At 43.7% G+C, this 66,064-nt stretch overlaps 1 protein-coding gene across 1 annotated transcript; it reads left to right on the top strand.

Moving 5' to 3' along the window:
• The first annotated feature begins 27,197 nt into the window (after window positions 1–27,197).
• Window positions 27,198–43,071, top strand: SYT4 (synaptotagmin 4). Its single transcript, XM_028748784.2, has 4 exons — window positions 27,198–27,580; window positions 30,806–31,620; window positions 36,258–36,378; window positions 38,075–43,071. The coding sequence occupies exons 1-4, from the start codon at window positions 27,547–27,549 to the stop codon at window positions 38,380–38,382; spliced, it is 1,278 nt and encodes a 425-aa protein (XP_028604617.1). The 5' UTR covers window positions 27,198–27,546; the 3' UTR covers window positions 38,383–43,071.
• Window positions 43,072–66,064: the final 22,993 nt, after the last annotated feature.

Here is a 66,064-nt window from a genome sequence, read left to right on the forward strand (position 1 = left end):
GTACACTGCTACTTTCCATGGAAATCTGCCCACATCCAGACACTCAACTGCATCCCAACTACAGTTTGGAAATTTCCACAGCAAGGTGAAACCTCCACTGCCTCTGCTCTTTCTCATTATGTGAGCAGCATCCAGCGAGGAAGCGAAGCTCTGGAGTACAGAAGCATCATAGTCAATGGCAACCAGAGTGAAGGCGTCAGATGACTGGCACCTGAGTCATTGACTTCTCCTCTTTGGGAAAGGGCCACAGCTCAGTGGCAGGAAGGGATGAGGAGGGGCAAATCCAACCCACTTTGCATTTAAATGAGATCCTACCTCATTCACAATTTCTGAAACAATATGGGAACCGGAACAAAGTAATCCTTTGAAATATACACTCCTCTGAATTTTGCAGTATCATTTATCCAGCCAAGTAATGTGTACACAAGGGATGCGGGTGGCACTGTGGTCTAAAGCACAGAGCCTAGGGCTTCCTGATCTGAAGGTCAGAGGTTTGAATCCCTGCGACGGGGTGAGCTCCCATTGCTCGGTCCCTGCTTCTGCCAACCTAGCAGTTCGAAAGCACAAAGTGCAAGTAGATAAATAGGTACCACTCTGGTGGGAACGTAAACGGCATTTCCATGCACTGCTCTGGTTTCACCAGAAGCGGCTTAGTCATGCTGCCTGCATGACCTGGAAGCTGTCTGCAAACAAACGCTGGCTCCCTTGGCCAGTAAAGCAGTAAAGTGAGATGAGGGCCGCAACCCCAGAGTCATCTGTGACTGGACTTAACGGTCGGGGTCCCTTTACCTTTAATGTGTACACAAATGCATATAGAAGGATAATGTGTGCATTAAAATGTACATATAAGCTGGAAAATGTACACACACACACACACACACACACACAGAGAGAGAGAGAGAGAGAGAGAGAGAGAGAGAGAGAGAGAGAATTGTTTTGCAACAATCAATATATTGGGCAAAATAGCATATAAAATGTGCATGTTAGAATAAATTCGCAGTACAATGCTGATAACCTTTCATGAGGCTTTAAGAAAAATCACAAGTTGATGTAGAAATGAACAACAAAAACAAAAACAAAAACAAATTGAGAGAAACTGAAACTGACAGATTCCCCAATCTCTATTATTATTATTTTTATTATTATTACACTTAAGAACAATTTAAAACAACCCCACCCCACCCCAAATAAACAACACCCACCCAAGCTAAAACCCAATTTCCATAACAACAATAATTTTAGCACAAGGGCTGGCCCATGCCCTGTTTGCACCCAGAAGTGCTGTCCCTAAAGGTACAACATCCCTTTGGTATCTTCCCTTTGGGGGTAAAAGAGAGAGTGGTGGAAGAGTATGAAGAAGTGTTCAGCCATCTGAACCCCATTTGTAGTCTGAAATGGTACAACCCAGGCACAATTCCATTGACTAGAATATACTTGCTTTGGTAGGAAAATTAAAGCACCAAAACTGTGTAACTTCAGAAATATGCCAAGTTAAAATTTATGATAAACTAAGGACTTGGATAGGGACGCGGGTGGCACTGTGGGTAAAAGCCTCAGCGCCTAGGGCTTGGCGATCGAAAGGTTGGCGGTTCGAATCCCCGCGGCGGGGTGCGCTCCCGTTGCTCGGTCCCAGCGCCTGCCAACCTAGCAGTTCGAAAGCACCCCCAGGTGCAAGTAGATAAATAGGGACCGCTTACTGGCGGGAAGGTAAACGGCGTTTCCGTGTACTGCGCTGGCTCGCCAGATACAGCTTTGTCACGCTGGCCACGTGACCCGGAAGTGTCTCTGGACAGCGCTGGCCCCCGGCCTCTTGAGTGAGATGGGCGCACAACCCCAGAGTCTGTCAAGACTGGCCCGTACGGGCAGGGGTACCTTTACCTTTACCTTTAAGGACTTAGGATAATATCCTTATGGAAAATCTGCAGTAACAGCAGCATTTGTGAGGAGAGTGACCATGAGCCTATGCAGAGTGCATTACTCATCACTGAGTAATCACTCCCACTAACCTCAAAATCAGAGGGTGCATGTGGACTGTCCTTGAGCCAAATGAGTCATCAAGGATCAAGTAGAAATGATCAGGAGCACACTTAAAGATGCCCCAAGGTTAGCAGTACATTTTTTAAAAAGCAACAACCATAAGGTGAAACCTTAACACACACACACCCCAAAAAAAGTCAAAGTGAACTGATCATGCTCAGAAGTCAGGGACAGTACAGCAACAGTTGGAAAAGAAAAATAGTCCATCTGGGGTGTTGGGTGGCAGAGTGGAACCCTGGACAGGAATAATGCCAGGAGGAGGAGATAGACCGCAGTGATTTGTTTCAGGTACAACTCATAAAAGCCAATGCCTTTTCATTGGAGTAAGGACTCAAAAAGCAGAAAACCCAATGAGTGCTACTAACCTTTCCCACCCTGATCTGGCCACAGTGATCCATGTGACGGTCACCTCCAGGCTTGATTATTGTAACTCGCTCTACGCGGGGCTGCCCTTGAAGCTGACCCAGAAACTCCAGTGGATGCAGAATGCCGCGGCAAGGCTCCTTATGGGGTCCTTGCCGCGGGATCACATTCATCCAGTGCTTTACCAACTGCACTGGCTCCCAGTCAGGTTTAAGGTGCTGGTTTTGACCTTTAAAGCCCTATGCAGCCTAGGACCCACATACCCACAGGACTGCCTCTTCCGGTATTCCCCACGGAGGACCTTAATGTCCACAAATGACAATACTGTGGCGGTCCCAAAGTCACAATGTGGTTAAATTGGCCTCAATTAGGGCCAGGGCATTTTCAGTACTGGCCCCGACTTGGTGGAACACTGTGTCACAAGAGACTAGGGCCCTGCGGGACTTGACATCTTTCGCAGGGCCTGCAAGACAGAGCAGTTCCACCTGGCCTTTGGTTTGGACTCAGTCTGACCCTTATGTTTCCCTCTCCTTACGGTTTTCATCTATGGGCTACTTTTAAAATGAGGCTGCATTTTAAATTGTATTTTAACCTGTATTTTTTTTTTTTCGTATTGCTTTTTATTAGTTTGCAAAGTCAAAATGCAAGATACAAAATATATTATATCAGATCACCACATAATGCAAAAAGTAGAGGCTTCCTTCAGTCTTGCCACGAATTGTCCATACTGATATTTACGATATATCTGCATTTCATAGATTGCAATGCCATAAGTCATTCACCTTCTCCCCTTTCCTTTTTGACATTACCCTTAAATATTACAAAGCAGTTTTGAAGCCCACTAGAGTTATCTGATCGTCAGTTAAGTTTTCCAGATATTTCGTAAAACTTTCCCAATCTTTAACAAACCTCTGATCTTTTATATATCTGATTTTGCCTGACAGCCTATCCATCTCCACGTATTCCAATAGTTTGAATCTCCATTCCTCCAGTGTCGGTAGACCCTCTAATTTCCAGTTTTTAGCTATTAGAACTCTTGCTGCCGTAGTTGCATATTGGAACAACCTATAATCTTTTTTCTTTATCTCCCTTCCTACCATACCGAGCAGGAACGCTTCCGGCCTTTCAACAAAAGTATATTTTAATATTTTCTTTAATTCATTATAAACACTCTCCCAAAACTTTTTAACCTTTTGGCATTCCCACCACATATGGTAGAAGGACCCCTCCTTTTCTTTGCACTTCCAGCATTTGTTACAAGATCCGTACATTCTAGCTAGTTTAACTGGGGCCAAATACCAGCGATAGAACATTTTCATTAGGTTCTCTTTGAGTACCACGCAGGCCGAGAAATTTAGATGTTGATTCCAGAGTTTGTCCCATTCTTCAAAGTAGATGTTCCGACCTAGATCTCTAGCCCAATGAATCATTGCAACCTTGACTTCCTCGTCAGCTAAGTTCCATTCTAAAAGTTGCTTATACATTTTGGACAGGATTTTTACGTTGTTATCTAAGATCTCTGTTTGGAATCTGGAATTCTTATCCACGTATCCACTCTCCTTAACATCTTTCTTAAACATTCCGTTTATCTGATGGTAGTGCAGCCAGTCATAAACTAGAGACTTAACCTGTTCATATGGTCTCAATTTCCATTCTCCTTCCTCCTTCTTTAACAGATGTTCATAAGTTACCCATTTAGTTCTCTTATCTTTCCTAGTAACCGACATGGCTTCTAGTGGTGACAGCCATTTTGGTGTCTTTGGTTCTAGCACAGCTTTATACCTCTCCCATACTTCCAACAGAGAACCCCTGAAAATATGTTTAGCAAATTCCCTGTGCACCTTCTTCTTTTCATGCCACAAGTAAGCATGCCACCCGAATCGGTTATTGTGGCCCTCTAGATCTAGCACTTCCGTATCTTCTAGTTTTATCCAAGTTCTAACCCAGCACAGGCATGATGCCTCATAGTATAATTTCAAATCTGGCAGGGCGAAGCCTCCCCTTTCCTTAGCGTCAGTCAGAATTTTGAATTTTATTCTCGGCTTCCTCCCTTGCCAGATGAATTTAGAAATCTCTTTGTTCCAAGAATTGAATATCTTTGTGCCTTTGATCACTGGGATGTTTTGGAAATAAAATAATATTCTTGGGAGGACCGACATTTTAATTGTGGCTATTCTGCCCCAAAATGACAGTTTGAGTCTGCTCCATGTTTCTATATCTTTCTTAACCCCTTTCCATGTTGTTTCATAATTATTTTTGAATAAATCTATATTCTTTGATGTTACCCATACCCCCAGATATTTTACTTTCTTGGACACTTCTATTCCTGTTTCTCTTTGCAGTTCCTCAATTTGATCTACATGCATATTTTTGGTTATGATTTTTGTTTTCCTTTTATTTAATTTAAAGCCCGTTACTTCCCCATAGTGCTCAAATTCGGCAAGTACTTCTTTAATTGAGTATAGTGGGTCTTCGATTGTAACGACCAAGTCGTCTGCAAAAGCCTTAGTTTTGTATTCGTATTGGCCCACCTTGATTCCTTTAATTTCTTTGTTGTCTCTAATCGAGTTTAGTAAAACCTCTAGTATCATTATGAATAGTAACGGGGATAACGGGCATCCCTGTCTTGTTCCTTTCGTTACTGTTATTTCCCTCGACTCCTCGTTATTTATTATCAATTTTGCTTTTTGGTCCGTGTAAATTGCTTTTATCCCGTTGTAAAATTCCGAACCTACTTCCATACATTCCAAGTATTTCAGCATGAATTCCCAGCTTACATTGTCAAATGCTTTTTCAGCATCTACAAATAACAATACACCTTGTTTATCACATCTTTCTGTTAAGTATTCTATGATGTTTATGATATTTCTTAAATTGTCTTTCATTTGCCTGCCTGGCAAGAAGCCGGCCTGATCTTTGTGAATACTTTCTGCCAAAATACCTTTTAGTCTTCTTGCCAGGATTCCAGCGAATATTTTGTAGTCTATATTTAACAAGGAGATCGGTCTGTAATTTTTAATTTGTTCTAGATCTGAATCTTGCTTTGGGATTAGCGTAATCAGTGCCTCCTTCCACGTCTCGGGTATTTCTCTATACTTAAGAATATTGTTCATCACTTCTTGTAGTGGGTTTAGCAAAACTAATATCAACTCTTTATAATATCTACTAGAAAACCCATCTGGACCTGGGGCTTTCCCGTTTTTTAAATCCGTTATTATTGCTTTAATTTCATCTGTCTCGATTGGGGCATTTAATTTTCCTTTTGCTGCTATGGGGATTTTGTTAATGTTTTTAGATTTTATGTATCTCTCTATTTTCCTCGTCTTATTCTTGTCTGAATTTTTAAAGAGTTCTCCGTAGAAGTCAGAGAAGGCTCTCCTTATTTCTTTTGGCTTAGTTATCTCTTCTCCTTCCACCACTATCTTGTTTATTGTGTTCTGCTCTTTCCTTTTTTTCAATTGCCACGCCAAAAGCTTCCCAGTTTTATTGGCATATTCGAAATTCCTCTGTCTCAGTCTTTTGATCTTCCATTCTATCTCTCTGTTTATCAGCATTGCATATTGGGATTGTAGTACTTTAATGTTCTCTTTTAGTTTCTTATTTTTTGGGTTTTGACTTAACTTCTGTTCATTCTCCGCTATTTGTTGAACAATTTCATTTTTTCCCTTTTCCCTCTTTTTATTTTTAATTGCACTCTGTTGGATAAAGAAACCCCGCATTACCGCCTTGCCTGCATCCCACACCACATTTGACTTTGTGCCTTTACCTAAGTTGTCTTCAAAATATTCCTTTAGTCTGTTTTGCGCTTTTTCTACTATCTCTTGGTCATCTAGCAAATAGTCCCTTAACTTCCATCTGTTTAGTCTGCTTTCTTGCCCTTTCAATACCATTTTTATTGGGTTATGGTCTGAAATTGTTCTGACCTGGATCTCCGCCCTTGTTGATCTTAGAACTAGTTCTTTCGAAATCCAGATCTGGTCTATTCTTGATAATGACTCGTTAGGTTCTGAATGGAATGTATACTGTTTTTCTAGGGGATGTTTGGATCTCCAAATGTCCACTAAATTGCAACTTTGAACCAGAGAAAAAAAGGTTCTGGGTAGCTTTCCCTCTTTCCCTTTAGAGTTTCTTTGCCTGTCCGACTCTAACGACACCACCCCGTTCATATCTCCCAAAAGTATTATCTTCTGGTCAGCATATTCAAGTAATTTTTCTTCGAGCCTTTCATAAAACTCTGACTTTTTCTCATTGGGGGCATAGATTCCCACTATTATTAACTTTTCTCCCTGCCAATTGATTTGAACTACTACTATCCTTCCTTCTTCATCATTAAATATATGTTTCGCCTCAATTTGTTTTTTGATGTAAATAACCACCCCCCTCTTTTTACTCGAATCTGAGGAGATAAATTCGTTTCCCAGTCTGTGATTAATCAACATTTTTTTATGTTTTCTCGCTATGTGGGTCTCCTGTAGGCAGATGACATCTAGGCCTTCCTTCTTCAAAATATGCTCTATTTTGTTCCTCTTTCCCTTGTCATTCATTCCATTAACGTTCCAGCTATAAACCTTTAATACCATTATGGTTTACTTATAAAGTAGCAAAAAGAACAACCGTTGATTTCTTTTTAACTTACTTCCTCCGTCCCCACCACCCCTCCCCCCTCCCCCTCAGAGCTCTCCCCCTCCCCCCCGGATCCCCCCCAGCTCCCGCCACCCCGTCTTTATCCCCCCCCCCTTAGTGGTTTCAGTTCTTTATATTTCCTTAGGAACTTTTCTACTTCTTCTGGATTTGTCAATTTTTGTCTCTTGCTCCTATATGAGAAAGATATACCTTCGGGAAACTCCCATTTAAACTCAATGTTGTTCTTCTTGAGTATCTGCACCAGTTCTTTATAGGAGTCCCTGCGTTTTAGGAGTCTGACTGGAATGTCTTTAAAAATCACTATGTTATTTCCTTCGATATTTAGCCTTTTCTCTCTGTTTTTTTGGAGAATCCTATTTCTTATTTCTCTCTCCTTGAATACAACTAAACAGTCTCCTACCAATTTTTTATTTCTTAGTGTCTTAGCTTTCAATCTGAAGGCCGATTGTAGTGCTTTTTCAACCTCTTCTGTTGGTATCTCTAGCCAGGGAGCTAGTTCTATTATTAATTTTTCTTTAATATTTTCTCCCTGGACTTCTGGTATACCTCTCATCCTAAGGTTGGTCTCCCTCTGTCTTAATTCATTCAGGGCAATCCAGTCTTTCATATCCTCCTGGCTTTTATTCAAATCCAGAATCTCAGCTTTAATCTTTTCTTCCTCGCGTCTTATGTCTCTCACTTCTACTCTTGTCTTTTTCAGGCCTTCCTCCACTGTCTGTGTCCTCTTATATATCTCCTTCATTTGACTCTTTAGCTCACTTACTGTTTCATCTAGTTTTCTGTCTACTTCCCCAATTCTATGTTCCACTTGTTCTAGCTTACGTTCTACATTTTTCTCACTCTGATTTATCTCCGCAAACATTTTCAGAATCTCTGCTCTAAAATCCCCCTCTTGTTTAGATCCCTTTCTTTCTATTGGAGTTCCCCCTTCAGATCTTTTCCCAGTATTTGACATTTTTAGTTTTAAGGGAAGCCCAGTACCTAATAGTTGATATTACCGGTACAGCCACTAATATAATTACAGCGGTTAGGCAAATCCTGCTTAGCCCTAATCAGCTCCGGTCCGCAAATTTTCATCCGTCTTTGCCTTACACATATAAGTCCACTTATTGCATATCACTGTGTTGCAGTCTTAGGGCTGTCAGAAAAGAAATCACAAATTTGAAATTCCCAAATTGGGGGTTCCGTGACCAGATGTGGGTATGTTTTCCGTCAAGGCGAGAGGGTTATGAAAAGTTCAATGGGGAGTTTTCTTTTCTTTTTTCTGAAGGGATGTAGCAAGTCTCCACGTCGAGGGTCTCTGTCCTGTACTGTCTAGTATGAACCACAAAGAGAAAGAGGGGCGGGCGTGAGGGGAGAGAGGAGGGAGGGAAGGAGTGGGGCAGCCGAGAAAAGGAGGTGGGGGTGGGGTCCGGGAGTAGGGAATATTAGTTTGTTGGGGTCAGGAAAAAAATACAGAAGGGGGGTAGAGTCGAAATATTAGAATTCCAAGTGCAGTGGATGTTTTGGCCACAAGGTGGTTCTCTCTGTCGCCGTTCTAATTGGTTCTAGGGGCAGACACGCTTCACCGGCAGACCTGGAAACCAGGCACCGCAGAATCAGCAACGCGAAGGGTTCAGCCTCCACCAGGAATCCGCGGATATGCAGAGCAACGGCAGGAGCTTCCGGTTGGGCGCGTCTCGAGGCGGGAAGGGATTTGGCGAGAGCGCAAACCCAGTCCGGTAAGGAGGGGGAAAAAGGGGGTGCCGAAGGGCGAGAGCACCCCAGATACACGCCCGGAGGGTGTCCGGGGGTACAGGGAGCCAGCAGAGACCAGGCGCGGCTCGCTCCGCTGTCAGGTAGCCTTGTAAAAGGTGAGGCAAACAGCGGCGCTGAGCAGCAGGTCCCAGGCGGCCATTTCCCCCCCCTCCCATTAACAGACAGCCCAGACCTCGCCGGAGAATAGCGCCCGGCTTCCAAGCATAAGAATCCCGGGAAACGACTAAACAAAACGACATAAGATTTTGAGAAAGGAATAATACCGGGAATTTACAGAGAAGTTAAAAGGGTTCAGCCTCCACCAGGAATCCGCGGATATGCAGAGCAACGGCAAAGCAGGGGCAAAAGAAACGCGATACCACTAGAGGCTTTTATACTCCCCTGAAAGACTTACTTATTAGAATATTCGATCCTCTCCGGAAAAGAGGTATTTAATAAAGGGGACAGAAACAAAGTCATTAGAACTGATCAATCTGAAAGAACTAAAAGGAAAGGCAGGGAAACGCCATTGCTACTACGCCCCGCCTACCCGAAAGAGGAAGAGAAGCGCCGATATCGACGCCATTAAAGGAGACAGAGCGGACTAGAGTTTATTCTAAAAGCCATCTTTCCCTGGAACACAGGCTAACCTGATCTACAATCACAAGGATCGCGTGCCGGCCTGTGGGCAGCCCCCAGCAATCAGTCTGGGAATACCAGTACTTCCTTCGATCCCCGGTGATCAACCAGACTGCGGGAAAAGAACCAGCTTTTATCCGCTGCCGGATTTGTGCAGTGAGTCTCCTTTCGGAGCTAAACAACGTCAGAGAGACTTACTTGGAGGAATCGGTGGCACTGCAGCTTCGCGCGCCCTGCGTCTCCGACCGATTGGCTGGACTGGGATTCGTATTTTAACCTGTATTTTAAATTGTTTTTCCCCCGTCCCCTATTATGTTTTTATTGTGATTTTACTGGTGTTAGCCGGTCTGAGCCCGGCCCTGGCCAGGGAGGGTGGGGTATAAATAAAAAAAATATTATTATTATTATTATTATTAACCCTGGGTAGCTGTTGTATCTCTGTTATTAGAGCCACTAATGATTCTGAATAACAGTTGTTGGAAACCACAGGAGAGGAGAGAGCTCTTGTGCTCGAATCCTGCTTTCAGGCTTCCCATGGACACCTGGTTGGTCACTGTGAGAACAGGATGCTAGACTAGATGAAGCACTGGTCTGACCTAACAGGCTTTTTTTATCTTGTGGGTAGGTCCCCCTTCCCCATTTTCTTCCTCTGTTTGCACCCAGCCTTATTTCCCACATAACTAGGATAATTTATAAAATTAAATCTGGGAGTGGTGAGTATGCACTTTGTCACAGCTTTCCCCCTGCCCCTTCCAGATCTCTCCCTCCCTTTCTCAACAGAATTCAGGATCTATGTTCCTCCTGTGCAGAACTGCATAGGTTCTGTAGAAAAGATTAACAGCCCTACTTACTGAACCTTGATATATTGCCCTGGCACCTGCACTCCTGTCACTTGGCAATCTAGCCGAGAGACAAATTTGTGTCCCAGAGTCATTTGTGTGTGCATTATGGATGCTTCCCCTGCCTATCAGCTACACAAAGGCGGGCAGCATCCTGTGCCAATGATGCCAAGTCTCAGAACCATGGCAGAAGCTTCAACCAACAGCCTAGAACAGGGGGTGGGAACCTGTTTTCACCCTAGGCACACATTCATTTCTTGGAAACCTTTCTGAGGGCCGCATGCCAGCGGTAGGTGGGGCCGGAGGCAAAACTGAGCAAAACCACAAATGGAAATGTTTGCCTTTGTGCAATAAGCTGATTTCAGGATACCCTTGTCTATCCTCCATGTGAGCAAGGAAGAGACACTATTAGAGTTCAATGGTGCATTCCAGCCCAGCAAAATACTGTTAGAGATATGGGAGGGGGACCCCCCCAAAAACTCTGGAAATTAATAAATGGTAGGATTTTGATTATTTGGGTTGTGAAGGGAGAAATACAAGCTGCAGAGGAATTCCTGAGCTCAGGGGCATCTTACCCATAGAGGCTAGTGGCGCGGGGCGCCAGGGAAGAGGTGGAGGCTGGACGCGGCACCTACTGTCATCAGCTCGCCACCCTCACCCGCCTCCACCATGCCATGTCCAGAGCCTCCGTCTGCCATGGCCACTGTGGCATGAAGTGGCCAGCTGAGCTGGGAGGCACCGCGTCCAGCCTCCGCCTCTTCCCTGCCAGAGGAGCTGCCCTCCAGCCACTGCCCGCCTCCTCCAGCTCCGCAGACAGCTCCGTCCTCCCTAAAGAACTGTGGGAAATGGGGGGCGGGCAGAGGTAGGTTGCACCACAGCATCGGATATGCTTAAGACAGCCCTGCCTGAGCTAGCCTATACAGAATGACCTGGCCAAGCTAGGGCCATTCAGAAACAATAGAGGGCCACTGAAAGTCATTGACAATACAAGGGAACTGTCCTCCCCCCCCACCCCACCCTGAGGTGTGAACAGAGACAGGGGTTTGGAAGGTTACCAGACTAACTGGGTGTGAGGTAAAGAGAGTGTTTTAGCAGAGTGTTCTGGAAAAAAGAAGGAAGAAGGAGGACTGGGATCCATCTTGGGCAGGATGGCTGAAGGCTGGCTGGGAGAGATGCCTCAGATGCCAGGGCTGCACTGCTGTGGGTTAGAAGCCCCTCTTGAAATGACCGTGCTGTAAGCTCTGGACTCCCTCCATGCAGACTGATGGTGTAAATAGGTGAATAAACCATATTTCTTAAAGCTACAATAGTCTCCACCGTCGTCTCAATTCTCCAGAGGACCACAGACCCCATGGGTTCTTGACACCGCTTGGCAGAGAGAGGGGGAGGCATCCGACTTTTGTAACAATACAGGGCTAACAGGCAGGGCCAAGAAACGGTGTGGCTTAATGGAGGTTCTGAGGGCCAGGATTCTGATTGATATTATAGACCATCAAGCCTTGGAAGGTACCAGATCAGAGAAGGTTGGTCCACTTTGAATGCAGACAACTTTCCACAGTCTCAGGTAGAAGTCTTCCCTTTAAGTGCTAATCTTTCAGTTGAGATGTCAGAGTCTGTGCCTGAGACCTCCTGGAGCACAAGATGCACCCAAGCCCCAAGCTATAGTCCTTTGAGGTATACCATCAGAAGAGAACAGGGGTTAAGCTCAGCCATGACCCCCAAACCTGCTGCAGACTCATGTGCGTATGTGTGTGCATATACGCATACACACACAATCTCACCGGGAGCGGTGGCGTGTTAAGCATGGCAAAATAAAGCTGTCAGGAAAGAGAGAGAGGCATTGTACAGAAAAGCTAACCTTTACCGAGCAGAAAGTCGGTCTGGAAAGGAGGGAGGGAGGGAGTCGAGGGGAGTTATTGGCAATAGCTTGCTAGCGAGCGCAATTCTCTGATATTGCATTATATAAATGTGTCCAGAGCACTAGAGGGCCAGGAATACATCATCTCTGCCAGCGCGCACTGACGGCAGCCACTTCAGAATCCATTGTGGGAAATACCTTACTCACTGCAGAGCTGGGTTGTCTTTTCCTCCTCCCTGCCTCTCAGCCAAGATTTAAATATCTTAAGATTATCCCGGAAGGAGAAGCCAAAGGAGAACGCACTTCAGCACAGGGCTGGGTCTGGCATCGCTGTCAACCCTTTCACTGTGGGGGCTGTCAGGGAAGGACTTTGGGGGGCAGATGCAGCCCAGCTGGTGTACCACAAGTAAGTGAAGTAATATCCATGACTGCCTATGGGGGGGGGGGCTGCATAAGACCGTGCAGTCGGGAATGTAAAAGGACCTCACTGCACCACTCCCAATTCAGTCCCATGGCTGCAAGGGCATTCTGGCATGTGTTGTCTAAAACAGGATGGACTTTTTAGAGCTTTGGCCAAAGGGAGTTGTGTTGCCTCCTACAGCAGGGGCCTAGGCAGAGGGCCTTCTCAGCAGTGGCACCCTCCCTGGGGAATGCCTTCCCAGGAGATGTCAAGGAGATAAATAATGATACAGCTTTCAGAAGTCATCTGAAGGCAGCCCTGTAGTTGTATTATTATTAATAATGATGATGATGATTGATGTTTTATTATGCTTTTATATGTGTTGGAAGCTGCCCAGAGTGGCTGGGGCAACCCCGCCAGATGGTTGGGGTATAAATAAAATTATCATCATCATCATCATCATCATCATCATCATCATCTACCACCCCTGATTCTATCCTCCTATGCACTGGGCTGCTTTCTTTTGCAAACGAGAGGAATTCAATCACCTTCAGTGACAACTGAATTTAGAAAGCAATGTGGACATGGTCCTAATAATAATAATTATTTATTTATTTATTTATTTATTTATTTATACCCTACCCATCTGTCTGGGTTTCTCCAGCCACTCTGGGCAGCTTCCAGCAGAATATTAAAATACAATAACCTATTAAACATTAAAAGCTTGCCTAAACAGGGCTGCCTTCAGATGTCTTCTAAAAGTCTGGTAGTTGTTTTTCTCTTTGACATCTGGTGGGAGGGCGTTCCACAGGGCGGGTGCCACTACCAAGAAGGCCCTCTGCCTGGTTCCCCATAACTTGGCTTCTTCACAGCGAGGGTACCGCCGGAAGGCCCTCGACACTGGACCTCAGTGTCTGGGCTGAACGATGGGGGTGGAGACACTCCTTTTCTGCTTCAAGCACACATTTCCTGGATACATGCCTATCCTCCCACCTCATTTCTTATCTGAGAAGATAAAGAGGAAGGTAAAGAGAAAGGATTGTATCTTGGACATTGCTTGGACAGCTGCTGCCAGTCAGAGTAAATAATGTGATGCAGTGGTTGGAGTATTTGACTGGGACCTGGGAGACTAGGGTTCAAATCCCCGCTCAGCTGTGAAACTCACTGGTGACCAGTCACCATCACTCAGCTTAACCAACCACACAGGGTTGTGAGGAGAAAGTGAACAGGGGTAGAACCTTGTATGAGTTCCATGGAGGAAAGGTGGAGTAGAAATGCAATAATCAGCCAATACACGTTGATAGATGATAGATAGATGTTAGATATAGACAGACAGACAGATGATAGTCTAATACCCCTAATTTAGCATTTGGGGAACATGGGTTTCCTCCAAACCACAACATGCTAGCTATAGGTTGGCATAGATGCCAACTCCTAGAGGCAGAGGAAGTTTCAGCTCCCCTGTGCATTTTTGAGGTGGCTGGGCCACACTGGGGGCTCTGCCACATGGCAGCTCGTGACATTGCATACATGTTATGTCAGGACATCATGTGACGTCACGCCCCTCAATCCTCTGGAGAAGCTGGTGCCTCTGTAACAGCACATGACAGGATAGAACTGCTCATGTCCAAGAGTCATTTTTGGTACTGGTGAAAATACTCCATTCAGGGTGGCCCTGTCCCTGGAGCAAACATGGGAAATGCATGCATGGCTCATGAACTTTCTGGGATTTTGCTACTATGGAACAACAGCACCCAAGGGGATCACCTTAATTAAAGGCCCTGTGACATAAGATTACTCAGCTGCCAAGTTTGGGAACAGTTTGGCCAGATTCGCTGGCAGTCTCAGGCTTAGTGAGACTGCCTAGTTTGAACCAAGCTTCCCATCTATCTGATTGAACTGGCTCAGTGAGGGAAAGGCTAACTGCAGTCTGATGAGGCATGCTGAGTCATGTTACAAATCATATTTGGGTGAACACGCGCTCTCTCTTTCTCTCTCCCTCCCTCCAGCACTCTCCTGTCTCCTGTTGCTCTCAGAAAAACCGAGGCAAGATGCATTTGCTATAGGCAAGCAAACAGACGGAAGTCATGGAAGCCATTGGCTTATTACTCCTAGTTCTTAGGGGGCCTGAGTCATTTAGGGCTTCAAACACATCTTGCTGCTGTGTGGTGTAGTGTGTGGTGTAGCCAGTGTGGTGAAGTGGTTAAGAGCAGTGGACTCGTAATCTGGTGAACCGGGTTCGCTTCCCCGCTCCTCCATATGCAGCTGCTGGTTGACCTTGGGCTAGTCACACTTCTCTGAAGTCTCTCAGCCCCACTCACCTCACAGAGTGTTGGTTTTGGGACGAGGGAGGGAAAGGAAAATGTTAGTCGCTTTGAGACTCCTTCGGGTAGTGATAAAGCGGGATATCAAATCCGAATTCTTCTTCTTCTTCTTCTTCTTCTTCTTCTTCTTCTTCTTCTTCTTCTTCTTCTTCTTCTCCTCCTCCTCCTCCTCCTCCTCCTCCTCCTCCTCCTCCTCCTCCTCCTCTCCACACACATGCCCCCAAGCACCAGCCACCTGAGGTAGCTGCCTCACTCTGATTAAGGATAGGGCTGGTCCTGACAGTGAGAGAACCTCCATTGGTCTGGTTGGACCCACTGCCACCTGGCTGCTCCTTTCCTGGGGCCATCTCCACTTGCAGGCATTGACAGTGTTGCATAGTGATTAGTGTGTTGGACTAGGACCCGGGAGACCAGGGTTCAGTTCCCCAATTGGCCATGAACCTTGAGCCAGTCACTACCTCTCAGCCTAACCTACCTCACAGGTAGGTTGTTGTGTGGAAGGGGAGAGAACAATGTACACCACCTTGAGTTCCTTGGATATATAAATGCAATACTTAAAGAAATGCATCCACAGCATGCCTTTAAAGCATATTTACAGTGTGTGGTTTCTTTGAAAGAATTGTGGCTACTGTAGTTTGCAAAGGCTGCTGGGATTTGTAGCTGTGTGAGGGGTAAAGAACAGAGTCTTGGTGTGTGTGAGAGGGAGCAGTGTGCTTTAAATGTGAAGTGTGAATGTGACCCTAGTCATTATATAAATTTATTATGCAACAGCATGACTGAACTGCTACCTGCTGTGTGACGTTAACATATGAGAGTGCTGGAGGTGAATTAGTTAAACAAGTTACCCAATCAGAACCCAGGGGGGTGGAGTCAGAGGGACTATAAAGGGCCAAAAGGGGAGGGGCTCTGGGAGGGGTGAAAGGGGAGTTCTTTGGGAGTTGTGTGGTTGGTTGGAGTGGGAGTGAATTGGGATAGAGTCTGAGGGTAGGTTGAGTTAGTGTAGCGAAATAAGTTGAGTCAGGAACAGTTAGGAGCTAGGAAGACAAGTAAATATCTGAGAGGTGGTTTAGTGCGTGAGAGCAGGTGCGGAAGTTATAGGTCTGGATAGGCACCCCATGGTTGTAATTGACCAATACCGTTTATGAAACTACACGCTTGTTAAACTGCAATAAATAAACAGAAGTTTATGTTGCAATTTAAACCTGACTGGACTCAGTATTGTACCAGGTAGGGCCTGGGTGGTGGCAGCGAGAAATCAAGTGGTGGCACAGGGATCAATAGATGGTGAAACGTCAGGGGACTCTGTGTGATCGCCACAGTGAAGTACAGAGTCTTGGTTTGTGTGAGAGGGAGCAGCGTGCTTTACATGTGAGGTGTGAATGCAACCCTAGTCATTGTATAAATTTATTATGCAACAGCATGACTGAACCTGCTCCCCCAGCCCCCCCAACTCAGCTTCCTCCTGTCCCTGTTCTTTCCCCCCTTCTGTATCTTCTGTATTCTCTTACAATGTAAGCCTTGATTTTACCCTGTAAGCCGCATTAATTGGCTTGGCAGAACATGTATAAAAGATGCAGCAAACAAGCAAGCAATTCAATGAGAAGGGAATCAAGGAGAGGACCTTTGGCCTGTTGAAATTTTGCATGGCGTGGAAAAAATGTGAAGTTTCAGTACCATAGCAAGGAAGGCGGGAGGAGCCTCCTTTTACTGAAGGGTTTTAAAGGTGACAAAGAATCTCTGAGCTGTTATTTACAGTTGGGTAGGAGAAGTGGGCAGGGGGAGAGAAGTGTTTTCCAAGCCCAGAGGCTCATTTGAGTCTTAGCTGCTTCTGGAAGTGTATGGGCCATCTCCTAGCAACCACGCTTCCTGCTTTCTTCCAGCTGCAGGAAGGTGGTGAGTGCAGGCCCTGGTGCTGCGATAATCTGCTTCTCAGACCCCCAGGAGCACTTTGAGTGAAGCTGATCGGCTTATGCAAATTCTAAATCTCATTGCGAGATCAACCTTTTCTTTCCATTTCTTCCGATAAGCTTTCTTAGATGGCCCGAGACCCCCCTCCCAGGCCCTCCAAATAAGGCCTTCCATTGAAAGACAGAGAGTTAATTATGATAGCTCTCTGCACATGCCCCAGAGACACGCCTTTCTCCAGTCAACGCATTCACTGCAATAGGAAGAGAAGAAATAGTCTCCACTGAAATAGGATAACCAATATTAAGTTGAGTGTCAGAGGCCAATGACTTCTGAAAGAGACTCTTATTTGCAAGGATAGTGAAGCAAACAAAGTATCAAAAGTTATCTGTAGCAGTGATCAGACTGTATAGGCACAGACAGGGCATTTGTTATACCCCCCCCCAAGTGGAACATGTTGTTGTTGTTTAGTCGTTTAGTCATGTCCGACTCTTCGTGACCCCATGGACCAGAGCACGCCAGGCACTCCTGTCTTCCACTGCCTCCCGTAGTTTGGTCAGACTCATGTTTGTAGCTTCGAGAACACTGTCCAACCATCTCGTCCCCTGTCGTCCCCTTCTCCTTGCGCCCTCCATCTTTCCCAACATCAGGGTCTTTCTGAGGGAGTCTTCTCTTCTCATGAGGTGGCCAAAGTATTGGAGCCTCAGCTTCACGATCTGTCCTGGATCATATAGGTAATAGTTTTGTTTACATGAGAATTAAGGAACTGTACTTTCATAGAATTGTAGAGTTGGAAGGGACCCTGAGGATCATCTAGTCCAACCCCCCTGCAATGCAGGAATATGCAGTTGTCCCTTAGAGGGATCAAACCTACAAACCTTGGAGTTAGCAGCGCCATGTTCTAACCAACTGTTGTTGCATAAGTGGGTAAGAAAAAGTAAGTTTGAGAAAGGCTACCTGGTTCAAAATTCATTGTGGCCATGAACTCAAAAGTCTCCTCTCAGTCACCAGCTTCGCAGTGTCTTGGGACCATTATACTGTCTTAAAATTACAGGCATGTTGTCTGGGTTACTGAGACTGTGTATGCAAAGTGATAGGAGCAGGACTGCATACAATGCTAGGATCATTTCTGGATTGTTTGTTGGAACTGTAGAGCTGGAAGGGACCTCACATGTCATCTAGACCAGTGTTTCCCAACCTTGGGCCTCCAGCTGTTTTTGAACTACAATTCCCATCATCCCTGACCACTGGTCTTGCTAGCTAGGGATGATGGGAGTTGTAGTCCAAAAACAGCTGGAGGCCCAAGGTTGGGAAACACTGATCTAGACCAACCTGCTGCTTTAGACAAGATCCACAGTGCAGGATGGGAGCACATCAATACCAACAGGTCGACCTCTGGCGCTTGATATCTACAGTAGAGGAGAGCCTACCCCCCCTCTCTGCAGTCTCTGCCACTGTTGAACAGCTTCTACCACCAGAGAGTTTCTTTTCCTAATAAGGACAGCTACAGAATTTGGGGCTTTTGGGTTAAGGGGAGGGCATAAGAGATAGCTTAGAAGGATATACACTTCTGTAGGGTGTAGAGAAGGGAAGCAGGTGGCACTGTGGTCTAAACCACAGAGCCTAGGGCTTGCCGATCAGAAGGTCGGTGGTTTGAATCCCAGCGATGGGGTGAGCTCCCGTTGTTTGGTCCCAGCTCCTGCGAACCTAGCAGTTCGAAAGCACGTCAAAGTGCAAGTAGATAAATAGGTACCACTCCTGCGGAAGGTAAATGGCATTTCTGTGCGCTGCTCTGGTTCGCCAGAAGCGGCTTAGTCATGCTGGGCACATGACCTGGAAGCTGTACACCGGCTCCCTTGGCCAATAAAGTGAGATGAGCACCGTGACCCCAGAGTCATCTGCGACTGGACCCAACAGTCAAGGGTCCCTTTACCTTTACCTTTAGGGTGTAGAGAAAGAGGTGAGTGCAAAGTTCCCTCCCCCACCCTGCTTCAGAACAATAGAACTTGTGGACATCCAATGAAGATGTTGGAAGATTCAAGACAGACCAATAATGAATACTTCTTCACACAACATAGATTTAAGTTATGGGATTTGTTCCCACTAGCAGTGGAGCATGTCTTTGTGGTGCCTGGGGCAGATGAGCCTGGGTACTCTGGGGGAGGGCAGGGTGCGGAGGGCGATGTGAAGAGAATGCAACAGGGCAGGCGCTCACCCTTCCAATCAGTCCAATCGGGTGCATGCCTGTTGCGTCTTCCTGACGCCCTCTCAGCCCCATGCTACAAAATGCATCCCTGAAAAAACTGCCCCCAGGGCAACAGCCCCTCTTGCCCTGCCCATGCGAGGCCTCTGGTTTCCGTAGGAGGTAGTGATGGCCATAAACTTGAATGGCTTTAAAAGAGGATTGGACAAATTCATGGAGTAGAGTGCTACCAATGGCTATTCAACTGGATGGCTTATGTTCTACCTCCACTGTCAGAGGCTGTATTCCTCTGAATACCAGTTTCTGGGAACCACAGGAGGGGAAGAAGAAGAAGAAGAAGAAGAAGAAGAAGAAGAAGAAGAAGAAGAAGAAGAAGAAGAAGAAGAAGAAGAAGAAGAAGAAGAGGAGTAGTTTGGATTTGATATCCCGCTTTATCCTGAGGAGTCTCAAAGCTCCTTTCCCTTCCTCCCCCACAACAAACACTCTGTGAGGTGAGTGAGGCTGAGAGACTTCAAAGAAGTGTGACTAGTCCAAGGTCACCCAGCAGCTGCATGTGGAGTAGCGGGGAATCAAACTCGGTTCACCAGATTACGGGTCCACTACTCTTAACCACTACACCACACTGGCTCTCTGTTGCGCCTAGGTCCTGTCTGCAGGCTTCCCACAGGCAGCTGATTGGCCCCTATGAGAAAAGGATGCTGAACTATGATGGGCTAATGGCCCGAACCAAAAGGGCTTTTCTTATTTTCTTAACATTTAGCCAGTTTCCTTGTGATTTCCACCTTTTGGTAAAACAGTTGCAGAGAACAATAAAACAAGGCAAAAGAGGTGGGAGAGAGTTAAACTCACAAATTAACATTCCATTCCACATTTTGTGACTAAGCATTTAGAAAATGCTTCTGGACTATGTCTTACTAGCCCTGTTTTCTCCACTTAGGCCCCAGGATTCATGCCTTCAAAGTTCACGAATCTGTGTATCATTTGTTCATGAACCATTGGTGGGTCTAATATGTACACTAGATGGAGCTTGCACAACATATCTGTCTAGGGCTTTTCACTGCATCAAGCCCATGCTGTTACTTAGTTGTACCGCATGACACACTTACTTTACAGTTTAACAAGAAAGCAGGGTTCTAAATACAGCATGGAATAGATTGAGCAAATGTCTGGTATCTAATTATACTAGGACAGCAAGATTCAGCAGTGTAGATGATTTGAATAAAAACACATTTATTCTATTAAAAGGGCAGCTTTTTGAAGTTAATTATTTTAAATATTAATGCTTACACATATCAGAAAAGGCAGTACTCTTGGTTTAAGAATGAAACACCTTCCAGGGTGGTGTCTTGTGCAATAAAGGAGTGCATGTCCCCAAAAGAGATTCAGAATGCCTCTTTCCTTCAAAAGACTTGTTTTATTCATCTTCAAATGGATGCACATTTAGGATGCCACCCTATAGGCACTTACCTAGAAGAAAGTCCCATTGAGTACATTGGAACTTCTGCTAGATTAAACAAATACCAGACTGCGCTGTTAATAATCAGGTAATTATGAATGAATTGATTGAAACCAAAATGATTAACTGACCAATTTCTATTTAACCACTAGCCCTATAGCTCTTTGGTATGTAGAAGGTGCCAGATCCAATCCATGTTACTGAATGTTAAAAGCCTAAGTCATATGAAAGCAGGGGAGTGTGGTAAAGTAAAGGTAAAGGAACCCCTGATCATTAGGTCCAGTCACAGACAACTCTGGAGTTGCAGCGCTCATCTCGCTTTACTGGCCGAGGGAGCCAGCTTACAGATTCCGGGTCATGTGGCCAGCATGACTAAGCCGCTTCTGGCGAACCAGAGCAGTGCACGGGAATGGCGTTTACCTTCCCGCCAGAGCAGTACCTATTTATCTACTTGCACTTTGACGTGCTTTCGAACTGCTAGGTGGGCAGGAGCAGGGACCGAGCAACGGGAGCTCACCCCGTCATGGGGATTCGAACCACTGACCTTCTGATCGGCAAGTCCTAGGCTCTGTGGTTTAGACCACAGCACCTGCCCCAATAATGGTCAGTGGCAAGAAGGCTGGGTCCCTGCAAGGAGGAAGGTTGATAATCAACTGTGATATTCCCATGCAAACCACCATGGGAAATGACTCTCATTCTGCCTGACATCCTGCCTGACATCACTTTCCAGAGCACAATTAGCACTGTCAAAAGACTGTGAGCAGAGTTCATTATAGAACTGCATAGATGGGGATCTACTAAGCCGTAGGTGGGGAACCATAGAACTGGGAGCAGAATGCAGCACACACAGACACACACCAGTCCTCTCTATATGGCCATCAGGACTCTCCCCAGATCAGAGAGGGGAGAGGGTGTATGTGCCAAAACTAGCTCATAATACAAAGTCTTCTCTAGCCCAGTCCATCATAGCCCAGTCCATTTTTCTACCATGTGCGAAGCCAGACACAGCTCAACGGGCCTGATTTTGCCACTTGTAAAAAACTAAGGCAGTGAGGAGGTTCTCGAAAATTTGTTGGGCAAGGCTGGCAAGGCTGCATTCATTAGGATGGGAAATAAGTTGCATCAAGAATCTGTAGGCCTTTGAAAGAGAATTTTCATGAAGACAATTTATAAGGCAGGGATTGGGAACCTGTGGCCCTCAAGATGGAGTTGAATTCCAGTTCCCATCACCCTTGACCATTGGCTGTGCTGACTGGGGCTGATGGGAGGTGGAGTCTGACTACCCCTGGAGAGCCATAGGTCCCCCAATCTTCAGAAAAGGCATGGAGGCCATGACCCCCATCTTGGAACTGCTGATAACCCACATTTTCATCCTCTGTGCAAATTAGACAACAGTGTGAGGAGGAGAAGACTCTGAGGGGAGAAAAAGGTGATGCATTGGATAGAATATTGAGCTTTGAGAGAGGAAAGATGCCGACTCCAATCTCACAGAGCCTGCATAGAGGAGACAGGGATGAACACACATCTCTTTTTATTTGAAAAACAAACAGACTGAAATCCTGCTGATAAGATCTTTGACAGCTGAAGAGGGACCTGGAGGGCACTGGCTAAATCCAACCCCATACTCTCCTCTTCTCAAGCAGGTCTGATATTATCTTTTCCTTCTTCTTCTTCTAATGGACTATGCATTTGCAGACTTGGTCATTGAATTAGCTACATCATAATCTCTCCATTTCCTATATACTGGGAGAGAAAGAAAAATGCTTCAAAATAGGATAGGTTTGCCGAGCACTGTGCATAATAAGAGTGTTGTAGCAATGTATCATTTATTTATTAGAACACACACACACACACACACACACACACACACACTAAAAGGATGCCAAGATAGTTTACAATAAAGAAGCAATTCAGTGCAAAAGAACTAGTTCTGTATGCAATGAATGGAATCCAACTATGACCTCCTATGATTGCAATAGGTCTACTGCTGGCGCAACAGAATTCCCCCTCTATACATCCACTGAATCTGTTCAAGGGGTTTCCACACACACACAAACACATTTGGGGCATAGGTAAAGGTAAAGGTACCCCTGCCCGTACGGGCCAGTCTTGACAGACTCTAGGGTTGTGCGCTCATCTCACTCTATAGGCCGGGAGCCAGCGCTGTCCGCAGACACTTCTGGGTCACGTGGCCAGCGTGACAAGCTGCATCTGGCGAGCCAGCGCAGCACACGGAAACGCCGTTTACCTTCCCGCTGGTAAGTGGTCCCTATTTATCTACTTGCACCCGGAGGTGCTTTCGAACTGCTAGGTTGGCAGGCGATGGGACCGAACGAGGGGAGTGCACTCCGCCGCAGGGATTCGAACCGCCGACCATGCGATCGGCAAGTCCTAGGCACTGAGGTTTTACCCACAGTGCCAACATTTGGGGCATAGGTGGGGGTAAATGTAGGGGAAGGGGGAATCCCATTGCACTCGCAGTAATCCTTGTGGAGCTGAGTTGAGTGAGTAGATTACCACCCAACATATCACAATTACAATAGATCTAGGAATTGTTCAACCAGTTTCAGAGGCCAGGGAAAGTGCAAATAAATAGATATGTTCTTAACAGCTGGCTGAATCAACATCTCAGTGGGGAGTTCACTCCAAAGGCTGGGGTCCACCGTGGAGAATATATGCTGATTGTGATTAATATGGTGATTACTGCCTGGGGAGAATGAATAAAAAGAATGTATCTGTAGTTTTTGAAACAAAAATACAACTTTGGGACATCCTGTGAATGACGGGTCCAGGATGTGCAAAAGGAAGTTATCACACAATGTACAGTCAATTAACAACTGATTGATTACAAGAAAGGAGATTCTGACTGAACAGTAGGAAGATCTTTCTGACCGTAAGAGCTGTCTGACAGTGTAACAGACTGCCTCAGAAGGAGTGGGACTCTCCACTGGATATTTTAAAGCAAAGGTTGGATGGCCATCTGTCATGGATGCTTTAGTTGTGATTCCTGCATTGCAGGGGGTTGGACTAGATGATCCTTGAGGTTCCTTCCAACTCTGCAATTCTATGATTCTACAATGAAGGATGAGAGTTTTTGAAACAACAACAACATAGGCTTGTCAATAGCTGTGAGCTATGATACCAGCACTTCCAAATTTAGAAGCAGAATATATTTCAGTGTCAGAGGCTGCATATAAAGAAAACTTGACTTCCTATATTTTCCAGTTGCTTGTGGCCTTCCTGAGTGTTATCTGGCAGGCTACTGCAGAAGACAAGACACGGTTGACTAAGTAGACATTTGCTGTGATCCAAAATTTGCAGACTCCTCAGTCTCGGTGTATTTTGCCTTCCTATAGTTTGCATCAAAAGCAACATTGCCCTCATCTTATAATCGATCCCTCCTGATTCCTATTAAAGGGGCACCCAATTGCTGTGACATCAAGGCATTTCTGCAAGCTGTGCAACAGCATGTTTTGCTGTAAAGTCCCTGCAATTGTCTCCCATTTCCCAGGAAACCCAATGGGGAGAACACCTTTGGCAGCTGCTAATTGACAGCTCCCTCCTGCTCCATAGCTCTAATGGGCACCAGCAGATAGATATGGTCCCTGATCTCTTCCACTGCAAACTACTGTGAATGCATTGATGGGTCACGGAGAGCATCTATATTATTCCTCTCTCTGTATGCCTGTAACATAAAGCTGATGTTCTTTAGACGGGCAGATCAATAAGGCTCAATGCAATTGCAGAACATATTGCATATTGATGTGCTGGTTTTGTTGTGTTACTATTTGGCCACAGTTGTAGCTAAATAATGATTCGCTATCATGCTTTTGTTTAACCTGACTTTTTTGTTATTTTGCTTTGTTTTTTAACTATCATTTTGATCATGGGTAGCTAACTGTGTCTTGTCTGGCTGTGAGCCTGAAATTAAATGAAATTATGTCCCACGACTTACCATTGGGAGAAGTATGACTTTGAGATGTCAGTAGGGGAGGGTGGACCAGACAGATGGAAGTGTGTGTGTGTGTGTGTGTGTGTGTGTGTGTGTGTGTGTGTGCATTAGCAAAACAACACAGAGAGGGAGGGGGAGTAAAGTGGGATCAATCCAGATAATGCCTTTTCTTTCCTTTCGTTATTTATTTCCAGGCACTCACACAGAGCCTTTGAGGCCTGCTCCTTTCACAGGGACGCGGGTGGCGCTGTGGTCTAAACCACTGAGCCTAGGGCTTGCCAATCGGAATGTCGGTGGTTCGAATCCCCACGACAGGGTGAGCTCCCGTTGTTCAGTCCCAGCTCCTGCCAACCTAGCAGTTCGAAAGCACATCAAAGTGCAAGTAGATAAATAGGTACCACTCTGGCGGGAAGGTAAATGACATTTCCGTGCGCTGCTCTTGTTTTTGCCAGAAGTGACTTAGTCATGCTGGCCACATGACCCAGAAAAAACTGTCTGCGGACAAACGTTGGCTCCCTCGGCCAGTAAAGCGAGATGAGTGCTGCAACCCCAGAACCGTTCGCAACTGGCCTTAACTGTCAGGGGTCCTTACCTTTTACCTTTCACATTGGTGGACACTTTAAACATAACACACGGGACAAATCTATCTGGGAAGCTGACTGACTAGGCCTCCCCCCATCGAGTTTAAAGTTCAACCATGGCTGAGCTGAAACCACACAATCCATAGAAACTGTGGAACTTGTTCTCATAGGAGGCAGTGATGGCTACCAATGTTGATGGTTTTAAAAAAAGGATTAGACAAGCTCATGGATCAGAGGGCATGTTTCCATGAGGAGCTTTTCTTCCTGGTTTGGCTGATCAACACACAGTTCACTACCTTGGCTTCAGCTGGGTGGACATGCAACTGACCCTCAGTTCTCACCAAGTGCCTAGCCAAGGGTGTTCATATAATGACCCAATCATATATCCAAAACATTCCCTGGTACTGCAATGAATGACAAAGTCCCTGTTCACATGGAACACTGTGCATCCCCATGTACTCTCCTGGGTTGAATCTGCTGTTTCAAGAACGAACACAACAAGAAAATTGGTAATGAACAGCAAGGAGACAGTCAAGAGCTGAGCTCTGTTGCCTTCCCTTGACAATGTTATTGTTGAGGAAGAATGGTTAAAATTTAACTATGTTTTACTTTACTTTCTATTATTGTGTGTAGTTGTCCTAGTTGGGCAAGCATGAATATGGAGGAAAGACACTAAACATTATGCACTCGTGCACACCAGAATTATAAAGTATTTGGAAGAGTGGGGTAGTTTCGCTTTTATTTTGATGTGGGGCACCATAGCTCAGCTCATTAATACAGTGTTACCTTAGGTTAAGTACTTAATTCGTTCCGGAGGTCTGTACTTAACCTGAAACTGTTCTTAACCTGAAGCACCACTTTAGCTAATGGGGCCTCCTGCTGCTGCTGCGCCGCTGGAGCATGATTTCTGTTCTCATCCTGAAGCAAAGTTCTTAACCTGAAGCACTATTTCTGGGTTAGCGGAGTCTGTAACCTGAAGCGTATGTAACCCGAGGTACCACTGTAGTGATTTTGAGCATGTACAGAGCTCCATTCTCCCATTATACACCTAGCCCCAAACTATACAGGACAACTTCCATTTCAGAGGATATTATTCACAGCAGCTCAGTGGCTGCATTGGATGAAGAAGGTCCCAGGTTCAAACTGTGGCATCCCCAAGAGCTGCTGCCAGTCAGTGTAGCCAACACTGAGCTAGATGGACCAATAATCTTACTGTAGTAATCTGCACATGATTATACATTGGTGCATTCAACACACATGCTATTGTACACCCAGTCTGTACCCATTTTTAAGGAGCTCAGCCCACATGTTGACTTTCAAATTCACTACCGTATGTGGATAGTCATTCACACAAACATATGTACATGTGTATCACATAATGTGCGAAAAACACCAGTCCTCATGACAGCATCTTTCACAGTCCAATGCTAATCGTGTAAATCCCATTGAGCTCAATGGGGCTTGCATTGCTGTCTTGTATTAGAAATGATTCAGTGAGCTATGAAAATGAATGTATAGGGGAGACTTTTTGCCCATGGAAACTTCATGGTACCAACACGAATAAGAGTTTCTGCCCTCCCCTCAAATAGTCTGGCTACTCCCATGGAGGATAAAGGCCATTTGGCAACTCTGGGTAATTTAGAGTTTCAATTTTATATGTGTCTGGGAAGTAGAATATTGTGTATCAACTATGTTGTGAATCAAAGCTGATTTTTTTTCTTTAAAAAAAGATTTTGTTATGAAAAGGTTTTGTGTGAGAGAGAAAAGTGGGGGGTGGGGCTAGATACAACAGAATAAAAATGTAGTCTGTTAGAAGGGGATGATACAGATATTGCAGTAACTCCCAGAAACACAAACGTTCCACTTCCTGCAATCTTCAGTGAGAACCAAAACCGTTTGGCAATCCAGTCAAACCAAGCGTTTCATCCTAGAGAGTGGGAGAGAGAAAAGAACAGAAAAGGCACAGATCTGGGTCATTCGCCTCCAGGGCTTTCTTCTTCTCCATTTAGAGCACCGTCACTGAAAACATGGATAAAACATTAATAATATATACTTTTTTTTAAAAAAAAAAGTCTGACTGTGTCTTATAAGACATTGGGAGATTTGACCCTAGAAATTAGCATTGCTGTCTGTGTCCGACTGAGAACGTGAGCTAATCTCCTGCAGCAGAGCCGTTAAAATAATTGATGAATGTGTGCCGGATTCCCAGGAGTGGGGAAGAAGGGGGGGAGGTACTGATTTCAGTTCTGTAGCGTCAGGATTGCGTCAATTTGGGTTTCAACCACGTCTTCAGTCTCAGAGCTCAGTTAGTCAGAAGATCTGAACCACAGGACAAGGGCTCACGAATCAGTGTTCAGGAAAGGAGGACTGTACTAGACCCTCCCTCCCCTTTCCCCCCACCCATTCCTCTCTACCTCCTCCTCCTCCTTCTAAAACCTTCCCGATCTTTCAGGCTTGTGTTTTCATCACGTTGGAAAACAAGACTCCCTTGGTTGTGTGTGCGTATATGCGTTTTCTCCCTCCCTCCTCTTCAGTGAGCGGCTGAGCACAGGGGCAAAAAAAGGAAAGAGCGGTTTCAGCACCTTGGACAGAGCGCGCAGCAAGCAACATGGCTCCGATTGCAGCCAGCCGGGAAGAATTTGGTAAGCGTCTTCTTTTAAAAAACCCGATCTTGAAGGCTTGATTAATTTCATTTCATTCAGGTGCTTTGGAAAAGGCAATTATATGACTACTATTTCGGGCTCCTGGGGGAAAGCCAGCGCTGGAAAGCTAAGGCTGTGCCTGTGCTCTGATATGAGCGACGTCAGTCGCCTCTCCTTAAAAGCATCCTTTATATGATGCTTGGGTTTTACAGAAGTTTGACACCCTTTTTTTATTAGTTCTACAGTTTATAGATTTCCGCTGTGCTCTTTCTATAGCTCCCAAAAATTCACAAGTAAAATATATGCACCGTGAGGTGTGTCTTTTGGGGTGGGGGTGGGGAGTGTCTGTTTGTTGTGATCTAGCTTTAGAGAAGAATCAGTTATATGCATTTAATTCCGAATCCATATTCTACATGTTCTCAGGATAATTGCCATAACTGCTTCTTTCAAGAGAGGAACAGATAGATATTTACTCAAATAGATTAGTCATCCACCCACCCACTCATCTGTCCATAGGCTCTCTCTCTCTCTTCCTCTGCAACTGTCTGTCTCCTGTCATTAGTGATGTTGCTAAGGGAGTGTATGGAAAGTACCCCTCCCTTAAAAAATGCTTTGAACTAAGTATTGTGTGTGTGTGTGTGTGTGTGTGTGTGTGTGTGTACAGAAACTAAAGTTAAACCCTGGTTGTCTTCTCATATTCAAAGTAGGCAATTAAAAAACAACACTTTCTGCACCAATATATCTGCTTAAACTTTAAATAAGTAGGCTCATTATCTTTTAGACCTAGAGAGAACTGTATACATTCATATAAATAAAGTTGTTTCTCTCCCTTGTCCCTAGAGGGTGGTTCAGCTCCTGACCACTTTACCTTTTTACCTTACTTTTATTCATGTTGTCCTGATAGCTATCATTGCCATATGCCAGGGTAGCAGCACAGCTTCTCTACAGTCAAAGTACACCCGAGACTGTGAGAGTAAACTGTAAGTCATAGATGTCAGTTCCACTAGCCTCTAGATGAAGTTAATAGGAGTTTAAAATTATGTTGGCATAGTTGAATTCTTTGGGTCCCAACTCAAACTGGATCAGTTCATATTTGTGCCGTGTGTCTAGATTCTGCCCCTTCCAGTTAACACTTCTGTAATCTGTCCTACTCACTTTCAGAAATAGCACATTTTCAAACCAGTCTACCATTTCCATATAGCTGCTATAATACCCAAGCAATTGCTTTGCCATATGAAAACAGCAAGGAAGGCAGATTGTGGCAGCTATTGTACAGCACATTTAGTTTTGATTTCGTCTTGTATCACCCCCCCTGGGTGTTTCTAATTTCATTTGTGACAGCTTGCTCACCTGATAACTGACTTTATGAGGATAATTAATATAAAACTGTGGCATTCTTCCTCTCAGAGGCTGAAGTTGTAACTTGCACCATCATTCCTGCTGCTGGAGACAATACTTCGGCATGCAAGCTTCAAAAGAGTATTTGCAAATATGTCAATTGGCCATTAAAATCTGTTCAGCCGAGTTAATGATCCAGCCTGGCCTCTTTCCCAAAGCATCTTATGCAACTGTCATTACCTCACTGTTGATGGGTTGTGTCTTGTCTCCTACCCCATATTTTGTATGAAGAAAAAGTGACCCAGTCCACATAAATGTAAGGGGTGGAACTGACCCAGTGACCAGTGCTCTACCCCAAAGCATGGTTGTCTGCACACTAACCCATTTCCATGCCCTGCATGTAGTAAGCTCATTACAAATCTACTCTAATCAAAAGCAGTCAGCCAGAGTGAGAAGAGATCTCCCATGCTAACAGTCCTATAAAAGTGGCGAGGTAGGTAGTGAGAGCTGATGCTAACTCTTCAATAGCTTATTTATATGTGGGACCCTTCATTTCTCCATGGATTCGATTAAAAACAATTCAAGTCATTATTTGAATGCTGAGGTTGGGTGTGCAAGTCTAGTGTGTGTGTGTGTGTCCCTGTCGTTTAAATTGGAGATCAGGGATCTGCTTACACAAATTCGGGAGGCTCATTCTGCATCTCAAGCAGAGATTTACTTATCCTTTCAAGGGAACTGTTCGTTCACTCTCTCTTAAACAGAGAGGATGCTGATCATTTGTTAGAACACCAGCACTCTTGCTACCTTCCTGCATAAGCAATGCCATTGCATTAATATTTCATGAGTCCCCCATTTCGCTTGGAGAATGTGGACTTAGCCTTGATTGGTGCTACCAGCGTGTGGTACTTAGACTCACTTAGGAATGTTACTTATGGACAGAATTGGATTTCCAATTAGTGGCGTTCATTTGGCCCTGCACTGCTTACTCATGAAATGCTAATGCTCCTCTTTTATCCATGCGCCAGATGTCATTGCAGCTTTCATGCTATTTTCCCTATTGCCATTTGGAATGTGGGCTGATTCATACGAGTGATGGAAAGAAGTTCTCGGGAAATTGATTTACTTGCTGTGGCTGGAAAATGTGCTTCCTTGAAATGTTGTTTTAGATGCCCTCATCTCTGGGTAGCTTTGAACGTCATTTTGCCTCTGCAACTAGATAGATCCAATGCTTACAAAATATCAGGTGCACAAATGGATTTAAACATGCACTTGTATAATGGACAAGTAGCACAAGATGAAATGGCTGGCTGCATATGTTCAGTGTTGCATAGAAAACTGACACCAGGCTGATGGCAAGAATATCCTAAGACACTAAGTTTTGCATTTCCATGCCAAACACCAGTCCCTTCCTGCAATGAGGCCATGCAAATATGTAGCTTCTTGAACACAAAGGGAAATCCGTAATATAAAAGTGGATGTCATGCCTATGACTAACACATATTTCAAATTCTCTTTTATCTACTTAGACTAATGTGAAGGGTGTAGGAGGGAGCTAGAGATGTTTATATGTGTACTGAATTCATAAATTTTATATGGGGCAGCAGCAAAACTGAACAGAAGCATATCAGTTGTTATAATCACAATTGTTGAACTGTATTTGTTCCAGGTTTGCATGCAACAGCAAACATGCCCAGCCAGAGTTTTCGATACACGTTCATACCTGCAGGGGGCACAACATGAATAGGCTTTATTGTTATAAAGTATACCTAGCAGTTCATTCTCCCTGCTTCACCAGCTGGCTCACCTTTGCATAGTTAGTTTAACTACTGCTTTCAACCTCTGAAGTCCGCAGTTCATGCATTTGTTGCCATGTGCTTTGACTTGCAGATGAAATTCCAACTGTGGTTGGAATCTTCAGCGCCTTTGGGCTGGTCTTCACTGTCTCCCTCTTTGCTTGGATCTGCTGCCAACGCAAATCTTCCAAATCAAATAAGACCCCGCCTTACAAATTTGTTCATGTGCTGAAGGGCGTCGACATCTATCCTGAGAACCTCAACAGCAAAAAGAAGTTTGGGGCAGAGGACAAGGAAGAAGGCAAGAGCAAGCCAGTTATGCCAAAGACCTCTCTCCACCTTGACCTGGAGAAACGAGATCTGAACGGCAATTTCCCCAAAACAACCCCCAAAATACCAAACTCCTCAGATCTCGAGAACTTCACTCCAAAGCTCTTTCCTGAGAGGGAAAAAGATTCTGTCTCCCCTGATAGCCTGAAGTCTGTTACTTCCATATCTTCTGAAGAGAAGCAAGATAAATTAGGGACTCTCTTCTTCTCCATTGAGTATAACTTTGAGAAGAAGGCTTTCATGGTGAACATCAAGGAAGCACGTGGCTTGCCTGCCATGGATGAACAGTCAATGACTTCTGATCCATACATCAAAATGACGATACTCCCGGAGAAGAAACACAAGGTGAAAACTCGAGTACTGAGAAAAACATTAGACCCAGCTTTTGATGAAACCTTCACCTTCTATGGAATCCCTTATACTCAAGTCCAAGATCTGAGCCTTCACTTTATGATCCTAAGTTTTGACCGATTTTCCCGAGATGACATCATTGGAGAAGTTCTCTTTCCTCTGTCCGGGATTGAGTTGTCTGAAGGAAGGATGCTGATGAACAAGGAGATCATCAAAAAGAATGTTAGGGTAATTGATCTTGAGTCATATTTTGTATTATCAGCTTATTTCGCCTGCCCTATCTCAGCACATAACAGTTTTTCTAAAGGCAGAATCTAAGTATAGCACGCTGACAACAGCCTACATGCATCTTGAATATATAAAATAAACTAGAGAGTCTCAACAATGTGAAAGGATGTCTGCCTATATCCCCATTTAATTTATCTCAACAAGGGTTCTTAAAATATCTAGCTATGATGGCCCAGTTTGTCTATTGATAAACCCTCAGAGGGAAGGGACTTCATCAGTCAAGTGCAGAACAGCTATTATGCAGAGCTCCTAACAGTGCCAGTTCTACAGATTGAAGCAGTAGAGTGGGCATATATGGGATAAGGCGGAAAAAAACATGTCTGTTAGTCATGTATTTCATTATTTATTATATTTATTTGTCACTTTTTTACACTAAAGTATCTAAAAGTGACTTACCTTTATACCATGGCTGAGAAATGTTGTCGCGTTCCAACCCCCATCAGCCCCTGCAGCCATAATGGCCTGTGGTTAGGGATGGTGAGAGTTTAGTCCAGCAATATCTGGAGAGCCACAGGTTCCCCATATCTGTGATATACCATCACACTGGAGGCATCATCTGTGGGCTACGATGTAATCTAGTGTATTGCTACATTCAACAGTTTTAAAAATGAAATAAATAAAAAATCACGGGGGGGGCTGATTAGGAACAGACAGATAGAAGCTGGGAGATTTTAACCCATTGGATTGTTCCATTTCCCCCCACTCAAAATGATCCCTCCTGCTTTTACTTGTCCCTCTGTAGGGTTCCAAACAGATGTAAATTAAACTCTTAAGCCCTTCTCCTTCCATCTTAGGTCCTCAGTCCATGACCTACATTTGTAAATCCGCTAGGTTAAAATAATGTTATGGGCTCATTGAGTTTCCATGTGGTGAGAGGTTTCAGGGGGATAGACAACACTGTGTCAACCTTTCAGCTTTGTGAGCAAGAGTACCTGTGACTTGGAAACCCATTGTGATGAACTAGAAGATTCCCACTGTTTTCTGTGGGTTTTAAGCAGCAACTCAGTGTGTGATCCTGCAGCACATAATTGTTACCAGTGGGATTTCTGCATCCGAAATATACCGGTAGTGGATTTAATTATCTGAGTGCAGATCCATATGCAGTACAGCATTTTGTTGGCAGGTCCTACCTGTGCATAACTGAAAGTGGTATTATAGGAACACTAACTGCTATTTCCAACAGTCACAAGAAGTTCTGCTGAAGTTCTTGGATGAGGTGGGAATGAAGTGCTCTATATTATAGAGTAGATGTGGTCACCATGTGGCCCTCTGGATGTTAGAGACTCCAGCTTCCACCACCTGTTATTATTGGCCATGCTAGCAGGAACTGATTAGAGTCCAGCAATGTCAGAATACCCAGTCCTAGCCAAGATTAGCCAGTCATAGTCAAGTGGTCTGGGCCACTTCATGCTTCAGCTGGAAAATCCATTGTAATCTCCCTTTCCCTCCCTCCCTCCCGGAACATTCTTAAAGATTGTGGCATTTGAAAATGGCAATCTCACCTGCATTCTGCAATGGAACTTATCCCCTTGAGATTCTTCCTTCTCCTACCAGTGTAGACTTAGCTTGGATTACTTTGAATCCAGGAGACAGTGCAAATCTTAGCAGGATATCTTACCTTAAGTGTCTCACAACAAAAGTGGAACTCAGGTCTGGTTCAGGCAATGTTACTTTTAACACTTACTCAACACTTGTCTCTCAGGAAAATAAATAAACAAATAAATCCCCTCAGTGGAAAAGGAGTGGTTTGAGCTCCTATTGGGTGATATAAAAGTGCTATTGACAATGATTAACTCATTGTGGCCCATTAACACATGCTGGCTACAGTGGCAACATGGATATGCAAATCTGACCCAAAACAACATATAACCTAAAGTTTGTTGGATCAATAGGTTCATGAGTTGCAGCCAAATGCAAACTCTATATCTAGGCAGAAGTTGTTCTGTTTGAATCTGAAGTCCTTGAACAAAGACCAATATAGTTACATTGACTTCATCAGTGCAGGAAAATCAGTTTAATCTAAGGTCTTAACCAAGTGGTGGGCTGTAACAGTGCAATCAACATTGCAATAAAGTCAATGGCAAAATAAAAATAAAAATTCTCCATTGATTTCTATGGCTATGAGTATTAGCCTGCATCTCCATGGCTATGATCCATATGCAGTTAACCCTGTTCTCCCTCTTTGTGTCACTTCCTCCCCCCCCCTCCCACTCCACCTAGTAGGTTATTATGGGAGTGACAGATCACTCTTGCCAGGGGGTTGAGCTGATAGCTTACAAGTGGATTTCTTTCCCCAGGGGTATGTACCAACCACAAGATTCAGTTTGGTCCCTAATCCTGCACTTCAGAAAATAGGCCACTTGAAGTATTTTGTAGGCTGCCCAATTCAGCACAGCATCAAAGTTTGAGTCTGCTTTAGGAAAATTGGGTTTAATCACCATCGCCTCCTGGAAATTACTATTGGGAATATTGGGAAGACAAGCTATATGTATTTTCCCTGTTGACAGAAGCGAATGAAATTTTCAGGCATAATAGCCTCTCCAGAGTGGATAAAACCTTCCAAATAACAGGCAGATAGGTCTAGGCTTTTATTTCATTTTCTGCTGCTGTGCAACTTTAAAGTTTGTTTCTGTTTTGTTTTTTAAGAAAAGGTATAAAGTTTTCCATTTTCCATTTGGCAGAAAATGATGGATTTTGCAGGCATAGGATATGCAAAAGCATATCTGCAGAGATTTATGTTCCAGCCTTTACAATTTTTTTTTTTGGGGGGGGATAACAATATCACTTAATCTCCTGTGACACTTTCTGGGCAATTGGTCTGAAAATAGCAGATATGAGAGATGTTCCATTGGTAAGAAATCTGCCAAATTTCAGACAAGTAGGTCAAAGGGAATTTGTGCTAGGCTTCTTTAAAATTAATTGGGATTCACTTTTGAGGTAAAATATTTATCTCTGATTATCTGTCAATGACAGTAAAGCTCTCCCTCCCTTCTCCCTTCACATTTGCCTTTGTGATTCCTCACTCTCACTCCCAACATGTCACTTTCCTTATATGGTAAACTTAGAGACATTAGTTTTGCTTTCAGCAGACATGTTTTCTGCAGTTCTTTTTTTGTGTGTGATTCTGAGTCATAAAGACACCACGAGAAGCTTTGTATTGTCGTCTCTTGGTTCGGGATAGATATCAGACAAGTTCAGAGTTCCTCAAAAGCAACTCACTTTGGCTCAGGATTTATCCATATCCACTGCACATCTAAATTCCCTCCTTCTCCTTCCACTTCTCTACTGATTTTGCCTTTTTTCCTGGTTCCACCCACCATTGCTTCTTTCCACCTTCTGGTCACACCTACCCTATATGTAATTAGTCCATTGGGCATCTCCAGCTCTCTGGACAAAAGTTGCCATCTACTGAATTAACTCATAGTACTTGCACAACCAAAATCTGAGTCATCGAACAATTTAGTTGAAGTTACCAGTAGTTCATTATGTCTCAGCTGGCCTATCAGGGTAAGCATGTTTTAGGATAAAGGCATTGGTGTTTTGAATATTAGTTGTTCCGGCACCAATCCTGAGCATTTTACTTTGATGTAAGGCACATAAAAATCAAGGGGGCTTGCTTCCAAGTCAGTGTCTTTACTGTGTGTTTGTAAATTGATTTGGAAGTCACTTCAACATAAGTGGAAGCCCATTTATTTATTTTTTTAAATTCCAAACCTAATAGATGTCTCAAAGCCTGGGCAACCCATAGCCCTTCCCGAGAACCTGCCTGTGTATTGACTTTTTAGTAATTGCTTTCAAAAGATCAAGCGTCAAATCAAATTGCTTCTGTGTGTACCAAGCAATATTCCCATCTGCAGCTTTTATGGTTTTTAATGCAAGAAGCCCCAGTGTGTGACCTGGAGTGTTGAAGCTTCCATGTTTTCTATTTTCATACTTAAATATTTTCCTCTAGCAAGGGGACTATATTGGTTTTGTAGCGGGAGGAGGGGCGAGATCTGATTTGCACCTTACGTTTTCATAAGTCCATCAAAACACTAATTTGCCAGATGCTATTTGTGACCACATTTCAATAGACTGGCTGGCCAAGGATTCAATATGCTTTAAAACCACAAATATATATAGTCATAGTTCTGAGTTGCCCATCTAGTAGCAGATCTGCACATTTTTTGGGTGGGGTGGGGTGAGGGTAGGGTAATCCCAGACGGATAGCTATCTTCAAATATTTGAAGGGCTGTCACAATGAAGATGGAGAAAGCTTGTTTTCTGCTGCTGCAGAGGGTAAAACTCACACCAATGGATTCAAATTACAAGAAACGTGATTCCAGCTAAGCATTGGGAAGAACTTTCTTGTGGTAAGAGCTGTTTGACAGTGGAACAGACTACACCAGAAAGTGGTAGACTCTCCTTTATTGGAGGTTTTTAAGAACAGGCCAGATAGATATCTGTCAGGGATTCTTTAGCTGTGATTCCTGAATTTCAGGGGGTTGGTCTACCTGACCCTTAGGGTCCCTCCCAACTCAGCAATTCTATGATTCTTTGATGTCTGCTACATATGAGCTATCTTTCTAATCCTCCAGAAGTCCTCCGGACGTGGCGAGCTGCTGATTTCTCTCTGTTACCAGTCTACAACAAATACTCTCACGGTGGTTGTTTTAAAAGCCAGACACCTACCCAAAGCTGATGTTTCCGGATTATCAGGTAATTTCAAAATGCTGCATTATTACATGCATATATTTGGATTTATAATTAACACTGTCATAGACTTAAGAGCTTGGACCAAGAAATAGCAAAGGAGTAGGAGCTGTGCCCTCCCTCCTTTGCTCTGTTCAGTGTGGGCCCTGGCTAGTCACCTGTTCAAGGAGCTGAGTAGGAATATTTTGGGTGGCAGTTCTTTAAGTAACCTTTGGGGACCTCGTTTTAGGTTTGCTCCACACCAGGCTTCCTCAACCTCGGCCTTCCAGATGTTTTGAGACTACAATTCCCATCACCCCTGACCACTGGTTCTGCTAGCTAGGGATCATGGGAGTTGTAGACCAAAAACATCTGGAGGGCCGAGGTTGAGGAAGCCTGCTCCACACTGTTGGGTAACTTGATTGACAATTTGGGGAGCAGCTGGGATTTGTTTCTCATTGAGCATGGAGTCCAGGCAGGTGAGGAAGTTGGGAAGAATAATTGTAGACATATGATGGGATTATTGGGTCAATGGCACCCTTTAGGGATCTGCCAGTGCTTTATGCCTGGGGGGATTTAATGGGGTAGCCTTTAGATCTGTCTTTCACATTTTGGGTGAACTCTGGGCAGTAGAGCCTGGGTGTGCTTCTACCCATGACTCATCTAGCAATGATGGAGTCCTTTCCCACCCCTCCTTTATGAGCAGCCACAGACTGCAGCTGTGTCATCTATCCAGTGGTCTACAGCAGTGTTTCTCAACCTGTGGGTCCCCAGATGTTGTTGGACTATAACTCCCATCATCCCTGAGCTCTGGCCTTGATAGCTAGGGGTGATGGGAGTTGTAGTCCAACAACAACTGGGGACCCACAGGTTGAGAAAGGCTGGTCTAGAGGGAGGTTTCCCTACCAGTTAGATGAAATTCTCACCTGCTCATATTTTCTGAATTTTTGGTTACTTGGATGTTCCTCGAATTAGTTATATTTTAATAAATATAAGCTATCTCCCAAATTTTTTGTCGTAAGTCTGCTTTACAGGTGTGGGGGCAAAGGACACTGGAGTGGAGCAGGGTGGTTCTGCCCCTCCCTCAAATAACCGAGAATCATAGAATTGATTCTATGATTTGGAAGGTACCCTGAGGGTCACCTGAGTCCAACCTCCTGCAATGAAAGTGAAAGAGAGTGAAAGATCATGAAGAAAATGTGACATGCCGAATATTCCATACAAGATGGGGCAACTAGAGGAGAGACCAGGCATCTGGAGGGAGGGCATCTGGTCTCTGGAACAGAGACCAGCACATTGTTGTGTCTACTGGGGGACAGAAGAGCAAGGGAAATGTGGCTTAATGGTGATTGCAAGTGGGGTGCATTAGTGAGAGCACCAGATTATGCTATTGTACCTCCAGTTGTGCCAAGCTTCTCACCACCTTCTCCCTTACTGGTAAATGCAGCAACCGGTGGTCAGGTAGCATGCAAGCATGAGCTGGATTATTATTATTATTATTATTATTATTATTATTATTATTATTATTATTATTCATTGGAGCTTTTTCTCAGTGGACAAAGCTAATCTTACCAATCAGTTCTAGCTGGATTCTCCTGCACAGGAATAACTGGTAGAGATGAAAGCATGGTGAGAACCTTAGTGCAAGGGAAGATAAGTCTGGACTATTGGACTTGGTTCTTCAGCAGTGTGATATTGGTTGGATTTTGCTTGTCTTTTGCAGACCCCTATGTGAAAGTGAACCTATATCACGCCAAGAAAAGGATCTCCAAAAAGAAAACCCACGTCAAGAAGTGCACCCCCAATGCAGTGTTCAATGAACTTTTTGTCTTTGATATTCCTTGCGAGGGTCTCGAAGAGATCAGCATCGAATTCTTGGTTTTGGATTCAGATAGGGGATCCCGGAACGAAATCATTGGCCGGTTAACCTTGGGGGCTTCGGCAGAAGGAACCGCAGGAGAACACTGGAAGGAAATCTGTGAATATCCTAGGAGACAAATTGCCAAATGGCACATGTTGTGTGATGGCTAACAGCGGAAACAAGAGGTTGGAACTTTTAAGCAAAAATTCCATAGGCAAGGATCAGTTTTCTTTCTTTGCAATGTATAATCACAGGCTTGTGACATTTTTAAAAGGACATTTTTTGTTATTGTTATTAGGACTGAAATGAATTATCAAAACAGAAGGTAACTAACTTTTCTCAATCAGTTCAGGCTCTCTCTTTTTTCTTTTGCAAGCTATACAGAAAGTGACGTAATATCATCAGAGGTTCATATTCTACTGGAGTTTACACAGCTATAAAGACACAAAATGCTGTAAACACAATTAAGAAGTCTTGTTTTTTATTATTAAAGTACCAGGAATCCTAGATTACTGCTGTCACCCAGATGAAGATAATCTCATTAATATGTGTTGCTAAGTCTAGAAGCACCTGCATTTTGTAAAAGTTTAAAATAAAAATCTGGAGAAATGGAGTGTATGGGGAGGACAATCCCTTCAGCATCATAATGTGTCACAAACATTATTTTATGGAAACTCAACCACTTTTCATAAGGTTGAGTATTTATACTTTGAGCAATCCAAAAACTCAAGAGATTTTTGTCAAGCCACACTGCATAGCTATGGTCCACTTTGTTAATTAACCTGTGAGATATAGTTTAGATTTCAAAGAGAGAAAGAGAGAGGTTGGTTCCATTAGCTTACATTCAAATACTCTGTAAGTATCCCCCCAAAAACTCACTTTGTTTAATAAAGGGCTTAGACACTGATGTAGGAGAGTGTAAATTTTACAGTATGGTTAGGATTTGTGCTTCAAGTATAGCCTGTGGTGGGATTACTTTAAATTTTTGGCCAAAAAAGAAAACGAAACAAAATATTGAAAATTTATAACCAATTGAAAATACTGTAGTGTTATATCTTTCACCCGGTGTATTTTGAAACAATTACTGTTTGAACTGAAACTTATCCCTTATATGTTTCTGTTTGATTATTCTAAAAACAAAATTAAAAATCCTACAAAAAATTTAAAAAGAGAGGAGATACGTACAAAGCACTGATCCTGCAAAAATAATAATAATAATAATAATAATCCATTCTAAGTGGGTAAAGATTTAAAAGTGGGTTTTAGAAGAATCAGGCTCTGGAGCAAGCTTTATACCTCATGCTGACTAATGTGTAAATGAGCTGTTTGACCATAGAACTCACTTAATTAGCTGTCATTCATGCCACTGGGCAACTGGGTAGAACTCTGGAGGGTGGGTGGGTAATATTAGGATCATAACATGATGGTATGCATGTGATAATAGGATCAGGATTTTTTCCCCAGATTAGGATGAAGTGTAATTTAAGACCAGGCCAGCCCAACTTGTGACCTGCCAAGCCAAACCCAGGTATGTGAAGTGTCCTGTTAACTACTTGCTTGAGGACCCGCCAGGAAAAAAAATGCACCCTCAGGCCAATATTAAAAGCTGTTCTGCTGAGCCCCTAGTGGGCTCGTTTACATAGTTTGGGGGTTACATTCTACTTGGTCGATTGCAAATTGTGCTGGCTCCTCACAAAGGAAACAAAGGCGTGCGCACACAAACACCTATTGAAATCCTGTGAAATTTATTCATGTGTTTACACTAGAAACCATTTTTTTTTAATCTGTCAGATTAGCACAATTGTAGTAGTAGAGTTTCTTATCCTGTCCTCTTTGGGTAGATACTTGAGATACAGGAGTATCCTTTCTGTAGATATTATGGTTCTGCAGTGGGGTGGGGTGGGGTGGGTTTGGATGCTACTGAAGGAGATTCTCCAGAATCAGATTTGCCTTTGTGTGAGTTTTTTTTATAAAGTCCCATTGAGAAATGTATGTGAAGAACACAGTGATACATACTCATTGCTTTGGATGTTCCTAGGTTGATCCTGCAAGCAGGAGTCATCAAGGATCTAATATCCTTATTATGGGATCCTTCCTGCAAGCACAATGCAGATAATCCAGCCTGATATAGCATTTTCCAGGCATGTGTCTCTACGGAAATCATTCTCAATGGGCTGCAGTGGAGGCAAAGGTTATGTGGAAAGTCAAGGATGAGAGTCTTGCTTTGTTGAAAGGGTCACAGGTTCATTCCCTTGCTGTAATTGTGCCCCAATGCTTTGTTTGGAGAACAGGATTGTGACAATTGTTAAAGTGTTGGAAAGGAGAACATGTTGCAAAGCTACTTTCTCATAGCTCTGTAGTGTACTGAAGCAGCATGTTTCTAAACTAGATCTAGTGATCTGTTTCAGATGTGTGTGTTTTTATCCACTGTTCATAAATACTGAGGTCTTTGGGAGTTTCAAGCCAATCCTAGTCCTAACCCTATGTCTGAGTTATACCCAGGAGTAGAACATTTGGAATTAATGGACCAAAGATAATCATGCCTATCACTGGATAGGCCTAATGATGGATTGTTTACCTAACTAACTATGACTAGCACTCAGTACAACCCTCAGTAATAACCAAAGGGTCCAATATTATGGGTTAGGAAAAGTCAAGGCAAAAAGACATGTCAAGATATCTGAAGCAACTGCTGGATAATAGACAGTAGGGCTTTCCAGACTGCAAGGGTGGTGACAGAAAATGCCTCTTTTGAGGTCACTGTCCTGTGATATTCTGTAAGGTGCCAATGATCTAAGTGATCTTATAGGTCTCTACAAGGACAGGCAGCCTTTCATGTGACTTGATGCAAATGTTTGATATAAGGGTAGCACTCTCATTGACCTTAGTGGGACTTAACTGACTGAAATCCAAGTACTTTAGTATTACTGAATTGTGGATCAGAACCATCATTCCTAAAAGCAAAGGAAAGGGGAGAAGGATGAGACCCATGGTGGATTAACAGTGGAATTGGGTTTCTTCTGGAGGTTTGTGTGGTTGCTTTTCTTCTTCTTCTTTTTTAACCAGAGCCATAATTTGGCCAGAACAGGATGAGACTGGAATGTGAAATATGCAACAAATATTACTGAAAGAATTCCATTTGGGGTCTTTCGGGTTTTTGTGTTGGTAATTTATCCAGGTTTTTGAATGATGTGTTTGATATAATGGTGTTTATATAAGGTCTAAGGCATTTTCACAACATGCTTTTTATGAAAATGCTCTATGTACAAAGAATAATAGTAATGCAACTTGTGTGTATAAAAATTTCAAATCTATTTTGTTTTGTTCAGGCTATTTGTAGGCCAAAATCAGTCCAGGCTTGAAATCCTCAGAATGTTTACTTCAAGGTAGTCCCAGTGAAATTATGAATCACTTCTAAAGCTCTATGAAGTCAACAGAGATACCCCAGAAGGCCTTGTTGAGCTTTAGAGGAAAGATGTTTGTTAATCCATGATCAGTCCAGTGATCTAAATCATCAAAATAGGCAAGTCATGTTCACTTGGACAGTAGATGTACTAAGAATTTAGGAGGGAAAGAGCATGTGATCAAATCTTAATCAAAAGCTAGGTATTCTACATTCATGTTGGACAGAATGTTGCCATCAAGGCCACATGTTGAAAGGTCTATGAGCTTGACATTTCATTGGGACTGATTTAAGATAATATTTGAATAATAATACTTGGCTAGCCTAGTGGTTTTCAGAAGGAATACTGGGCTCCTTGTAGGTTCATCTAAGTTTCCCAGTGATAAGTCTTGCACTGGAGGAGAAACCTTCCTTAAAGTTCTCTACCATCAATTGTCTTCTCTTACAATGGGTTATATCCAACACTAGTCATGCTCAGAGTAGACCCATTGGAATGGATATACATTACTAACAGGGGTCCATTAATTTCAGTGGGTCTGCTCTGGATACGGCTAATGTTGTCTTGAAAACACTGCACAGGGAAACATTCAAATTCATAGTGTAGCTATGGTTAGATCTAGAGGTCTGGGCAGCAACTCATGCAAACTGGGTATGAGACTTAGAGGGTTTCCCAGAAATAGTTGCAGCATGCAATAGGTCATGCAGAAAAAACTTATTGGAGCTAGAAAGTTTGAAAATATGTGTTCTAAGCCCTAGCTAATACAATAGACCTAGGCATCTTGTTTGATGATAGGCTTTAGCCACCAGCCCTAGCGGCCAAATAACTCTTAATATGCCTTGTTTTCTTTGTTTCTGAATAAAACCTAGGGTTGTGACAATCTGTCATTTTGCCACCCAGTGGTTAATATCTGCTTTAAGTGGCCTGAGGGGTAGTTTTCCTACTGGTGGGATAAGAGCTATCCCAGTAGGGAGATCAGTTCTTTTTACATTGGGCAAATTGTATATAGGGTCACTTTTTTTAGCTCTTAAGAAACGTTTGTCTTGCAAAGTCCAGTTGTTAACCCAGATGGGACTGAAATACATGTGACCATGCCTTTAAGAAATGGGGGAAAAAAATCTGTTTTATAAAGTATTTGGTTCTTAATGTGAATATCTTGAAATCTGTTAAGGATAATGTCCTGTATTAAACATGTAAAATAATGTTTGTCTAAGTAGCTAACAACAACAACAACTTCTACTACTAATACAATGAAGCAAAATATTACCCTGAATGGGAGGTTATTCATGTTTGGAGATCTGTTGTAACTCAATAACCAATTTGTTAATGATGTTGTACATTCAATAGAAGTTCTTTGGGAGGAAGCATGGATGTTGGAGGATTTGTATGTCTTTTTTGTGCCAGATCTGTATGTTGTGCCATGTATGTAAGACAAGAATAAACTGCTACTTTCATTCATCCCATCCCAATATAAATATTTTTTTGCAGATGCATGCCAATCTGCTTTTAATTTTATTTTAAAGAGTGAAACTCAGTGTGAGTTTTTAAGAGACCCTGTCTACTGTCATGCACCACAACAATGCTCAAAAACTTGTCTGAAGCACCCTACATGCATTAGTCACTATAAGAACTCTATAAGGTAAAAAGCATTCATTATATTTTAGCCCTCCGTATTGCAGATGGAGGAAACTGAGGCCAAGAGGGGATGGTTTGTCTATGCCCACTCAGTGTGTTGATATAAAGAGGTGAGATTCAGACCAGGAGCTCCCTGCTCCGCAGATTAGCCTCTTGGCCATAAGTCTACATCTATGACATCTTACTTACTTCATGGCATCATCAAGGAATACATAAACAGAGACCTAACATGGTAAGCCCTGGAAAGGACTGGTTGAGAGCCAGGAAGGTGATGCTAACATTAGTTGATTCATAACTTCAAACAGGCCACTCTGAACATGTGATCTGAATAATTAAAAGCTATTTTATAAGTTCATCTGGAAAACCAGAGCTAGGACTAGAGTTGTTGCCCTCATTTTTCTTGAACCTTTGAAGGTGATTTGGAAATTGCAACTAATCCAGAATGTGGCAGGCTGAGTAGCCTCTGGGGCCATATAACGCCGGTCCTAAAGGATCTACATTGGCTCCCAGTACAATTCTAAGCACAATTCAAAGAGTTGGTCCTGACCCAAATGGCTTCGGCCCTGAATACCTGATGGAGCGTCTCCACCCCCATCATTCAGCCTGGACATTGCAGAATGCCCTCCTATCAGATGTCAAGGAGATAAATAACTATCTGACTTTTAGAAGACATCTGAAGGCAGTCCTGTATAGTGAAGCTTTTTAATGTTTTATTATGTTCTTATATCTGTTAGAAACTGCCCAGAGTGGCTGAGCAACCTAGTCAGATGGGCGGGGTACAAATAATAAAATTATTTATTATTTAGAGCACACCTTGAGTCAAAAAAGCTGTTTCTCCTGGAACATCTGATAAATTTTGAGAGGCGTGTACATTAGGAGAAACATGCACTAAAATGCCAATGAATTTTCTCAAGATCTTTTAAAAATAAATAAATACATAGAAAGGTAAAGGTAAAGGTACCCCTGCCCGTACGGGCCAGTCTTGACAGACTCTAGGGTTGTGCGCCCATCTCACTCAAGAGGCCGGGAGCCAGCGCTGTCCGGAGACACTTCCGGGTCACGTGGCCAGCGTGACATCACTGCTCTGGTGAGCCAGAGCCGCACACGGAAATGCCGTTTACCTTCCCGCTAGTAAGCGGTCCCTATTTATCTACTTGCACCCGGGAGTGCTTTCGAACTGCTAGGTTGGCAGGCGCTGGGACCGAACAATGGGAGCGCACCCCGCCGTGGGGATTCAAACTGCCGACCTTTCGATCGGCAAGCCCTAGGCATTGAGGCTTTTGCCCACAGCGCCACCCGCGTCCCATAATACATAGAAAACTTATGTGGAAATGTGGAGGACTGAATTTAAGATCAGAAAAGTGAGTAACTGAGAAAAACCAGAATTGACAGATTCGCACATTCCTATGTTCAGCTGTAGAGTTCTTTCAGACTAATTTTCTCCATGTGGTCACCGAATGGATGTGGCTGGCATGTGGGGCTGTTGGTGGGGAACTCTATTCATTCCATGTATTATCTGAACATGTGTGGGGGTTACTTGAGAATGGCCCCCGTCTCAGACAAATCAATGAAATGGTTCATTGGCGCATTCTATTCATGAACAAACAGTTACATACACAAATCACCAGCTTATGTTGCAGTCCCCAAGTAATAAGCAATACGTCCGAGGCAGCCTTATAGGAGTAGCCATTGGGATTTCTCTACCCAACACTCGCCATGAAGAGCCTTAAGAATTAAGTATCTCCACAGAAAACAATCTGATTATACGATGTATATTTATGCAGACCAGAGCCGTAAATATTTTAGGCAGAATTTTGCAAACACAATTGACTCCAAAGAAGCATTAAAAAAGGATTTCACAAATATCAATAGCATTATTGATTACTTTTCAGTACTTCCCTGAGAAATTGATTGCCCTTATAACAGTGTAAAAGAATACATTTTCAGGACAGGCATTAACTTATCTTTTTAAAGCAGAGGTAGGGCATCTAAGGCCCAGGGTATCTATCTGGCCCTTGAGAATTGTCTCATGAAATGCCCCTTCCCCAGGTAACATCTCCTTCTCCTCTACTCTGTGCCCTAACGAAGTGTGTTTGCTTAACTTGACTGTGTCCTTAAACTGTTACCTTGTCCCCCAAGATAGATATGTGCATGTTGAAACCACTGACTTTTATGTGGCTGGAATGTGCAAAGCTAAAGGTAGGATCTCTTGCTCCATCCACCATGTGCCCCATGAATGGTTGCCCACTAGGCAGTGAGGCCCCCAGGCTTAAGCAGACATCCTACCCCTGTTTCAAAGTAACAGCCAGAGAGTGTTGATTCAAGGTATGCAATCAGGAACACCTGGGGCTATGATTGTCCAGACAAAGTCTCAGTTTGAATGGAAACACTTTTAGTCCTTCTGAGTCAATAGGAAACTTAAGGTAGTCTGGCAGGGGTGCCATCTTGCCCTCAGGATTGTGGGTGCCCACCGCTGCAACATGGACATGAGACATCACATGCACATGCCTGCACATAGTGTGTGTGATGTCATCTGAGGCCCCACCCCCAGAAAAGGGTGCCTTGCTGCCTGGCTGGAGAGGGTGGAGCTGAACGGCTACTCTCTCGGAGGCAGCACCACTGCCACCTACTGGCTTTTCTCACTGACGGTAGTCACGTAATCTGGGGAATCGGGTTCGCGTCTCCGCTCCTCCACATGCAGCTGCTGGGTGACCTTGGGCAGTCACACTTCTTTGAAGTCTCTCAGCCCCACTCACCTCACAGGGTGTTTGTTGTGGGGGAGGAAGGGAAAGGAAAATGTTAGCCGCTTTGAGACTCCTTAAAGGGAGTGAAAGGCGGGATATCAAATCCAAACTCTTCTTCTTCTTCTTCTTTATTTAAAATTCATGTTCATATCTTTTCAACATCTAGGTTTCAAAAAATATTCAAAATGCAAAATTTAAAACATAAATGAAACTTCAAAAATATAAATGTAAACAAAGAACATCAGAAAATTAATGTGCAAAATTAAATTGGAGGCCACACAAAATATTAAGATGCCTGCGTAACAGAATGTCAGCAGGTCACATTTGCCTCATAATTGTCTTTTAATACTAGAAAATGCTGACCCTGTTCAATTTGTGCCACTCACACAGCTGTTAAAGAGCCAAGGCACAATTTACTTTGTTTCTGCACTTTCTTGCTGCAAGCTGTATGAAGAGACGGAAATATATTCAGCAGGGAAGATACACAGATACATTCCTTCCTTCTGACTGCTTAGCAACAGTGCCTAAGCAACCCTAGAAACAGTAGTACCTCCACCCCTGCCTAATAAGCCTTAGAACGTTGCTTCCACATTTTACTTTATAGGTGTTCAATTGACTTACATACATATACATTGATTGTGTGTGTGTGTGTGTGTGTGTGTGTGAGAGAGAGAGAGAGAGAGAGAGAGAGAGAGAGAGAGAGAGAGATCAGGCCAATTACTGTTGCAGGAGGCAAAACAGGGAAATGAATGTGAAGATGAACTAGCAAACAAAGTTATACCCCAAGTTTAACTTAGTGTACCTTAAGTTCCCCTGCTTATTTAACTTATATGCAGAATTCATCATGCAAAAGGCTGGGCTGGATGAATCCCAAGCCGGAATTAAGATCGTCGGAAGAAATATCAACAACCTCAGATATGCAGATGACACAACCTTGATGGCAGAAAGTGAGGAGGAATTAAAGAACCTTTTAATGAGGGTGAAAGAGGAGAGTGCAAAATATGGTCTGAAGCTCAACATCAAAAAAATGAAGATCATGGCCACTGGTCCCATCACCTCCTGGCAAATAGAAGGGGAAGAAATGGAGGCAATGAGAGATTTTACTTTCTTGGGCTCCATGATCACTGCAGATGGTGACAGCAGTCACAAAATTAAAAGACGCCTGCTCCTTGGGAGAAAGGCGATGGCAAACCTAGACAGCATCTTAAAAAGCAGAGACATCACCTTACCAACAAAGGTCCGTATAGTTAAAGCCATGGTTTTCCCAGTAGTGATGTATGGAAGTGAGAGCTGGACCATAAAGAAGGCTGATCGCTGAAGAATTGATGCTTTTGAATTCTGGTGCTGGAGGAGACTCCTGAGAGTCCCATGGACTGCAAGAAGATCAAATGTATCCATTCTTAAGGAAATCAGCCCTGAGTGCTCACTGGAAGGACAGATCGTGAAGCTGAGGCTCCAGTACTTTGGCCACCTCATGAGAAGAGAAGAAGCCCCGGGAAAGACCCTGATGCTGGGAAAGATGGAGGGCACTAGGAGAAGGGGACGACAGAGGACAAGATGGTTGGACAGTGTTCTCGAAGCTACAAACATGAGTCTGACCAAACTGCGGGAGGCAGTGGAAGACAGGAGTGTCTGGCGTGCTCTGGTCCATGGGGTCACGAAGAGTCGTACACGACTAAACGACTAAACAACAACAACTTAAGTTCACTGTTTCCCAAACTTGGGTCTCCCACTGTTTTCAGACTATAATTTCCATACTCCCTGACCACAGGCCTTGCTAGTGAGGTGTGATGGGAGTTGTAGTCCAAAAATAGCTGCAGATCCAAATTTGGGAAACACTGATTTAGTTGATGTCCTTATAGTTCATTCCAAGGACTGGTATCAGTTCATACTCTTCCTCTGTCTAGCACAGTAATGTGACTGCAGTTGCTCCCAGGGTTTCAGGTAGAGATCTGTCCCATGACCTGCTACCTAATCCTTTTAACTGAGCCTACCAGGGATCAAGCTTGAGACATGTGATCTGCCCCTAAGCAGTGATCCCTCCACTGTTGCATAATATGACTTTTTCATTTGAAGTTCATTACACTGAGAAGCTAACTGAATGTGTCCCTTGCGGCAAAAACCAACTTAAAGCGTATGACTCCACTGTGTATCCAAAATTTTCCCCACCCCACCTCCCTATTCAAATCTGAAATATTAGGACTGAAAGGATATCCTGGGAACGGGAGGCTAAATTATTTACTGAGAGTCATTTAAAAAACCATTGCGTCAATTTGTTTTAATTTTGTGTCCTTCCCCACTGTGCTCTTAGGTAAGTGAAATGCCCAAACTGCTTTAAAGCATGAAGAATCCCATTATCTAGCACAGCGCCCATGCTCTCTTTTTATTCCTCACAATAAATTTAAATGAAATACACATTATCTGAATTGGTAGTTGCTATCAGAGCTGAAAACAAACACATTCACCTTTAATCTTCATGCTATATTACCCTTTTGCAGTTCATACCCATCATTTGTGGGCTTCCTCGGCAATTGAGACATCTGAAAAATGATGCCTTTCACAGAGTGCTCTCTCTCTTTCTCTCTTTCTCTCTCTCTGCATGAATTCAAACACCAGGAAAATGTACGAGTTTATAGAACAAAAGGAAATGCATCCACCAAATGGTGGAAGCTGGTAATGGGTGAACTCCCCTGCCCTGGGCAAATGGTGCTCTCATCCAGTAGGGCAACCTAATAAAAAGCCTTAGAAGCTAGGAAGCTGTATTTTATCCATTGGTCCATTTGGCTCAGCCTTATCTCCATGGACTGGCAACAGTTCTCCAGGTTTATGGTATCCCTGTGTAGAGGTGTTGGGGGTTGAAATCTTATTCATGCAAGGCAGATGCTCTCCCACTGAGATTTGCCCCTTCTTCATTCATGCTTCACTATGGTGACACAAATTCCTCCATTCATCTATGTATTCAAACACTCTTAGTCATGATGATGCCTGAAACACATCTGAGCACAGAAGACTTAGCAAACAGCCTTACTCTGAGTAAAGGCCCTGAGTCCATTTAGCACAGTACTTTCTACATTGATTGTTGGTGGCTGTCCAGAGTTTTGGATAGGGGAACTATATATTCCTAAAATCACTGCATAGTTGATTGGCTAGAGTTGCGCAGTTGGCTAGAGCATGGTGCTGATAACACCAAGGTTGCAGGATCGATCCCCGAATGGGACAGCTACATATTGCAGGGGGTTTGGACTAGATCAGGGTCAGCAAACTTTTTCAGCAAGGGGCCAGTCCACCATCCCTCAGACCTTGTGGGGGGCCAGACTATATTTTGGGAGGGGAAATGAACAAATTCCAATGCCCCACAAATAACCCAGAGATGCATTTTAAATAAAAGGACACATTCTACTCATGTAAAAATACCAGGCAGGCCCCACAAATAACCCAGAGATGCATTTTAAATAAAAGGACACTCATGTAAAAACACGCTAATTCACGGACCGTCCGCAGGCTGGATTGAGAAGGCGATTGGGCCAGATCCGGCCCCTGGGTTTAATTTGCCTACTCATGGACTAGAAGATCCTCAGGTTCCCTTCAGTTCTAGGATTCTAAAAGTTTATTTGTAATACTTGTTCAAAGTGACGTAGTATTCAATATTCTAGCCAACAAGATTTCTTTCCCCCCCCTGGTCTGTGTTGTTAATGAATATTTTTCTATTTTTAATTCAGCAGTCATTTTAATGATTGTCTTTGCTATGTTTTTAGCTTGTTGTATTTTATTTGCATAAGCCGCCTTACATCCCAGACTGGGGGGAAAGGTGAACATGACTAAATATAATAATAAGAAGACTCCCACCTGGAGATTCCAGGGGATGGACCCAGAACCTTTTGGATGCAAGGCAGATACACTGAGCAATATCCTTTCACTCTGCTCCCCCAGGATGGAGTTGGGGTGATTTGGATTATGCTGAGATAAATTTGGACAAACACAAACTCCTGTGTTGCAAAATGTAACAATCTACAAAAATGCCAACGCAACAGGCTGGCTAATAACTGTTAGTGAACATATAATTGGTTATGATGTCATTCAAAATATATGAATAAGCCACTTCAAAACAGTATATATATATCATACAACACATCTCACAAAATATACAAGTAACTACGAGTTGTTATATGTATCAGAGTCAAACAAAGAATCAAACAAATCAATGAATAGACGTCTCTCCAAAGACTCAAAGGAAGACGTCTCTCCAAAGACTCAAAAGGACTGTATATCTGGAGTAGTTTAACTGTTTCGAAATATACCAAATAATTATCAATGAAATATTCATTGATAGTAGGGCTCATGCTAGTGGATCAGTGCTCACTGGATAGTGTAGCTGCTGATGCTTACAACACAAATGCATAGTTCATATTAAGTTGACCATAAAGTTGAGACTTTAAAGAGGAGACTCTTGAGAGTCCCATGGACTGCAAGAAGAGCAAACCTATCCATTCTTAAGGAAATCAGCCCTGAGTGCTCACTGGAAGGACAGATCCTGAAGCTGAGACTCCAATACTTTGGCCACCTCATGAGAAGAGAAGACTCCCTGGAAAAGACCCTGATGCTGTGAAAGATGGAGGGCACAAGGAGAAGGGGACGACAGAGGACGAGATGGTTGGATAGTGTTCTTGAAGCTACCAGCATGAGTTTGACCAAACTGCGGGAGGCAGTGGAAGACAGAAGTGCCTGGCGTGCTCTGGTCCAGGGGGTCACGAAGAGTCAGACATGACTAAACGACTAAGCAACAACAACAAAGTTGAGATAAATTTGGAAACAGAAGAGAGGACACAAGAAACAGAGGATGAGGCTACTACCCATGGTGGCTATCTTCTACCTCCACTGTGAGTTAGTAAACCTCTGAATACCAGTTGCTGGGAACCACAAGTGTGTGTGTGCTGTTGTGTTCATATCCTACTTGTAGGCTGCCCCCAGGCATCTGGTTGGCCACTGTGAGAACAAGGTACTGGTCTATGATGGGTCTTTGTCCTGACCCAGCAAGAGTCTCCTCTCCTCTCCTCTCCTCTTGCATCATGGATAGTTTTCACACATTCAGCTTTGCCAGGTGCTGCTCTTGTTATTATGTTCCTGGTCCATATGTCAGCTTTTGTCCGAAAGACCTTTTATTTGCTGGCTCTGTTCATGATAGCTCTGTCATATTATAGGCCCTGAGTGCACCCCCAGGAGAAGGAATGGCTTGTTTTATTGTTACTTTTGATAAGGCCGTAAAGTCCAGAACTACTACATTGGCATTTCCTCAACTGATGAGGCAATATACAAAGGTGCGTCATCAGCTCCCTCTGATAAAAGAAAGTGAAATTTAGACATACTTGATTGCCGTGTTCAGGAATTTGATGAAAGGACCTGAACGCCGCACAGAAATGTGTTGCAGGCAGAAATAAGGGACATAAACAATAGAGGTTTGTATTGGCCTCTCTGCCTGCCATAACTTATAACTTTAATAGCATCCATTTATCTAAAACCGGCAGTTTCCTTAAAGTTTACCACAGATATACAGCCACTGCTTGGCCTTAAAAATCACAATGACAGATCCTTTAAAAAGAACAATAGATGTTGCAGACAGCCCAGTGTCTTGGAAAGAAAGCAGGGAGGAAGGAATGGCTTCTCTTTCACCGCTAAAATATGCAGTGAAATATATGTCACTTGTTTATTTGGAGTTACAGTCCACCCAGCCCCAAATGCTTAAGCAGAGGAACAGAAAGAAATGAGCCAGAAATCCCTGTCCCACTGCACAGGAGAGCATTTGGATGAAGCAGAGGTGTCGCAAGAACAGAGGCAGGGCCCTGCTGGACCAGGCAACCCTGATCAAGTCCAGAATCCTGTTCTCACTGGGGCAAACCAGGTACCCATTATGGTTATCTGTCAGGGAATTGCCATCGGCTCAGAGGCGAGAAATAGAAGGGCAGTTGTGTTACAGGAAGCCTCCAAAAATCTTGCGAAGCAGTTCCTCTTCCAGGGAGGAAGAGGAGAAAGCCCCACCTCCAATGGGGAAGAGGTGCAAGGACCAGAGGATGCTGGTGGGAGCCTTAACACCACTCCTGGGCAAGCCGGACAGGAGGGAAATATGCCCTTGCCATCGCCCATCCTGCGCAGTAGCCTAAGGCACAAAGAGGGAAGGAGAAGGTTGGTGGTAACGAAACTCTTATGTTGGGGGAGGTCCAAAGAGAGACCACTCTCGGATTCTGCTAGCGATTGAGCCAGGCATGAGCTTTGGGGCTCTTCACTGTAAATAGGTAAAGGGACCCCTGATCATTAGGTCCAGTCGTGACTGACTCTGGGGTTGAGACACTCATCTTGCTTTATTGGCTGAGGGAGCCAGCGTAAAGCTTCCGGGTCATGTGGCCAGCATGGCTAAGCTGCTTCTGGCAAACCAGAGCAGCACACGGAAACGCTGTTTACCTTCCCGCTGGAACGGTACCTATTTATCTACTTGCACTTTGACATGCTTTCGAACTGCTAGGTGGGCAGGAGCTTGGACCGAACAACGGGAGTTCACCCAGTCGCAGGGATTCGAACCGCCGACCTTCTGATCAGCAAGTCCTAGGCTCTGTGGTTTAACCCACAGTGCCACCTGCGTCCCTCACTGTAAATAGTTTGTACCAAAATAAAGGTTGGAGTCCTGTCTGATTGCTCTCCAGCAACCGCAATAGCCATTTGACATTATCCTACAAGCAAAACCTGCCTGCAACATCTCTCTCCCCACCTGGGATTGCAAGCAATTGGGGTGGGGGTGGAACACACACCCTCCAAGTGTATCAATTTTCCTGGGATAGACCTGGAATTACGAAAGCCATACCAGCTTCTGATTTAATCCCAGAATGTTCCTATTTCCCCCGCCAGTTCCGTTGCCACTGAGCTTGGGAAGGACAGTGACCCACTGCCACTTGGGACAAATGGCTGTATTGGCTTTAGCTGTGAGAGAGTATCCAGTCACCTCTCTACAGTGCTTTTTTTCTTTTAAAAAATGTTTAGGGGTACTCTCATTTTCCTACTCCTATTGAAACACTGTCCCTCAATGAGGCCAAACTTAGATTCACAAAATGTTTAGGGGTATGCGTACCCCTGCGTACCCCCAGGAAAAAAACATTGCCTCTCTATGGGCTCTCCAAGGCTGCTGGTCTCCATAATAATAATAATAATAATAATAATTTATTATTTATACTCTGCTCATCTGGTTGGGTTTCCCCAGCCACTCTGGGCGGCTTCCAACAGAATATTAAAATACAATAACCTATTAAACATCAAAAGCTTCCCTAAACAGGGCTGCCTTAAGATGTCTTCTAAAAGTCTGGTAGTTGTTGTTCTCTTTGACATCTGGTGGGAGGGCGCTCCACAGGGTCAGTGCCACTACCAAGAAGGCCCTCTGCCTGGTTCCCTGTAACTTGGCTTCTTGCAGCGAGGGAACCGCCAGAAGGCCCTAGGCGCTGGACCTCAGTGTCCGGGCAGAACGATGGGGGTGGAGACGCTCCTTCTGATTTACTGGACCGAGGCCATTTAGGGCTTTAAAGGTCAGCACCAGCACTTTGAATTGTGCTCAGAAACATACTGGGAGCCAGTGTAGGTCTTTCAAGGCCGGTGTTATATGGTCTCGACGGCCACTCCTGGTCACCAGTCTAGCTGCCACATTCTCGATTAGTTGTAGTTTCTGGGTCACCTTCAAAGGTAGCCCCGCATAGAGCGCATTGCAGTAGTCCAAGCGGGAGATAACTAGAGCATGCACCACTTTGGTGAGACAGTCTGCGGGCAGATAGGGTCTCAGCCTGTGTACCAGATGGAGCTGGTAAACAGCTGCCCTGGACACAGACTTGACCTGTGCCTCCATGGACAGCTGTGAGTCCAAAATGACTCCCAGGCTGCACACCCTTGGGCAGCTCATAGCAGCTTCCAGAGAGCAGGCTAGGAGGAGGAGAGGCTGCCACCACAGAGGACCAGCCCTGTGTGATGTGCCAGCTCTGAGGGCTGAGGGGCAGGCAGAGGGCAGGGCTGCCCTGGGTGGGAAGAAAGAGAAAACAGAGCAGAGATCAAGTCACCTTGATTTTTAGAAAAAAAATGCTTTGTGCATCTGCACCTTATCTTGCCCCTTTCTAAAATTTATTTATTGATGTGTGGGCAGTGTCACCACTTCTAAATCTGCCAAAGAATAAAATAAAACTGGGATTAATGGGTTTTCTTGGGATGGTGGAAGGCGTGTGCGCTGTGTCCCATTGGTGCAGTGGTGGTTGCACTGATAATTTTCAAAAGCATCCCCATTCTCCATTAACTGATGGAGTCTGGTCGGGGGAAAGGAGAGATATATTTGGCATGGCCCTAGCAGATCCTAGCGAGTCTGTCAGCAGACTCTGTCAGCCTGGCAGCAACATCCCGGTTTGCATCTCTATTAAATTAGCTCAGCATGGATCACAGGCTCCAAAATGTCAGCTTCTAAAACTCAGGCAGGCATTTAAAATGGTGCCATATCGACAAAGCTGGGAACACGGGGGCTGCCTATTGACCGTGGCAGTTGGAATATAATCATACTTCAATCAAGGAGACGGACTTTACTGTAGATTCTTATTATCCAGTCAAAACTGTTTTGAATAAGAATGTATTATCAGAGGTGGGGGGTGAATTAAGAAGTGATAAATAGTGTGCCACAAGCACTCTGCTGTGCTTGGTGGTTATGAAGATAGTCATTTTAGATAGAGAATTAGTTTGGTATTTTTTTGCGGCGGCAAGGGGGGTGCAATTCATGTAAGGCCTCCCGCAGCTGATTGATTCCCTCTGTTTTCCTATGCTAAGTAATATAGGATGAATTATGTATGAGAAATACATATGCTGAATGCTGAGCTGCAGCTTCTTCAAGAGCATACGGCCCAACACTCCTCAGATGAAGGATCGTGTATTGCAATGACCGCATAGGTCTGGATGCAGTTTGCTCAGTGGGGTCTGCAACCCTAATGGTCAGTACTGGAGCAAGTGTGTCCTTCGACTACTATTTGTAGTCATTGCTCTATCCACCTTTGCCGCTGGTCCTAGCTATCATGAGCTGGTGGCTCCTGGAAGAAAATGGGACCTTCAGGCTTAACAAAACAAAAAGAATTCCCCATCTCTTAGGGTTGCCATACGTCCAAAATTTCCCAGACATAGCTGGAATACGGCAGTCGGATATCACTTAAATGTCCAGACGTATCCTCCTGGCTCAAAGGTGGAAGCAGTAAGAACTCCCTACATTGGAAGACTGGAGAATAAAAATGGTCGAATTTGTGGAGTTGGCGAAGCTGATGGGGAGAATCAGGAATCGGCCCGAAGAAAAATATCAAAAGGACTGGAGCAAATTTATTATTTACTTAACAGAAAATTGTACTCATTTGAAAATGTTTGTAGCATTAACGTGAAATGTTTTGTAATGTGAAATTAAGATGTTGATTTGTAAACAAGAATGTGATCTTTTAAGGTGACTATAGGATAAAGAAATAACTATGGGAATGCAAAAAATATATATTATAGACTATAGGGATGTCAGAAAGAGAGAAAGTCTAAGAGAGGGATGTCAGAAAGAGAGAAGGAAGTCTAAGCTCATTTTGAGCAAATAATATAAGTTGTGAATATGTGTATTAAATTAAATGAAATATGGAAAAATTCAATAAAATTTATGGGGGGAAAATAAATGTCCAGACATATAAAAACCCATGTTGGAAGTCTCGTTTTTGGCAAATTTCCTTAGAAATATCTCAAAACAACTTTGGCTCCACAACTTTCGGCCAAAACAGCTCAACAACTTTCACGTCTGGATTTTCACTTTTCGAAATACGTCGTATAAGAAGCCACTTTGCACCGTCTCCATTCACATCCCACTCACAATGGAGGAAGGAAAGGGTTAAACACAATAGCTGTCTCCTTCTTGATCCTTCCAACATCCCTTTTGGCACACAGGATGACATGATGTTTCACATCTGGTTGCGTTAGTCCCATCATCATTTCTCAGGCGGCCTGTTCAGTTTGACACAACATAATATGACACGTCTGAAATAATATGTCAGAATAGGAAAATAAGAAGAGTGGAACTTCTTGACCTTGGCACAATGGCTGTTCCCGACAGATTTTCAAAAGCAGCCATTTCCCCTTCACCAGACCCATCTAAGCTTTTGTTGTTGTTGTTGTTGTTGCTTTGGATCATATACAAGTTAATTTCTGCTTCACATTCCAAGATTAAATTAAGAAAGGCAGGCTTATTAGAAAACGTTGCCTGCAACAAAGGAAGGAACCCACATCCATATCAATTCTTTTGCAATGCAAAAACTATAAGAAAAAAATGCTGCCCAAAGATTATTTTTATCCCAGTAGTTTGAGCAGATTTTCTAAATGCTGCAGCCAACTAAAATCAGTGGCTATGATCCAACACATACATGCAGAGAGTTAAGCACAAAAAGGGGACTTTTCAACAAATATGTAGAGACCAGCAATTTGGTAGGTGAGAGGGAACATCTCCCACCTGCATAATCTCTCATAATTCCAGAATTAATGGAATTATGGAAACTGATTGACAGGTGATTCAGGACAGATGAAAAGAAGCTCCTTTTCACACAGTGCAGGGACAGGAAATAATTTCCATCCTTAGGGTCCCATTGCCTTCTGAGGGTGAATGGGGTCAGAGCCAAAGATGGGTAGAGCATCAAATGTGAATTTTACCTGCGTACAGGTAAAGTTGCCACCACCTCTCTCTCTGCTTCATACAGGGAAGCAAGAGACATTATCAGAATGCAGTAACACATCCCAGCCAGGCAAAAACCCTCAAGAATGATGCCAAGCAGAATCAGTTAGAGGGGTGGTTTGAGAAGAATCTGGCAAATGGGATCATCTTAATAGATGGTCCTGGTTGTGGGCAGGCTCTCAACCTGGTTCCCCCCACCCTGGCATGGGTGGAGCTATCGCCTTCACGCCAGGGTGACACCTCAATCATCCAGGGCTATTGCCCAATCAATTCAAAGGGTGATGGTGGGGGAAAGTATAAAAGCGGCAGCGTGACATGAGCTTAGCTCCTGCTTCGCGCTGCCAAACACCCGCCCACCCTGCCTTTAATTTAGATGCTTGCTTTGGACTTTGGTTGGTTGCCCACCTTGAGTCGGGGGCCGGGTAGGAATTTTTTCCATTTGGCAAATTGGCACGGACCACTTGGTTTTTCCCTACCTCTTAGCAATCGTCACAAGTTTGTAAGGTTTAGTGCTAAGGCATTGGCTTATGGTGAATGGGGAAGGGGAGGTCGGCCATTGCCTGCCCCTCCAGTGTCAAGGGTATTCTGTTAAAGGAAGCCAGTGCCTGGTTCCTGTCCGAAGGCCGCCTGAGGGGCTAGGGCCATGCCAGGCCTCTGGGAACACCAGGGGAGATGCAGGCGGGTTCCCCCGAAGCAATTTCCCTCTCCGGTTTACCCTTACAGACTTCCTGCAAAGCAGACAGGAGTCAGATATAGTCTTGCCAATACCGCTCTTATTCCTGTAACCAATAAAGTTGTGGCCAAATTTTTGCCCAAAACCTGAAACGAAATATCCGTGTCTCTGCGAATTTATTTACCCTAATGGGGGGTCGGCTCGAGGGTCTTGCCACGCAAATTCTGGTTCCTAGTATAACTCACCTGAGCAGCTCTGAGTGCACCATGACCCAGATTGCATCATGAGTCTACTTCAGAATCTGCAGTCTGTCCTTGTTCCTCCTAGTGATGAAGCAATGAAACTGCTAGCACATTTGCAAAGCTAAACTGGGTCCAATATGGTTTAAAATTGGATTGGGGTTTGTGTGTTGAGATTCCTGCATTGCAGGGGGTTGGACTAGAGGATCCTTGGGAACCTTACAACTTTACAATTCTACAATTTCCTGGTCTTTAAAACCTTTGAAAATAGGTATTTTAACTGGACACAACCTAGAGCAGTTAGCAGGCAAGGCTAAGCAAGTAAGTTTCCCTGGGATTGATGGGGCTTGAGGATGTTCTGTTAATCTCAGGGGGAACTGTAGAAAGAAAAGCATGCCTATCACCAATGTTTACTTTCACTACCTTGTAAGCAGTGTCCCTGTCAGGCTATTTTGTGACCTAGGCAAGGCTAACTATTTTCACCCTCCTTTTATTTATTTTATTTATTGTTTGCTAACTTTAATTTTCAAAAGCAGATGTCTTGTGGGGAAAAAAGGAAAAGCATAGAACTTGGAACTTCAAACTGCTAAATGTATTTTAAATCACAAGAATAAGTAAAGCGATAATATTTGAGCTCCAGATGGTGGGTGTTTTTTGTTTTTTTGTTTTTCCTTTCTAATCAGCCGTAGCTCACTAGAAAGAGTAATGTATTTTCTAAATAAGATTACATTTAAAATTAAGTGCATTTTCACTATGTGTATAACACATAGTCTATGGTTCCTCTATTTCACAAATACATAAAAGCAATTGTAATGTATGAATAATTTTTAAAATGATAAAATTATTCACAATATATAATGAAAGTAAAGTCTCGTCAGAAATCTGTAAGGTAGAACAAAGACTAACTTGTAAAAATCTGTGTCCCTCAAAGGTCAATACTGCACCTATTTGGCCTAATGATAGCACTGGTCTTCCTTCTAAGTGCTTTATCTTGCAATGTCTTTGCAACAGATTGTTGTTGTTGCAGTTCTTACCTGCCTTTCACTATGAGGTCCCTGGACAGGTTGCAGCCATTTAAGTTCTAGTGTTATGTGAGGGAAGCTGGTCATCTTTCCGCTGTCACATAGCAGCAGCCATTTCATCAGGGATACCTTAACTCTTCCCCTCACAACTGGCCATTCTTATAACCGTAACTTTAAGAACTGGTGGCTGAGCTTGTGTTCCTCATCTCTTGGTCATTGTCTGCCATGCATTTTAAACTGGAAAAAAATACATGATGGCATAGAATTATAGAACTGGAAGGGCCACAAGGGTCACCTTGTCCAACCCTGTGCAATGCAGAAATTGTAGCCAAAGCATCCACAATAGATGACCATCCAACCTTTGCTTAAAAACTTCCAAGGAAGGGAGGGAGGGAGAGCCTCCACTGTTGAACAACTCTTACTGCATACTTTAATAGTGCCTTTTAATTACAGTGGTACCTCGGGGTACATACGCTTCAGGTTACAGACTCCACTAACCCAGAAATAGTACCTCGGGTTAAGAACTTTGCTTCAGGATGAGAACAGAAACTGTGTGGTGTTGGCGTGGCGGAAGCGGGAGGCCCCATTAACTAAAGTGGTACCTCAGGTTAAGAACAGTTTCAGGTTAAGAACGGACCTCCAGAACGAATTAAGTACTTAACCCGAGATACCACTGTATCTTACAGTTTGTTTTTGTAAATCACTTTCTGAGCCTATTGCAGCTAAAAATGCTTTAAATGAACATGAAGAAGACACCCCCCGGTTGCTATGGAAGTGAATAGTGGGAACACATAAGATTTAGTAATGGGAGCTAGCTAGCCCACTGTATGAAATTACACTGACATCCACTTCTTCAATCAAGAAAAACAATGTCCTTCCCTATCTACGTAATCATATTGATTCTCTTCCCCCACCCCCCATATCTCTTTTATGAGGAGCTGTCTCTTCTGTCCAATCACAGCTTGGAGTATTACTCATCTCGAGTAGCTACAGAGCTTAATCTTTTGGAATGGACCCAAATCATATAAAACAAATCCACTTTATTCACCTACACCTTCAGATTGCTTCGTAGCCTCTTGAACCACAAATATATACAGCCAGAAGGGAGGGGCGAGGGGGCTTGTGAAATGCAAGCCAGAGCCTTACACCGGTGGTCTCAGAACAAAGCCAGACAATTACTTAGGTCTTAACCCAGGACGTCCACTCCTTGAATGCCTTCTAAAACTAGTGATGCTTCTGAAATTCCCCTCCTCTAAATTCCTGCTCAGATTTTGGAGGGTAGAATTACCTGGGCTTCTTACAAAGCAGAATTGAAATGTTAGGAAGGACTTTCTGGTGGTAAGAGCTAGGTGCTGCGATGATAGATAGATAGATCATAGATGATAGATAGATAAATAGATAGATAGATAGATAGATAGATAGATGATAGAGATAGATATCAATAGATGATAGATAGATAGATAGATAGATAGATAGATAGATAGATAGAGTGGTACCTGGGGTTACATATGCTTCAGGTTACATACACTTCAGGTTACGGACTCCGCTAACCCAGAAATAGTGCTTCATGTTAAGAACTTTGCTTCAGGATAAGAACAGAAATTGTGCTCCGGCAGCGCGCCGGCAGCAGGAGGCCCCATTAGCTAAAGTGGTGCTTCAGGTTAAGAAAAATTTCAGGTTAAGAACGGACCTCTGGAACGAATGAAGTACTTAACCCGAGGTACCACTGTAGATATATAGATATAGATATAGATATAGATATAGATATAGATATAGATATAGATATAGATATAGATATAGATATAGATATAGATATAGATATAGATAGATAAATGATAGCTAGATATAGATAGCTAGATAGATAAGAGAGTCCCCTGACATACTTGTTCACAATATTTAAAAAAGGGGAAATGAATGGTGACATGAATGGCAGAAGAGAGCAAGCACTCCATCTCATGGATGGAGCCAGTCTGTCCCTTGCCATATGCCAGAGACCATGCTGAGGAGTACAACTCTGATGAGGAATTGTGGGAGCCTACCCCTCCCCCTACTCATGGCCAGGATCCTGAAACTCCACAGGAGCAGTGGAGTACTGTTGATTTGGAACAATGGTTTGCTGAGGGGCACAGTCCGGAGGACAATAGTTGGGCAGAACTGGGAGGTGAACAGCAAGAAGAAGAACGGGAAGAGAGTGAGCTAGCAGACTCTCTCTCTCACTGGAAGATGTGCAGCCTCTCAATCCCAAGGCTAGGAGATTAGTTAAGGTGACTTCGCAAAAGGCTCAGTGGTTGAGAGATCAGGTGGCTAGGAGACGAGAGGACGGAAGTGACTAGAGGGAAGTGGGAGGAGCCTTGATTGGGAGCACCTGCACTCTGAGAATGGTTGCTTGTTCTTTTGCTGCGTTCATTAAACATTTCTGTTACTGGTAAGAGATTGCCTTCTCTTGGTACTGCTTATCTACGGCCAAGAGGGGAGGAAGCAGAGCCATGATGCTGTTGCTGGGATGCTGTGAAGCCAGCCTTCCCATGGGCTTGGTTCCTTGTCCAAAGAAGACAAACATTGGAACAGTGTGAGCTTCAGCCCAACTCCACTCTGAGATCCCAACCCATATAAAGCTTGGTACTATATAAAGAGTTTTCTTTAATACTCTTCTACCTTTTGTTCTGATGGCAATAACATCTCTATAAATATTTGAGCAGTTCTTTTTGTTGCTGTTCAGGGTCTTTGAAGAAGAATTACTTGATGAAGCGCTCTACGGAGTTTAGCTCTAAGAAGCTAAGTGGAATGTATTTCCTAAAGCATAAAAAAACCTTTAGCATTCCTGAAGTTGGAACAGCAGACAATATGTGTAATAAACGTGGGCAACATCACTCGTTAAAAAGACTAGTTCATCCTGAATGACCTATCTTGGGTGAACCATCTCTGCTCCTTTTCATTTGCTATGGTCTTCCCTATCCTTGACTCTCCTTTCCTTGTATGTCAGATTACCATCAAACAGGAATTATTTCCTGCAAAGATTACCTGTAGCAGGAATCCGGTGAAACACCAACTCCTGCCTTGCTTGGCACCAGTGACTGGAAAGAGGTGTGATAAAATAAAGATGGAAGACTGTTATTAGTGTGGATATAAGATTGAGAGTCTGAGTTTTACCACCAAAAGAGGGCACAAATTAATCTACATTTGAAAGAAGATTCTGACACATAAAAGGGAACAGCCTCCTTTCCTCCCCCCCCCTTTTTTAAGTGAAGAAAAGGTAGACATTGCATGATTTGCTATGAACCAGTGCACAGAAGATTAATCTTCGTCCATCTATTAGGAAGACTGATGGCCCACTGTTGCTTGTTCATAGTGGCTCCTTTTTTCATCCAAAGCATTGTCTTTTGTGATGTGAATTTTATAGCTTTACAACCTTCCAAGGTTAGCTCATTTATGGAAGATAACAATTTACCATTTCCACCACAGTGGCTTGGAGTTTGAGCCACCCTTCTCATCAAATTCCCCAAGCTGGTCAGAATGACCTAGATGAGCTAAGGTATAGACAGTGATCCTTTTAAGACATGGATCATCAACATAGTTCAGTGTTCTTGGACTCCAACTTTCATTAGCCACAGGTAGCATGGCCAACCATCATGGATGATGGAAGTTGGAGTCCACCAACATTTCAGGTGCCAAAATGTCCTGGCTTTCAGTAATGATTTGGGGGAAGGTTTTATGACAAGACACTGAAGGTAGCAATTGGTAGACTTTGGGACATGGCTAGGAGGACAGCTTGAAAGTAGCAATGGGACGAAAGAGAGCAGGTGTCTCCAAGAAAGAGGGGTGTGGTTGGGTTTGAAATCAGAAGATTGAGGAAGCAGGGAGGAAAAGATTGAGGGTTTGGCCTGCTGATGGATTTGTTAGAGTGGAAGCTGAGCTCATACATTTCCTTGTTTTTGTGACACTAGGGTTGAGTGTGGTCGGAAATGAGGATGCCTCCTCAGCAACAGAATTTTTTAGAGAATGGAAGTGGTAGGAGTGGAGGTACGCAGGAAATAAAATATTCTTAAGGTGAAAAACATAACATTTTAGACTCAAATTGTGCTTTAAAATGAAAATAAAAACCGACTACAGACCACGTCTTCCTGACAGTGATTGAATGTGAAAGGTTTTTAAATGGTGCCAGCCAGGAAGAGTTTGTTGAAATCTCTGAGAAATACCTTCTAGAAATTCAACTTTATCCCACTCTGTGGGGTGGGGGGAGGGGAGGAAAGATTTACATTTATTTTAAGTTTTTTCTGGTGGAAGCCTCAGGGCATCAAAACTTCTTCCTTCTCTCCCCCCCCCCTGCAGTTACTAATCAAGGAGTGACATTTTAGATGATCATCTCTTAGCTTAATGCTTCCAGAAGGAGTCTGATGCTCTTTAAATTCACTTTAAATTTACAAGTGCACTTTAAATTTACAAGAGGGGGGTGGTAAAGATTTACACCAATGGAGATCACAATCAATGGATTAAGGCAACAGGTGTTTCAATTCAGCTTTCTTGAACATGTCCTGGCTGAGTTGCTTTGATGGAGGTTGAAAGGGGGGGTCTTGTTCTCTGGGTAGGGCAGGACCTCCATACACAGTGCCCAGGCTTCTGTCCTGGAGAGAAGGTGTACCCCACTGTCTTTCGAGACAGATGGATGCAAGCAATTCATTTTTGTGCATGTTGCTTGGGTGGGAAACTGCATTGCACAATTCAGAGAAGTGCAAATTTCAACGGACGCCTGTTTTTCAGTTCATGCATTGTTTTGGAAAGTGAGAATTAGATAGGTTCACCTTTAAAGGAAAACTGAATTGAATTTCTCCATCTCTGTGTGATACAAAGTACCAGAAAAGTATAATATTTTAAGTAATAAAGGACACCCCAAATGCAATGACACATAAATAGGGTGTGTTCATTTTTGTATGATTGACAGCTATTGCTAAAATATAGAGAATATAGGGAATGCTGTTTTTAGTTGTATTCTGGCATGATGTTGAAACACTTCAGCTTCTTTTAAAATTATGCATGGAGTGAAGAAAATGGGCAGTTAAGCATTCCATACCTCTCAAAACACTAGAACTCATGGACCATCTTGAATGGCTTTAAAAGAGGATTAGACAGATAAAGGATGCGGGTGGCGCTGTGGGTTAAACCACAGAGCCTAGGACTTGCCAATCAGAAGGTCAGCGGTTCGAATCCCCGCGACGGGGTGAGCTCCCGTTGCTCGGTCCCTGCTCCTGCCAACCTAGCAGTTGGAAAGCACCTCAAAGTGCAAGTAGATAAATAGGTACCGCTCCAGTGGGAAGGTAAACGGTGTTTCCGTGCGCTGCTCTGGTTTGCCAGAAGCGGCTTAGTCATGCTGGCCACATGACCCAGAAGCTGTCTGCGGACAAACACCTGCTCCCTTGGCCCATAGAGAGAGATGAGCGCTGCAACCCCAGAGTCGGCCACGACTGGACCTAATGGTCAGGGGTACCTTTACCTTTACCTTTAGACAGATAAAGTTCCAATGGCTTTGTTTCACCTCCACTGTCAGAGACAGTATACTTTTGAAGTGCACTTGCTGGGAATCACAAGTTAAGTACTCAGGTTCTGCTTTTGCACTTCCCATTAGTATCTGATTGGCCACCAGGAGAAAAAAAATGCTGGACTAGTTGTGCCATTTCCCTACTCATTCTGTTTTCTTAATTGGCAGTTTTACATATAACTGGAGTATCTGAGCCATGAACTAGGAAGTCCCTGGTTTGAATAATGGTCCTGCAAAACCTCTTTAGGTGGCTTTTTAAGTAAGCTGCCATTAGCCCTTAACCAAGGGCTAAAGGTAAAGGTAAAGGGACCCCTGACCATTAGGTCCAGTCGTGACCGACTCTGGGATTGAGGTGGTCATCTCGCCTTATTGGCCAAGGGAGCCGGCATACAGCTTCCGGGTCATGTGGCCAGCATGACTAAGCCACTTCTGGTGAACCAGAGCAGCACATGGAAACGCTGTTTACCTTCCCGCCGGAGTGGTACCTATTTATCTACTTGCACTTTGAGGTGCTTTCGAACTGCTAGGTTGGCAGGAGCAGGGACCGAGCAACGGGAGCTCACCCCGTCGCGGGGATTTGAACCGCTGACCTTCTGATCGGCAAGTCCTAGACTCTGTGGTTTAACCCACAGTGCCACCCACGTCCCGCTAACCAAGGGTAATGATACCTTAAAGAGCTCTGCTCTGCATGCAAAATCATTCATGAGGAAAATCACTCCACCCAAAAAGATCCCTGCTTAACACTCCAGAGAGATATCTCAGTTAAGACCACTTCTCCAGGGTAGAGAATGCTGCCGACATTTGTAAAATCCATACCAAGCTTAAATCCATAAAGGAACAATAGTTTTAAATACATGAGGTTGTTAGCCTTCCCTTGCCCTCCCCCCCAAAAAAAATCTATTTGACTTGTCTAAGTAGAGACAGATATGCTAATGCTGCAATTTCTGATGTGTTGTGAGGGACCAAGACCCTACAGCAATTCATCAAGGTGGAATTTCCAGAGAAATCAATGTTTTTGCCTGAAGTTCGTGAGACTGCCTACAAGGTCTTAGCCACATGGATTCTGACAGAGTCAATAGAATCTTCCCACTGCCCCCAAACCACACTTTGAAAATTTATCCTTCAGTCTCTTTTCAGCACTCAGTGAAGTTGAAAGAAAACTCTCCCTTTGGTAACACAAGGTATTAAATTGGGTGTTGAGAGAGACTTACCTTTCTGCGCGGAACTAAGAAGGCATCCCATTGTATAGAAATGCTGGAGAGATTGAGATTGAGAGCAGGGCTGCTATATCTTTGTTCTAGTAACTGAGGTCCAGCGCTGAGGGCCTTCTGGTGGTTCCCTCACTGCAAGAAGTGAAGTTACAGGGAACTAGGCAGAGGGCTCTCTTGGTAGTGGCGCCCGCCCTGTGGAACGCCCTCCCATCAGATGCCAAAGAAATAAACAACTATATGTCGTTTAGAAGACATCTGAAGGCAGCCCTGTTTTGGGAAGCTTATAATGACTGATGCTTTAATGTATTTCTAATCTTTTGCTGGAAGCTGCCCAGAGTGACTGGGGAAACCCAGCCAGATGGGTGGTGTTGAAATAAATTATTAATTATTATTATTATTATTATTATTATTATTATTATTATTATTATTATTATTTGCTAAAAGAGAATGTAGTATCACCATCAGCTGTAGTCACATTTGGAGTTACCATAGGTGACCTAAAATCCATCAACTTTTTTTTTTAAAAGAAAAGTGTTTGTCAATGTGAAATTTCAAGAATTCTTAAGTTTTGCTAAACTTCAAGTATTTGCAAAAGTGTGTTTCCAGTTTAGAGTGGGCCCAGCCACTAAGTGCTTGGTGTAGTGGATTAT

The sequence above is a fragment of the Podarcis muralis genome, chromosome 11 (genome assembly GCF_964188315.1).
Source record: "Podarcis muralis chromosome 11, rPodMur119.hap1.1, whole genome shotgun sequence".
Classification (NCBI taxonomy): Eukaryota; Metazoa; Chordata; class Lepidosauria; order Squamata; family Lacertidae; genus Podarcis; species Podarcis muralis.

Excerpts from the sequence above, each read along its gene's own strand:
- SYT4 (XM_028748784.2), top strand. The coding sequence starts at position 27,547 with ATGGCTCCGATTGCAGCCAGCCGGGAAGAATTTG. Across the intron at positions 31,621-36,257 it reads TCATCAAAAAGAATGTTAGG|AAGTCCTCCGGACGTGGCGA; the intron begins GTAATTGATCTT and ends CTAATCCTCCAG. Across the intron at positions 36,379-38,074 it reads TGATGTTTCCGGATTATCAG|ACCCCTATGTGAAAGTGAAC; the intron begins GTAATTTCAAAA and ends TGTCTTTTGCAG.